At 40.3% G+C, this 60,809-nt stretch overlaps 3 protein-coding genes across 5 annotated transcripts; all 3 read left to right on the top strand.

The window, feature by feature from the left end:
* The first annotated feature begins 1,675 nt into the window (after positions 1 to 1,675).
* On the top strand, positions 1,676 to 24,676 carry dop1b (DOP1 leucine zipper like protein B). 3 transcript variants are annotated; one of them, XM_089002447.1, is made up of 38 exons: positions 1,676 to 1,869; positions 2,639 to 2,817; positions 2,903 to 3,084; positions 3,161 to 3,331; positions 3,814 to 4,003; positions 4,108 to 4,206; positions 4,757 to 4,880; positions 4,994 to 5,103; positions 6,231 to 6,342; positions 6,436 to 6,556; positions 6,986 to 7,105; positions 7,193 to 7,298; positions 7,374 to 7,610; positions 8,387 to 8,688; positions 9,440 to 9,825; positions 9,899 to 10,167; positions 10,247 to 10,399; positions 10,486 to 10,577; positions 11,645 to 11,835; positions 11,952 to 13,488; positions 14,135 to 14,234; positions 14,339 to 14,530; positions 16,941 to 17,063; positions 17,144 to 17,278; positions 17,370 to 17,425; positions 17,686 to 17,790; positions 17,890 to 17,956; positions 18,054 to 18,219; positions 19,226 to 19,308; positions 19,466 to 19,575; positions 19,658 to 19,807; positions 20,544 to 20,605; positions 20,690 to 20,818; positions 22,013 to 22,149; positions 22,225 to 22,280; positions 22,373 to 22,516; positions 23,574 to 23,706; positions 23,785 to 24,676. In XM_089002447.1, the coding sequence occupies exons 2-38, from the start codon at positions 2,680 to 2,682 to the stop codon at positions 24,040 to 24,042; spliced, it is 6,846 nt and encodes a 2,281-aa protein (XP_088858573.1). In that variant the 5' UTR covers positions 1,676 to 1,869; positions 2,639 to 2,679; the 3' UTR covers positions 24,043 to 24,676. The 3 variants fall into 3 exon arrangements, with proteins under 3 accessions (XP_088858573.1, XP_088858572.1, XP_088858574.1); XM_089002446.1 differs by having other exon boundaries at positions 19,223 to 19,308; XM_089002448.1 differs by lacking the exons at positions 1,676 to 1,869; positions 2,639 to 2,817 and having other exon boundaries at positions 2,957 to 3,084; positions 3,166 to 3,331; positions 19,223 to 19,308.
* Positions 24,677 to 25,179: 503 nt separating this feature from the next.
* morc3a (MORC family CW-type zinc finger 3a) lies at positions 25,180 to 47,119 on the top strand. The gene is made up of 19 exons (XM_089002746.1): positions 25,180 to 25,242; positions 26,194 to 26,266; positions 27,312 to 27,444; positions 28,426 to 28,649; positions 29,020 to 29,176; positions 29,391 to 29,529; positions 31,552 to 31,680; positions 31,788 to 31,907; positions 33,098 to 33,195; positions 33,297 to 33,404; positions 33,592 to 33,720; positions 35,324 to 35,398; positions 35,477 to 35,516; positions 35,622 to 35,711; positions 38,426 to 38,522; positions 40,166 to 40,235; positions 40,736 to 41,396; positions 44,041 to 44,216; positions 44,319 to 47,119. Exons 1-19 carry the CDS (start codon positions 25,204 to 25,206, stop codon positions 44,449 to 44,451), a joined length of 2,691 nt encoding a protein of 896 aa, XP_088858872.1. The 5' UTR covers positions 25,180 to 25,203; the 3' UTR covers positions 44,452 to 47,119.
* Positions 47,120 to 50,199: 3,080 nt separating this feature from the next.
* slc5a3b (solute carrier family 5 member 3b) lies at positions 50,200 to 59,599 on the top strand. The gene is made up of 2 exons (XM_089002330.1): positions 50,200 to 50,422; positions 54,851 to 59,599. The coding sequence occupies exon 2, from the start codon at positions 55,251 to 55,253 to the stop codon at positions 57,378 to 57,380; it is 2,130 nt and encodes a 709-aa protein (XP_088858456.1). The 5' UTR covers positions 50,200 to 50,422; positions 54,851 to 55,250; the 3' UTR covers positions 57,381 to 59,599.
* The last annotated feature ends 1,210 nt before the right edge of the window (positions 59,600 to 60,809 follow it).

The raw sequence follows: 60,809 nt of genomic DNA, 5'->3' as shown, positions 1-60,809 counted from the left end.
AATCATGGCCTTGCTATACGATTTTTATATGTTCTCTCTTGCCTTAAATGTTTTTCATCTTTGTTTATTTGTGATCAGTTTGGTTTGGATTATTATGGAAATGATCGTCACTGTGAGGTCACTGTGTTATGTGTGTAATTTGAGAATTCTGCAGACATGAAGTGCTCTCGTGAGCCATTGCACACTATTGTGGCCCAAGACACTGTTTGAGAATTACTTCTCGCTCAAAGTCAGCTATAACAGACTCCATCTTACCCATGACCTGAATTATGAAAAGTCCTGTCGAAAATAAATGAATGGGGAGCATTATTACAGCATATCACATTAGACAAGTCATCTGCTTGTGGTGTAACATTTATTTTTGTTGTTATTTCAAAGCCAAACTGTACTTTAACCTAATAAGCATTACATCACACATGCCAGCCCAACATTCCAGGAAAAAAAATCAGATGGTTTCACATAAAAAATGGAAAACATTTGAAATAATGGAATCAAATATATTAGAGAAAAAAATAACTAAATCCACAAGAAACAGAATAGCAGCTTCTGTCCAAACTCAATCAACATGAACAGATGTGTAGAAAATTAGATCCAGAGTGATTGTTCTTTGTTCTAGGTTGTGTTAACATATAAGTTCTTTTTTCTCCTCCACAATTTCTTATACCAACAGATAGGGGAAAGTACTGACATTATGTCCTTACTGTATAAGTGCAATTGCGTTATATTCGTTATTGTAATAGAATAATGGTAAAGTCGTGAGCCATTGTGACGTGTTTTTCATCATCTCTGTCGCCAGTGTCAATTTTAGTGTGGAACACCAGGGTTGTGTCAACATGTGCATTATGTTCCCTTTTATCACGATTATGTGGTGACGCCATTTTTGTGTTGACTCTCCAGGGGGAGTAAATGCATGACATCCAATATTCCCCAAAATGCTCGTGGACACGAGAATCGACAGATTAATGTAAACCATAATGTATTGTGAACCGCATGAAGACATGTCTTAATAGCGATTTTTAAAGCAATCACATAACAGTCACAACATAATTGTATTTAATTGAAAATATGCGGCATGGTGGATACGCGGTGACGTGATACGCGACTAGTCGTGATTTGGCTGTCAGAAATAATAATACATTTGATTTATAAGCGCCTTTCAATGCTGAAGAATAAAGGATTGCGGACTACCGTATAGTTGTTATATCAGTAGTGCGAGCCAATGAATTGTGTTCGGTGAGAAGGGTGCACATTTGGGCACGAACTATGTTTTTCGTTATTTCTTAGATCGTGCGGTGACACATTATTAAACGGTGTGAAGTATGATGAAAACATAATGAAAACGCTCAAAGAAAAAATGCACTAAAGATCGGGTTCAATAAACTGCTTACAAATATCTCACAGCGAGGTGAGAGGTTTGTAAACACTGCACATCCTGGACTGTACCATAACCGAGAGAGGGGTCTGATGGCGTTTTTTTCTACATCAATTAAAAGGGTGCCTCCTTTATAAAATGCTTTATTGCCGATTAAAATTCATGTGTTTTATGTTGGAAGTGTTTTTATTCTCAAGTTACGCTTATTACTGGTCAGCTCTACACTTCAAATGTTACGTATTCGGATATGGGACAGTCCGCTCGTCAATTGTGTATCAGCTGAGTTGAAGCATACCACCCAGACATGACTGAACTGAAAGGAGCGCTTCAGGTTCGCTAGTTTTGATGTGCTCATCTACTGACAGAAAGCAAGTAATGTGTACTTATTTATATTAAACAAAATAAGACTTTAAGGCGAAATAATGTAAAAACCCACGTCTTCCTGCTTGGCTTCTTCGAAACGACCGAGCTTGCGCCGCAACTCGATTTTTTATTCGGTGAGTCATTTCATTGATGCACCTGATACACGGCTATTTTAGCTTAGCTTATCATACCACCTTGTCGGTTTATATGATACGAACAGCCACACACAAATGAAATCTATTTAAAAAATAATGTTAGCTAAACGTTCCTTCCATTGCAATGTTCCTATTCTCCAAGGGGAGTGGTGTTTTTCCGACTCCCCATTTAATCTACATTGGAGTTATATAATAGACTAAGCAAGTCGAGATGCAGTTTTGAAGCCAACAGTTGCCTCATCATCCGGTCTTAGAGAGCAGTTGTCATGCATATTTTCTATCTTTTCCTGCTGACAAGACCTCTGATCCAAATAATCAGCTCATCAGCAACCTATGTAAAAACAATGAGGATTGCGGCCATTTGAATCAGGTGTGTTGGAACAGGGAAATTCGAAAATAAGCAGGATTGCCGTTCTCTAGGAACGTAGTTGTCTGCCCTTGAAGTAGCCTGTGGACAAGTGGGGTGGGAATACTGCAAAGTGTTAATCAAGTGACACTGTCCATTGTGTGGTGTAATTGTGGTAGTGAGTTGTGTGGTGAAACATGTAGCCAGTTTTAGATTGATGCCACAGTGCAGCAAGTTGGTCAAACGTTGACGTCAGGTTGCACACACACCCTGCATAATTCTATTTACCATAACCAAGCCCCACAGGTATGAAGCTGTCCCACAGAGACAATATGAGAAATTTCCATCCACGCCTATTGCCTAAAAAAGTTTGGCTCTTTGTTTTGTTTTGTTTTTTTGCAGACATATTTTGACAACATGCTGCCACCTGACTGACTTCTGTCATGGATCCTGAAGAAGTCGAGTTGCAGAACGACTACCGCTATCGTAACTACGCGGCGGTCATTGAGAAGGCGCTGCGAAACTTTGAATCGTCCAGCGAATGGGCAGATCTTATCTCCTCCTTGGGCAAGCTCAACAAGGTAAACCTCATTGAAAGTGATGGCTATTATAGTCGGACAGCACTACATAGAGCAGTGGGACTTATTTATTCTCATTTCCCACCAGGCCCTCCAGAGTAACCTCCGCTACTCCCTCCTTCCAAAGAGGCTCATCATTGGCAAGCGTCTGGCACAGTGCCTACACCCGGCTTTACCCAGCGGTGTGCACCTCAAGGCTTTGGAGACCTACGAAGTCATTTTCAAAATCATTGGGACAAAATGGCTGGCCAAGGATTTGTTTATTTACAGGTAAAGAGAAAATTACTGAAGCGAGGTGTCACCTGAGGTGCATTTTGGAATGACGCATTTGTGTCGACATTTTAAGCTCAGGTTTGTTTCCGCTGTTGGGTCATGCAGCCATGGCTGTGAAGCCCGTGCTGCTCACTCTCTACGAGCGTTATTATCTGCCACTGCAGAGGGCGTTACTGCCCAGTCTTCAGGCATTCATAACAGGACTACTGCCAGGCGTGGAGGAGGGATTGGAGGTCAATGACAGGTATGCAAGACAAGGATCATTGTAAGGTTATTTTTTTATTTTATATGTATATATTTTTTCCCCAACAAAAAGATTGTTTTCTGATGTTCATTGATCCACCTCCACCTCAGACAAATGACAATGGGCATCACACTTTGCAAGTGCTTATTTCTTTAGTTTTGGTTTTGTTCATTTTCATATCCCATTTTCATTGAAAGAACAGAATATTTTTCCCCTTCCCATATCATGTAAAAAAATATTTTTCTCTCTCTCGCTCTCACTCTCACTCTCTTTCTCTTTCTCTCACTCTCTCGCTCTCTTTCTTTCTGTCTCTCTCGCTCTCATTCTCACTCTCTCCTCTCTCTCTCTCTCTGCAAAAATATTGACTTAAAAAAGACATTATCTGAACTGCTTATTCTCGTCATGAAAATCTGTTAATCGGCCAGACTAGGCTGGCCAATTAAAAAAAACTAAAACGCGTTCTGTTTTATTCCTATGTTCAGGACCGATGCCCTGCTGCTTAAGTTGTCTTTGCTGGTGGGTCAGCAGGTGTTCTATGGAGCACTGTGGGGTTGTATACTGATTAGCCCCTTAGTGCGACTTCCCGCTACTATCTTTATCGTCGCACACTTTGACCGAAACTTGCCTCTACAACAGCAGAAACACATGCTCGGCTATGACCGTTGCCTGGTGGTGAGCGTTCCACTTCTTGGACATGATATAATCGATCCACTATGAAATCAGAAATGATGTTTTTTTTTTTTTTTTTTATTCCTAATGCACCTGTCTTTGTACAGATGAAGTCTGTGTGTCTTTCCTTGCAAGACTCCAATGTACTGGTGCAAAGGAACATGCTGGAAATTCTGCTCTTCTTTTTCCCTTTGGCCACAACCCTGGTAAACATACACTAAACAACAACTTCATTAGTGCAGTTTTTGAGCACTATGTTTTTATGGTGGCATACGATGTCTTTTTTTGATGGTCTTTCGAGCAATGTGGTGTTGTTGTTGTCTGTGGTGCTTAAAAGTGGCTCTGGATCTTCAACTAAGCTAGCCAACCAAGCCATGGGTGGATACATTGAGGCGCAGTTGTCATAAATTGTATTTTTGGGAATAGGCAGACCACAGAAAATTGACTTGGTTGGTTTAATTTTATGCTTCAATGGTGTTCAATCACTCTGGAGATCCAACTATTTGTGTAAGTATCACTAACATGTCAATTTTCAATAATAATAATAATAATAATAATAATAATAATAATAATAATAATAATGCCTTTAGACTGAGTGTATTAGCAGGCCATTTTGTTTTGGCCCTCAAACTGCTGTCAAATCTGTTGTTCTAAGTCAAGAAGAACTAAGTAAACCAAGTCGGTATTGTGCAATGAAAACGATAATTGGACTAGGCAAATGCTTATTTTCTCATGTCTTTTTCTATTGTTGTTAAGGTCCCAGCAGAGGCAAGCATCGTTACAAGCATCGATGACATGACCACAGTTGTCTCTGCTGCTTCCCTTACATTACTCCGCAGGGATATGTCCCTCAATCGCCGTCTCTATGCATGGCTCCTAGGTAACGGATCATTACAAACTGTTAAGTGCTGACTCACAAACCCTGTCGTAGTGTTTGGTCAATTTCCAGTTTTCTCACTTTGCTGCAATGTTTGTTTTTGATTGTTTTTCAAGGCACAGACATCAAAGGAGAAATGGTTGCTCCACATCCAACCTTGTCTTCTTCAGCAGAGGATCATATGTTGTTTTACTTTAACACATACTCGAAACATCTGATTGTGCAGGTACTTCATATGTGTGTTGTTCCAAATCTATAAGTGTGTCTCAATGAATTTGATTCCCATGGAAAAGCTATCGCCTACTTGTTTCGATAAGTCAGTATACTATTTGTTGAATAAACATTTTCAGAGGTCCAACTCCTTCCAAGTTTTCAAAAACAAAAAAACTTGTTTGTCATCATCTCATTTCTTGGAATGGCAGTTTTGTTTTCATAAACTATATTTGATTTAATAATTAAATCTATTAAAAAAGAATAAATATTGCAGTCAGAATTGAGTGATTTTCGTTTATTTAAATTTAGTCTCAGTAATAAAATAAATCAAGATTTCTATTACCGGTATATTCTATTTTAGTGCGATGCACCGAAACAAACAAAACAATTCTCGTACTAACGTAATCTATTATATCGCCGGTTGACTTCCATGTTGTTTGTATAAAACAATTTTTCCAAAAGAAAATAAGGCCACCATTTTAATTTGTTTTCGGCACAAACTATCAGCAACTCGCAAATATCAAATTTCTTAACTACATTTTGTTTAATTTTACGCCCCGTACCGTATGAAAGAAGTTTAGCCCCATGTGATAAATAAAATATAATGTTATTAATTGCAGATCACTTTCACAACAACTGCAGCTGTAAAAAAAAACACTTTATAATGTAGTGAACATAAAATAAAATTATTTAAAAACAAATTGCAGTAAACACGTGATTGAAATGTGGAACAGGATGGTGTGTGCAGAGCAAGACTATCACCCTGTGGTGCTTTATAAGTATTGCTTGTATATTCATTTGAAAGGTGGTCGGGGCAAGCTGCATTTACCCCAGAAGATATATTCAAGTAACTTTTCGAGTTCTTTTTTTGGGGGGGTAAACAATATTTTTGGGCAATGCTAAATTTGCATATTCCCATTCTTTTATTTTCATGTATTTCTCATGATTTCACAATTAAAAAAAAAAAAAAAACATTCGCCATTGGCGGTTGAGGAAAAAAAAATGACTTGCAACCCTTGAAAAATAAATTATACACAACTGAAGACTTCAGATGTCAATCACATGTGCTGCGCTCTATTTGCATAGTGTTTTACTTGTGTTTGTTTTTCTTCTTCTTACCTGGCGGTTCCTTGGCTTCAGGGTCTGATTAACATCCTCAAACAGAAGGATGTTGAGAGCAAACCAGAGAATGTGATTGGCTACCTCAGGCCTTTTCGCATCATGACTACCCTGCTGGATAAACCGGAGTTAGGCAAGTCCGACACATGAAGACATCAAAATATTGAAGTGCAATATCTTTAACTTGTTTTTCAGAGTACGTACTTATTTTGGCATCTGTTTTCAGGTCCAGTGGTCCTCAGCAGTGTGCTGTTGGAGGTGGTGCGAGCCTTTTACAGCTATTGCCGAAAGATGCTGGGTGAGGATACCATCGCCAGCTCAAGGCTCTCAGGCAACCAATTAGCCAGGTGAGGGCAGCAGAGACAGACAACTGTCAATGGCCTTTCCACTTTGCATCGGTGCAGTCCCCTATTGCTCACTAAAGCAGGCTGTAAAACAAAGCCAAATTTGAAAGCTTTCATATGCATAATGACTTGCTCGTGTTAGTGTAATTTTTTTTTTCTCAGCTAAAATAACTGGCTCAAAAAACAAAGTAATCGGCATAAAGGTGTTGTTAAGTTATTAATCGTTTTTAGTCAAAGGAGTTTGTTTTCAAGTCAAATGTTTTGCAATGCAGTTGTTGTTTTTCAGGTCATTGTGTCAACATATGTGAACAAAATGACAAAATATTGTTACAGCTGGAAGGCCCACATCAACGGCTTTAAATATGAAGTACAGTACTACTCAGTGGAGTTTTTTTTCCTACATTAATGTTTGACGGTGTTGAATTTTCACAGCATGGTAAAAGAGAACAAGAATGCATCGGAGATCATAAAGACGATGACTATGCTTGTGAGCTCCATGAACAGTGAATACCTGTGGGATTATATGACTCAGTGCTTTTGTAGATCTCTCGGGTAAGACAGAAAGTTTCATATTCACACAGTTCTTGAATTAAACCTGGTTTATAATGTGGTTTTTATTTATATTTTTAATACACACAGTGACATGGATGATTCACCAAAGCTGCAGCATGACAGCAGTTGTCCTGCTCCGTCTGTCACAGAAATATCGACTCTCATCATTTTTCTGCTTGATGTTCTTCCTCTGGTATAGAATTACAAGTCGTGAATGGTATCATGACCAGTTGACAAACACTATTTTCTTAATCCAATTATTTCACAGGAGCTCCATGTTAATATCCAGTCCCACCTCCTTCCTGAAATGCTGGGCACAATGTTGCAGTCCCTGCATGGCCACATGGACTCTGTTCGCTTGGAAGATGTCACACAGGGCCTGCGCGCATGCTTCAAAATCCTGAGTAAGATCCAAATGCCTGTGGCGTTCATAGACTTTGAGAAACGAACCCACGCAGGAGGAATGGAAGTCCAAACGGAAGAAGAGGATGAACGTATTCATAAGGTCTGTGTTTCCCAACTGTTATTGTGGCAAATGACGTCTTAGAAAAGTCTCACAGTGCACCATCAGACATAAGTGGCACAATCAGCATATCTACTGGAATAATGATGATTTACTCACAATGCTCTCAGTGTGATATCTGGACAGATTTAACAATAAAAAGAGGATATATACTAATAAACAACAATACAGTTTATATCTAGAACTCCTTGTCAGTGTTTATATTTTTTTTATGATCACTTTTGCAATATTGCTACAGTATTACAATGGCACATCACTATTGAGCTATTTTTAGAACAGGCCTAAAAGCTACTTGCGAACTTGAGGTTTACTTGCACCACTAGTGGATCTAGATCTTTTTTTTACAGTTTTTTTTAAACCAATGACAGTGTCTGAAACTCATGACACCGGACACCAGGCCAGACAACTCTGAAAAGTTGCCTGCCCGGCCTTAAAGTTGCCTGCCCGATTGCCTGCAGCCAATCAGAAGCCTGATTGGCTGCTGTGCCGAGTATCCAAATTGCCAAACGAACCGAAATTCAGAAAATTCCAATCAAACGAAGATTTCGAAATCGGAATAATTCCGATTTTAAAATCTTCGTTTGAAAAAGAAAACTTTTTTTCCCCAAAAAAGTTGTCGGCCACCTGGGTGGAGACGTTTTGTAAGTTGTACGCCCGACGTAAAAGTTGCACGCCCCGGGCGTCCGGGCAGACATTATTTCAGACACTGTCAATGATTTATTTGGCTACTGTAATGTGGAAATTCTACTTATCTCCAGGATTTCGAGCAAGGAGAAGAGGCAGAAGACGGTGTTGCCGAAGGTAACGCGCACCACGAAGATGAGCTGCTTAACAGAGATGTGAATGAGGACGAGCATACAGACAGGGTTTGCCCGACACTCCGCTCAGAGGACAGCGGTCTGGGCATCAGCGCCTCGCCATCCGAGCAGCATCTCCCACCGTCCGTGGGCTCCAGGGGAAATGAGATGTGCAAAAATGCGCACGGAGCGTGGAGAATGGGTGGCAGTGTCGACACAACAACCCAATGTCTGCAGGAAATCCTCGCTTTCATAGCTACAAGGTACATGATTTGACAAAAGATCAAAAACGGACTCAAGTAATAATCCCTTAATCCGGACTATTCCCCAGCCATCTCAGAAAGACTCTAAATTCCATCATACGTTTTTGGAATGTGGAGGGGATAAAGAGTCCCTGGAGAAACAAACAAATCTCACACATAAAGAGGCCAGACTGTTGAGGAAACCACAAGGTCACCGTTCTGTCCACAAAGCACATCTACCGTTCATCTGCAATGAACGGATAATATTGGACTTTATGCTTCAAATACTGCATATAAAATTAGTCATAGGAGGGTTCTCAAGCACGGTACTAATTAGGGGATGGCACCACGAAAAAAAGAAATTGGTGCATATCAGAAATCGTTCTGCCAGCCCCGTTCCTATTGTGGGTGCTTTCTGAGATCAACGATCTATAATAGGAAATCAAATTTAATTAGTTACTGGTAATTATAGGAGCGTCGCTGTCGTGGTAAACTCCCACTTCCTGCTTCGCACTGCAATGTGATATAGCGTTCTGTGGTCCCACCTAAACATACAAAATCAATATGATCATTGATGACGTTCTGCGCATTGGTGAGTGCAGTATGAAAAGGTCTTTAATGAGATGTCAGCATTTGACGATAGATAGGATTTAGCCTAATATAGGATAATTTGAGACACTAGCGTAAACCATCAGTGATTCTAAAAAGTAAGACCAGTTATGTGTATCTTACTGAATTCATCTTCACGAATCCTTTCTCTGCTGTGTTTTAGACACCTGCTGGTACAGGTGGAGGAGATTGACGGACAGGAGGAAAAATCCAAGAGTGACGTCACGACTCTCCCTGTGGATAACAACACTTTGTTACTAAGCATAGGAGGATTGGAAATTCAAGACAAACTTAGAGGGCTGTTAACCCCAAACAAGTTAAAACAGGAGCCGGTATCTGAGTTCCGAAAATCAGAAAAGAAAAAAGAGCGCACTTGTTGTCTAGACTGGGCTGCTGGGTACAGGCCCCGAGGCAAAGCTGAGATCACCGAGGCATGTCGCCAGGCCTTCACTGCTACCTGTAATCTGCTTCTGGAGTGCACCACCTTCCCTGTTTACCTAACTGAAGAAGAAGCCGTGACTCTCCACACAGACATGTTTGGCCAAGCAGGTCAGGCAGAAAAATAGAGAAACGGCGTGTCACTGGCACCGTTCGACCATGTTCAAATGTGTTTCTTTCACAGGAGGTGACGCAGAAAGCTTACCCATGTGGCTGAAGTCCTTGATGATACTCTGCTGCATGTCAAGGGACTATAAAATTCAGTACACTGCAGCGGCCTCGCTCTTGGAGCTCATTAACTATTCCCAGTCCTTAGCGCTGGTCATCCAGGACAAGAAGAGGCGCTACCAGTCCGATTCTAACCCGCTGAGTGGGCAGATGCAGATGATCACCCTGCCCCCCATTTTTCCTGCTTTGCTTAGCACAATACAGGAAGATACTGACTTTTACCAGGTTTAGCAAAATGTTTGTGCGAGCCCCCAAATATCAATAAATACACTAATAGACGTTTTCATTTTGTGTTTGGATTCAGAGGGTCGCAATGGTGCTTTGGAGCCAGCTGGACACAGAGCGTCGAGAGCAGCACACTGCCTGCGTGGAGCTCTTTTACCGCCTTCACTGTTTGGCTCCATCAGCAACCATCTGTGAAGACATTATCTGCCAGGCGCTGTCGCACAAGGACGAGGTGAAAATACCTGTCGAACTGCTTAATGATGACATCGGCAAATAACACAAGAAATAAACAGCAGCTCTTGTGATTGTGTGGATCAGTCTGTTCGGCTTGAAGGGCTCCACCGCTTTTCGATCCTCTGGCACCTGACCCGTGATATTCACTTGAACAGGAACTGCCGCTCTTTTGACAGGTTTGTGGAAACAGTATTTAAACACAATCACAACAAAAACATTGATTCATTTATCAATTTCCTTGAGTATTAATGAAACAGTGAAAGTCTTTATCATTGCGCGCCACAGGAGGGCAAGGTCAGTCAATCAGAAACACCTTCAGCCTCTGAATCTATCATGGTCTCAGAATCAGAAAGCCTTTAATAGCCCCAATATGGGGGCATTTTCAATCTACAGAAGCAAAATTGAAAGGAGGGGGCGGATGAAAAGATAAAAACTAAGTCTTCTATGCATATAGAAGTGTCAGAGGACTGAAATGTGATTTGGTCATGTACTCAAGCATCATAGAGTACATGGGGAAAGTCGTAAAGATTGCACAACTGGCCATGTTTTTATGTTCCTGTTGTGTTTATTATTTCGCTTGATGTTGACGATTATGAGAAGTGCTTTGTTACAGCTGCAGCTGTTGTGAAAGCACTACAGTAAAGTCTCGTTATATCGATATTCAAGGGAGTCCGAAAAAATATCGATATAACCGGGACTATCGATATATCCGATATCGATATAACGAGACTTTACTGTATGTAAATTAGCATGTATTGTATTGTATCAAACTGTCATACTTCTTTAAAAAAGTGCAACAGACCAAGTCATGTCATTAGTTTGTCAAATTGATCTCATGTTTAAATTCGTCCATACGCTCAATTTCCGCCTCTCAGTCATAAAAAGCACCATATGTCTGTGTCCTCCATGAAATTGGATTTACTGTGTGCGTTGAATCAAAAAAATGGGCAAAACCAGGAAGTGAATCATAGTTTGTCTTTTTGTATTTTCTACTGTACTTTCTGTATTTTTCTCTTTTATGAAACACAGTCTCGTTATATCGATATCGGATATATCGATAGTCCCGGTTAGATCGATACTATTTCTATGCACGCACGGAGAAAATTACATGCAAACAGGGTCGGATATATCGATAGTCCCGGTTATATCGATATTTTTCAGACTCCCTTGAATATCGATATAACGAGACTTTACTGTACTTCCAAATCGTTTCAAAATACAAATGTGGTTGTCTTGCTTTTAGGTCACTGTGTGCTGTGTTGGCGAGTCTAAGTTGCACGGACGGTTCAATAAGTGCAGCTGCACAGTGTTGGCTGGCGCGAGCTCTGTCCCTCAATGACGTGAACCGAATTTTAGAGCCCATCCTGCTCCTTCTTCTTCACCCGTCCACTCAGCGGTGCTCCATCCAGGCCATTAAACAAAATGTCACAGCTGGTTCGTTTGTCTCAGTTTATGTTTTTAAGCAGAATATATATATTTTTTGTCATTATATTTGTCAACCTCAGTGGGCTCCGGTTTCTTCATATTACATGTTTTTGTGTATTTTAAAGGGAACCTCAAGATTCTAAATAACAGAAGTCGCTGGTCTGCCAAAGCAACGGATGACACGGCTACTGAAAGCAACACCTTAAATCTCCGAAATGTCATAGACCGAGAATCCCTCTGGCTACAATTAGACAGCGGTCCCGAGTTGTCAAATCAACGCGACACTTTAGCAGGATCACGGAGTGAGAGCGAGGAAACAGAGGAGGAGGATGGAGAGGAGGATGAAGAAGCAGCTGTTAAAAGCGAGCTCACGGAATCGGCTGACACTTGCGGCGCCCACGTGTCCACGGACAATTCCGGCTCTGGTACTGAGGAGGGAGGAATGGTCAACGGCTTGCAAAGAGTGGAGTCTGAGCGCACGCAGGCGTCCGATTCGCTGTCGAGCGAGGACGACGAGGATCTGGAGTTGGAGGCGATGGCCAGATCTCGTCTGTTGAAACAAGAGCGTGAGAAGAAAGAGGCCATTGGTTCTTTGTTCCATCATGTGCTTCTGTATCAGATGGCCGGTGGTTGGCGCCATCTGCTTCAAGGCTTGGCGTTGCTCGATAGCCTTCTGAGGAGCAGCGCCGAATGCCCTCTAGTGGAGGCCTTCTCATCTACCTCTCTGGACACCAGCTCGGCCGCTCACCTCAACCTAGTTTCCAACCTCCTACAGCGTCACCAGCAAGCTCAGGAGGGGCTGAACTTCTATGGTGGTTTGCTTTCCCCGTCATCCTCCCCCTCCATTCCCCCTTCTCTCCTCATAGAGCTGCTAATGAACTTATGCCTACGATTTCTCTGCTCTCATTACTCATCCTACCAGAGCATTGGGCCTTTTGACTTGCAGGGCAATCGAGAGGTTAAGGTAAAGAGCGTAGAAGTGCTGACGCGGATGGTGAATCAGCTCACTTGCATAGCACAAGGACAAGAAGGTCGCCTGGAGCATATTCGCAAACTCCTCACTGGATGTAAAGTGCAGGAATATGCTTTACTTACACTTTCAGCTTCTATGTATATAAGCCAAAGAGGAACAGACAAGGGAACAACATCCAATGGTCTTGAGCTGCTGGATGAAGATGTTGGACTGTCTGAGGAGAGTCTTGTGAATTTTGGGAAAGGAGAAGGGCAGGAGCAATATCCTTTGCAGATGGAATTGCTCAAACTCCTCCAGGCTCTCATAGTCTTGGAATACCACATCTGGCCCAGTGGGGCTGGATCCGGCGGGACCCCCGGTCAGCCCGTGGATTCCCCGACCAGCAGTAACCCCCTCACTCGGGGTTGGCAAACGGCCGTCATGTTCCAGCAGTCCATCAAGGCAGCCCAGTACGTCCGAAGCCACCCCATCACTGCTCAGGGAATGTTTGTTTCCGCCGCCGCCAGGGCTCTGCAATCGCAATATGGCTATGCCATGCACCCCCACTGGGTAGCACTGCTGTGCTCCACTCTGCCGTACTTGGGCCGCTCATTGGGCATCATTGTGGCTCCCCTCATCAATCAAATTTGCAGGAACTTGGATGAACTGGTGAAGCTTTATGAGCATGATGGAGGAAAAACAAATCAGAGGTACAGTTAGACTCCGACATGCCTGTGAACCTCATGACACAAACACCAAAAAAAGGACAAATAGATGACATTTTTTCCACATTCATAATTTTTATACAACTTTAGCAACGCAAAAGTAAAGTCAAACAAAGTACAGTAAAGTCTCGTTATATCGATATCGGATATATCGATAGTATTTCTATGCACGCACGGAGAAAATTACATGCAAACAGGGTCGGATATATCGATAGTCCCGGTTATATCGATATTTTTTCAGACTCCCTTGAATATCGATATAACGAGACTTTACTGTATAACTACTCACCTCCAGGAAAGTTGTGCCATTTGAATTTTATGTGTCGGAATTAGGGCTGCACACTATGAATACTTATTCACAAAGATAGAGACTGAGCCCTGCCGTTAATCGCGAACTTCAGCAAACAAGTCAGTGACACTCAAAACAGTTTGTAAAAGATGCAATTTGATGTAGTGTCATCACATCGAAGCAAAGATAAAGCAAAACACTTCTTGGTGATGATTTGAACTGTATGTTTTGTTTGACTTGTTTGAACATACATTTCAAATTGTACAACTCTTGGGCGGTTAAACTGTGGAGTTGGCACTATGTTCATTTGAAATGACATATTCGCTTTTCTACTTCCTTTAGTGTAACTGGCAGGCGGGAGAACATTGCACCTGACTATCATCTGACCCTTCTCGAAGGCCTGACCACCATAACACATTATTGTCTGCTGGACAACAAGCGGGTGAGACTCCTGTTTACTATACATGGAATAAACACAAGCTTATATGCCTATGACATGTGGTAACTCATTTTTGTCCTTATTTTTTCTAATCTTTATCTCATCAGACCTTGGGTGTGTGTGAATCGGTCGACATCCGAAACGCACGCAGCGCCGTGCTGGAGGCGTTGCCGCAAATGCTCAATAGCATGGCGCTGCTATGGGGTGTGGTTATGAAAGAAGAGTCCCATAAGCGAGGGACACCTGACACTGCACAAAGCAGCAAGCACAGTTCATCTGTCTTCTTTAAAAGCACCAAAGTGTGTTGTTTCTCCCTACATATGTATCTATATCAGTATTTCTTTGATCAGGACCAAAACCATTCTGTGACTTATAGATCAAGAACAAAATTTTTGAATGTATATTACAGTCAATTTGGAGCGAGCTTAATAATAATAATAATACATTTTATTTCAAGCGCCTTTCAAAACACCCAAGGACACTTTACAATAAAAACAATAGAACACAGCACGTAACAATAAAACCATAAGTAAAATGATAAATAATAAAATAGCAGAGAGAATTAGACATTGAAAGCAATTTTAAACAAATGGGTTTTGAGATGAGCCTTGAAAATAGGGAGGGAGTCAATATTACGGATGTTGGGTGGGAGTGAATTCCAGAGTTTGGGAGCAGAGCGGCTGAAAGCTCTGCATCCCATCGTGGTGAGACGGGCAGAGGGCACATAGAGGTGAAGGGAGGATGAGGATCGGAGGGACCGCGAGGGAACAGAGATTTGAAGCAGGTCAGAAAGATAGGGAGGAGCAAGGTTATGGATGGCTTTGAAAGTAAACAGAAGTATTTTGAATTCGATACGATGTTTAACCGGTAGCCAGTGGAGTTGCTGGAGTACAGGGGTGATGTGGTGAAAGGAGGGGGTTTTAGTGATGATCCGGGCTGAAGAATTTTGGACGAGTTGGAGTTTATGGAGAAATTTCTGATTGACACCGAAGAGAAGTGCGTTGCAATAATCGATGCGGGAGGTGACAAGACTGTGGATAAGGATAGCAGCGGAGTGAGGGGTGAGCGAGGGACGGAGACGGTTAATATTACGGAGGTGGAAATAAGCAGACCGAGTAATGTTATTAATATGGGAGTGAAAGGAAAGTGAGCTATCGAGGATGACACCCAGACTCTTGACCTGAGGGGAGGGGGACACGGTAGAACTGTCAATGGTGAGGGAGAAACTGTTAGTTTTGTGGAGGGTGGATTTGGTACCGACAAGAAGAAGTTCAGTTTTTTCACTGTTGAGCTTGAGAAAGTTATGGGAAAGCCAGGATTTAATTTCTGAGAGGCAACATGAGAGGGATGAAGGTGGAAGAGAAGCGTCGGGTTTGCTGGAGAGGTAGAGTTGGGTGTCATCCGCGAAGCAGTGAAAGTGAATGCCAAACTTACGGAAAATATTGCCAAGAGGAAGTAGGTAGATAATAAAGAGAAGTGGCCCCAGGACAGACCCTTGAGGCACACCAGAGGACACCAGAGAGGACCGTGAGGTGAACGAGTTGATTTGGATGAATTGTGCGCGATCAGAGAGATAGGAATGAAACCAGCGGAGTGGGGTGTGGGTGATGCTTAGGGTGGAAAGTCTGTCGAGAAGGATAGGGTGGGAAATGGTGTCAAAAGCTGAGGTCAGGTCGAGAAGAATGAGGATGGAGAGTGAACCGGCATCGGCTGCCATAAAAAGATCATTCGTGATTTTTATGAGAGCCGATTCAGTACTGTGGCGGGGGCGGAAACCAGACTGGAATTGTTCGTAGAGGTTATTGTGAGTGAGGTGTGAGTGAAGCTGGGAAACAACTGTCTTTTCAAGAATTTTGGCGATGAATGGAAGGTGGGAAATTGGACGTAAGTTATTGAAATCGTTAGGGTCTGAGCCAGGTTTTTTCAAGATTGGAGTGACAGCTGCGGTTTTGAGTGGGATAGGAACAGTTCCAGTTGATAATGAGGAGTGAATAATGGTAGAAATAAATGGGAGAAGAGAGGGTAGGCAGGACTTGATAAGGGTAGTGGGGAGGGGGTCGAGTTGACAGGAGGAGTTCTTGGATTTAGTGATAATGTCTGAGATTATAGAGGGATGGGGGAGTGCAAAAGCGGAAAAAAGTTTGGAAGGAGTAGAAAGGCTGGGAGAAGGGGGGCGGACAGAGGACCCGAGGTGCTGATGGATTTTGTTGATCTTTTCGCTAAAAAACATCAGCAGAGTGTTGCATGTCTCAGAGGAATAAAAGTGTGAGGGGAGAGAGATAGGAGATTGTGTGATTTTGTGATAGAGGGAAAAGAGGGCCCGTGAGTTACCAGAATTTGAATCAATGAGTCCAGAGTAATAAAGCGATTTTGCGCGTGAGATAGAGTCCTTATAAAGGGTAAGGTGAGTTGCATCCATGTCCTTGTGGATAGTGAGCCCGGACTTTCTGTAAAGTCTTTCAAGTTGGCGAGTCTTTGTCTTGATGGAGCGGAGATGGGGGGTGAACCAGGGTGCAGGTCTATAGTAAAGTCTATAGGACTGGAGTAATTAGTAAGTAAAAATAAATGTTCTGTTTTTTTAATTGTGGGGTTGCTGCAGTGACTGAAATACTCCACATATATTTTTATTTTAATTCTTACAATGTATCACATTTACACAAGTTGAATGCAGAAGTAAATTTTACTCAATGTTGCTGTGTGTTTGCTTAGATTTTACGGCAGCGGATATTGCAGTTCCTGTTTCCGCTGACTGCCCACTACGGGATTCCACTTATGGCCTCACTGGGAGCAGCTTGGGGCAGCAGGAAGAGTAAAAGGAGGCACACGAACAATGTGAGAACTCTTAATATGTCCGAGCCCACAATTATCTGTAAAAAAATGTTTCGATTTGAGAGCCCCTGCTTCTTTGTTAGGTTTTACATGTGGCCAGTGAGTCTCACCTAACTATTGTAGAGCTGGTGAAATCATTGAACACCCTGCACACGGACTCAGTCCTACAGTTGGTTCGGGAAGTGGTGAAAAAACCACACCAGCTCAAAGGGGATCAGGTATTAAAAATAAATAAATCACAAATGTTCTGAAGTTGTGTTATCAACCACCTTTTTTGTAAGAAACCTTCTTCTGTCTCCCATGAATTAGAAGTCAAATTTGGTAGACATTCCCATGCTGCAGTTCACTTATACTTATATCAAGAGGTAAGTCGCTTCAGATCCATCTCGACATTCATCTTCAACCACACTTCATTATGGTTTAAATCACGTGCCAAGTATGTTTATTTTCATTACAATGATTAGTGGCAGTGCCAGGCCATGCAACAATTTGAAAATAGTTTGTTTTTCCAACTTTTCAACAGGTCATCATTCTATTTTGCGACTTTTTCAACCATTATTTTTCATATTTGATATTAATTTGTCATGAAATCATGATATTTATTGATTTATTGTTGATCACACAGTGTTACAACACAAGACTTGCAAGAAAGCATCACTCCTGTCCTCAGTCTACTACGGGAATCTATCCCACTGAACCTGGCTCCCCCTGGTCACTTTTTACTCTTAGGGTTAGTTTTTGCACATATATTAATATGAAATTAGTACTCCGGCAATTTCAGAGTTTGATTAAAATTGCCCTCTGCTTTAATGACATTTATCACTTGCAGTATCCTCAATGAAGTTGTCAATCGGCTCACCAATTTGGACAATAAGAAGGATACACGAGATCTGCAGGTTTGAAGATAGCTAGCGTTGAAGCACTTGATTGAAAAAGCAAAAAGAGAAACTAATGCGACTGATGCTCTTGATAAAAATGGGTTCATTGGTGCAGGAGGTTACTCAACGTATCCTGGAGGTTGTGGGCGGAATCGCGGGTTCGTCTCTCGAGCAGACCAGTTGGCTGAGCCGTAGCCTGGAAGTCAAAGTTCAGCCACAGGTGTGCCCTGAAATGGATGAGCCCGACGACGTGGACGCGGATGTGGATGGCGATCACTGTGGTAACACATAACATTTCTGCCTCTCGGGCTTTTAGCAAATGCTGTTTGAACTAATGTTCAATTAACACACAGGTGTCAAAGTCAAGGCCCGCGGGCCAAATCCGGCCCGCCACATCATTTTTTTCGGCCCGCGAAAGCAAATCAAACTTGTTAAATTCCATGATGATTGCTAAAATCTGAGCCAAAATTTCATATTTTTGGATGTCAACCACAATAAAAGTCATTATTCTTGACTTCAGATTTGAATACGAGTTATTCATTAATTTGCTGTGTGCTCTATATGTAATATTTGAAGGGATTTAAACATTCTAATGGGTTCCCCAAATTCATAACGGCCCTCGAGAGGAAACCAGAACTACAATGTGGCCCTCGGCAAAAAAATGACTTTGACACCCCTGAATTAACACATTCACTGCCAGACGATGTGCAAATATGTGTCCACTCCAGTGCCAAGGTTTTTGTAATTTCCACTCAAATTGCTGGACTCACAGAATATTGAGTTTTAAGACTACATAAACACTCAATGCATCATAACAAACCTTAGACTCTCTTCTTCCTTCAGAAAAAAAACTTGATTTCGAGCTTACTTGGTTGTAAAGTTATCTGCATTGAAAGTGGGGGTGGCTATATAAAAAGTAATTGCTGACCCCTCATTGGAGGGAAACCATTGCCATGACCGAAGCTTGAAACGCACTTCCCCGCCACCAATAGAAAAAAAATAAACCTGAATACATTCGGAAATGGCAGTGAATGAGTTAATATTATTGCACTGACTGTAAATACTGACATTTTTCATGTCTAGCGCTTGTTGGTTTTTTTTGTTATTGATACTTTAATGGCTGCATGGAATAGGCACCCTCGTTAATCGAGCCATGATGGCTTTATTTGTATTTTTTTTATTGATCTGACTCAAGCTTAAAACATTATTTTTGTATGTGAAGATGACCCTATTTTCTGTTTTAAATTAATTCATTACTTAATTAAGCTATTTATTTATATTAAGCAGAGTCGATGGCTCAAGCCAGCACCATGGTTTCATCCTCGGCTCCCTCAGTTTACAGCGTGCAGGCCCTTGTGCTCCTGGCTGAGGTAGGTAGATATCATCCTGTGTATGTAAATGTTAGAATTATGGTTGGAAGAAATGTATGTGTTCATGTTTGTTAGTGCGTGTGTGTCTGTACGCAACAATTTGCTACCGCGGGAGAATCATGTGTCCTTTTTTTCCACTTTTCCCCTCAATGTGTAGGTCTTGGCACCACTTCTTGATATGGTTTACCGCAGTGACGAGAAGGAGAAAGCAGTGCCTCTCATTTCTCGTCTCATGTACTATGTTTTCCCCTACTTGAAGAATCACAGGTAACTATTTTATTTTTCACCCTATATTGACTGCTACTTTCGGATTATTACATACTAAAACGAAGTCCTCGTCTTTTCGAAGTGCCTACAACATGCCCAGCTTTGAGGCAGGAGCACAGCTGTTGAGCAGCCTTAGTGGTTATGCCTACACCAAGAGAGCGTGGCGGAAAGAGGTTTTTGAGCTCTTCATGGATCCCCTTTTCTTCACAATGGATGCCTCCTGTGCACCCAGGTTAGTGTGACCATTAAGATAAAAAACAAACCAGATGAAATTGGGACATTTTAAAAATACAATGAATTGCAAATCACGTTCAACAAAGACAGGATATTTAATGTTGAAACTGATTTAGTTTACACACAAATAATCAGTACATTTTTAATGTCTATAACACATTCCAAAAAAGCTGGGACAAGGTTATGTTTACCACCTTTTTCATTAATATCATTCATTAAATGTTTGGGAATCCAGATCACTGATTGTTCCAGATCGATGTATAGCTTCAGCCGTTTGACAGTCCGAGCTCTCCGTTGTTGTATTTTTGACTTCATGATGCAAACATTTTCAATAGGAGACAGGTTTGGAATGCAAGCAGGCTACTTTAGTACCTGTACAGCTTTTCAGGAACTTGTTGTGGCCGTGAAATTCCAAGTTAAAGATTATTTGCGAACAAAACAGGAAGGCTTGAACTTTAAAGATCCTATCTTTGTAGTTTCCTTCAAAAAAATATATACCTGTATGTTGAACACGATTTCTAATATGTTTTTGTGTTTAACACACAGCAACCCCACTCCTGCACCTGAAAGTTTTTTTAAAGAAACATTTCCCCATCATCTTTAATTTTAATGTTTTATTTATTTATTTATTTTGCTCCACGGTGTTGATGCTTACTTAATATCTGCTAGAGAAAACCACAAACAAAACAATGTCATGTCTAGAAAAAACTCATTGTGTTGTATGTTCTATCCAGTTGGAAAGCCATAATTGACCACTTACTGACTCACGAGAAGACCATGTTTAAAGATCTCATCAGTGAGTACACGCATCTTGATGACTTGGTAGATAAGAGAGAAAGGACAATTATATGAACGCTGCACTTGATTTGGACTCTTGTAGGTATGCAAAGTGGTTCCTTGAAGTTGTTTGCCAATGTCGACCAGAAACCCATGCTCCTCAAGCGACAGGCATTTGCAATGTTCAGTGGAGAACTCGATCAGTATCATCTCTATCTACCCCTCATTCAAGGTGAGACGTTTCAAAATGTTATGGACAGTGGGGGTCATTTGATACTCTCCTACGGCCTCAAATTTTTATTTAACACACGCTCGGGAAACTCCGCAACCAATGGCACGGTAATTGGGAAAGCTAATTTTAGGTAACAGTGCTGAGAATTCTGAGCATGGTCAAAGAATGAATTTAGCTCGTCTTGCTAATGCTTGAGGATAAAATACTTTGTCACGAGCATGTCAATTTGTACCAAATATTTTTTATGAATGTTTAAAGGACAACCGACGTCTCCGGACAAGTTGTGTCCATAATTTGTAGAATGGCTTCAAATGATGTCTACTGAGCGGATTTTACAAAGATTCCATCGCATATAGCTATATTTTACATTTTAAGACTCGCGCTGAATATTCCGGAAGTCTTGTTTTTGAGTTGGTGACGAGTCCTCACGTTACGTCACTGAAGGAACGCCCCTGACTGAAAAAAGGACACACTGTAGCAGTTCTTCCATCACGTCAATGCATTTTGCTGTACTTTGCTTGGTCTGAAAACTTCGTGTAGCACCAAAAGGAGGCAGAAGAGGGCGACAAAGCTCCGTGTAAGGAAATAATCAGCCCGTTGCCACAGGCTGATTAATTCCTTACACAGACCTTTGTCGCCATTTTCTGCCTCTTTTTGGTGCTCCATTTCCCGCCCCCACATACCTCAAAATGGCACGGAATAAATTCTTTAATCGATTGCAAACATGTATGCTTTCCTCTTCAGAACTATTTGAATCATATTCATAACTGGATGAGTAACAAGAAAGCATATTCTCCGAATCTGAAGCCATTGTTTTGATTTCACGAGCAATGCAAGACATCTTGGCGTGATGTCACGAACTGGGGGCGGGACTTTCTCAAAATGCCCAATTCGCAGCTTGATTTTTTTTTGCAGATTTTGAGGCACTTTAAGTCATTTTTATTGGTGTTTTGCACTTGACTAAAAATATCATACTGCGTGTTTTGGGTATTTTAGATGCTATAAAACGTTTTTCTGATGTCCGGAAACAAAAAAGTGATGTCGGTTGTCCTTTAACTCATTTATTCCTGTCTGTTAACTGATCATGACCATTGGTAAGTGTTAAGTTCATTGTGAGTGAGCGAATTTAAAAATGTTCCCCTTTTATATTTCCAATCAATGGGTTGTGACGTGAACAAAATTGTTCCCTACCAGAGCGCCTCACAGAGGCTTTACGAATGAATCCCAGCCCAGCTGTTTCCGCGCAGATATTCTTGATGTTCCGTGTTCTTCTGCTGCGAATTTCCTGCCAGCACCTGACATCTCTTTGGCCGATCATGGTCACAGAGCTGGTAAATATAAAAAAAGTTCAACCACAGCCCATGCAGTCTAATCATTGTAATTATTGGTTTTTTTTCTTCCTCCAGATTCGCGCATTTGCACGTCTTGAGAAAGCTCTGTTGGTAGAAAAAGATGTCTCAAAGTGAGTCATTTATTATTATTTTTAAATCTCTGAATCATGACCATGTCATTATATTTAACTGCTATATATACTGTGAATAACTGTGTTCTCAGGCTATCTAAAGTCGTACGCGGAGGTCTCGATAGAAATGCTCCTGTGAATTTCTCCCAGGAAGAGTTGGACATGTATCTGTCGGCTTGCAAGTTTCTGGATACATCCTTAGCCTTCCCCCCTGAGAGGATACCACTCTTTCAGATGTACGCACTCTTATTTGGGAAAAGGGATGTCATCATATAAAGATGTGGTGTTACATTTTTCATAACTTTGCTGCTGTGAAATGTAAATTTCTCCACTGTGAGACTATTAAATGCAAAACCAATCCAATTAACTCATGCACTGCAATTCCCAAATGTATTCAGGAATTGAAAAGCAGGACGTCGAGCGGCATTCCCGAATTTTGTTTTTTACTTCCGGGGGTGGGGGTGCTGATAAAGCGCTGGTCAGACCACTGGCAATGTTTTACCTCCAACGAGGGGGCAGCATTTGCCTTTTGTACAGCCAGCCCCCATTTCAGGCTCAAATAACTCCAGACCCTTATAACTTAGGAATTAACTTTTTTTGGGGAAGAAAGGAGCGACTTTAAGGTTTCTTACACTGCATTGAATCTTTATGTATTCCTAAAACTCAATATTCTGTGGGTCCTGCAATTTGAATGAAAATGACAAATACCCTGGCACTGGAGTGGACACATTTTTGAACATCGATTGTCAGTGAATGAGTAAATGGTTAGGGCAGTGGCCTACATTCTCTGTCACTCCCCTAAAATCATTTGTGCAACAGCAATACAATCTGAAAAAAAAAAATCAGACAGCCATATCACAAAATGCTATCATTTGTCTCTCAAAGGACATGATACCAATAAGCAAGGTCAAATGTAAGGCATTTAATTGGATTATTACAATAATGGACACTCATTACCAATGTTGAGCAATTTTAAAACAAATCAAAACATACAGAAAAGTCTCGTTATATCGATATCGGATATATCGATAGTCCCGGTTATATCGATACTATTTCTATGCACGCACGGAGAAAATTACATGCAAACAGGGTCAGATATATCGATAGTCCCGGTTATATCGATATTTTTTGGACTCCCTTGAATATCGATATAACGAGACTTTACTGTATATTTTTTAAATCAAGCATAATAGACTACAGTAATACTTCATTCAGACGTGTGTATTTTTATCATGCTGAAAAACAATTAAATACAACCAAAGATTTATAAAAAGCACCGCATTCTGTGTGCAGGTATCGGTGGGCGTTTGTTCCAGAAGTAGATGTCAACCATTACAGTGGTCCGGAGAGTGCGCTGATCGAGGGTGAACAGGAGTGCAAGCCCCATGTTGTCCGAATACTAGAGGGAATACGACAACGTTACGGGGTAAAAGCAGATTGAGATTGAACTCTTGGTTGATAAATGCAAAATCACATCACTAAATTTTGCGCACCTGTTTTTCAGACTTTCAACGGACTGAGTGAGGAATCTGTGACAGAGCAACTGGAATTCCCACTTCTAACCCAATGTTCCTTGTCGTCAATCACCCACTTGTTACCTTTCCTTTTTACCCTATGCTGTTCTTTCCAGGGGCCGCCCACTCATAACCACTCATTGTATCCGGCGCGGGTAGCAGACTATCCAGCTGCCAGCGCAGACGCCGTGTTGGACAGGCTTGAACGTATCATTGAGCTAGAGTTCCTGGATGACATGGAGAATTGAATGGGTTGAGACTATGAAAATGGGCACCGTGCATTTTTGTTAACTTCTACATATGAAAGCTGCAAATTATTGTTTTTTTTTACATAGCTGCACAAAAATACACAACATTTGTATTTTTAAAAAAGCAGAAAGGCGGTGGAATATACTATTTAATTATGCTTTTTTTTTGGGGGGGGGGGGGGCGTTGGGTATATTTAGACTATTTTGAATGTTGTCCTCTCTAATTGCTGTTTTTTGCAACCCGCACCTTAAATTGTGGTGTTGGGGTGTACACCCCTTGCAAGTATTCAGTATCTGTGTACTTGAATGCAACTAACGAGCGGTACCGATTTTATAGAATAAACATTCATGTTCCAATGTCTGACCTGGAGAATGTTCTATTCTTTAGGTATTTCTTTTTGGGTTCTTCTTGATTGTTTTTGGGTTTCACTGCCCCCCTGTTTCTACTTATATTTTATGCTGTTTACATTCCTTTTGGGGTATTAAGGGAAATGTGATATAAGTGTTCCAAAATTGCTTTTACCAATTCCTGCAGTTTTAGCATTGTCTATGTTAAGATGTTTGTTACTGTGTAAATTATTGCAGATGTTGAAGTACCATGTCAAAGTTGAAATTAAAAATGCTTCGAAATTCAGAGGTTCTATTATGTCATTTTATTTTTCCCAATGAAACAGAAGGGGGAAGCAAACAAAAATTATGATAGCTGCCTCACTACTACAAGTGAAAACTACGACAGCAAGGGCTATTGTCACCCCTTGTTTAAATGTGTTCTTTTGCTTCGAATAAATAGATTTTTGTAGCCAGCACACAGACACACACACACAAACTAAAAGTTTACGTACAAAATAAATAGCAAGATCAGTCCTATTTATAATGCATGATTAAAAAAAATATTCATACTTTTTTTTCATTAACACGGTTGACCTTCGTTTTCATTTGAATGTTTTCTTTTTTTAGAAACTGAAATCTGTGGAAAACGAAACAAATCGTATATAGAGTTACGAAATGCGTTGTATTAAAAAAAAACACTCGTCATGTAGGTTAAAAAACAAGTATGGTTATCTTTATGTAGCATTTAAAAGTCCCACTTATTCGTATTGACACGGTTACCAACGGTTTCGCGTTAGTGCCCGACGTCACTTCCGTCGCCAATGAACTGCAATGGCCGTACGGGAGGACTGTGGCATACCACTGAGCACTGTAAGTAATCGAAAATAAAGGTTTTTGTTATCTTATAAAAAATGCAACAGTCTATTTACAGCGTTTTCACTACATATGGCTGTATATCGACGTTCAAATTCCTTTTTCTGATTTTCTAACGCTGCCTGCTCAAACACGATGTCTAAATTAGCATAAGCGATGAGATCAGGAGCAAGAACTAATTATTTTATTCTTAATATATACAGCAATATAGCTGAAATTGGTTCATTGATGTACAGTGTTCACATCATTTAACTTAATACAGGTGTTACCCCAAAAATAGGTCTCATAACATCAACGTGATTTGGAAAAGATCAATTGTTGGAACACGCTCGTACTAAACGCAAACCACAACTTTTCAACAGCTACTCTCTCACTACTTTCAAATGAATTTGCAAATGAATTTGCAGTAAATGATGATTACAAAATCCGTAAAAAAAGGATTTTCTCTCTCTCTCTCTCTCTCTCTCTCTCTCTCTCTCTCTCTCTCTCTCTCTCTCTCTCTCTCTCTCTCTCTCTCTCTCCCCCCCCATCGGCAAGTGAATTGTTATTCTTGTCTGCCGAAAATCGTCATCATAAAAACACTTTGTACCTGCACTCTTCTTCTTCTTCTTCTTCTTCTTCTTCTTCTTCTTCTTCTTCTTCTTCTTCTTCTTCTTCTTCTTCTTCTTCTTCTTCTTCTTCTTCTTCTTTTCCCTTGGCTTTTCCCTTCAAGAGGTCACCACAGCAAATTAGTGTCCTCCATCTTCCGAGATTTGATTCGCATATTTGTTTTGGCCAAGCTTTTACGTCGGATGCCCTTCCTGACATAACCTTCTGTATGTATCCGGGCTTGGGACCGGCTGACTAGAAACAAAATCTGAAATAAAAAGTGTTTCGGTCGAGTAAATGACAAGTCTCACAGACATGCTTACTGAACATCTGTTGTCATTGTTTTTGCTTCATTTGCAGCTTTCTCCCAAGTACCTTCATACCAATTCTACCAGCCACACCTGGCCTTTCAGTGCCATTGCTGAGCTCATAGGTTCGTCATCAATTTCGGTTTTATACTGCAATTGTTTGAGTTTAAAGGTTTTACAATTTTGACATTCCTTGAATTGCAGACCACAATGCTTTTCAAAATACAGTCAAACCTCGGTTTTCGAACATCTCGGTTCTCATCCCATTCGGTTTTCAACCAAAAATGTCATATTTTTTTATGCCCCGGTATACAACCGAAATTTGGTTCTCGACCAAACTGAGTGCATCTGAATGCATCACTCGACTACCCTCCGCTTCCTTATACGTCACTTCCTTATATGTCATGTCTTCCTCATTGTGACGCATTAATATTGTTGTTTTATTTTTACGAAAATGCAGACATAGTTGGTTAAGATCTCTTGGTTAAGCTCCTCTGAATAGTATGATTTTAAAGCAAGCAGAGGATGGTTTGAAAAGTTAGTGCCCTGTGTTTTCCCAAAGACAGCTGGGATAGGTGCCAACACACCTCGTGGCAGAAAGAAAATTGGTGAAAATAAAAGTTTGTTTTTATATAATTTTACACATGACCTGCTCTATTATTAAGTTTTTATCCGGTTTATGCGATGAAATACAGTAAAGTCTCGTTATATCGATATCCAAGGGAGTCCGAAAAAATATCGATATAACCGGGACTATCGATATATCCGACCCTGTTTGCATGTAATTTTCTCTGTGCGTGCATAGAAATAGTATCGATATAACCGGGACTATCGATATATCCGATATCGATATAACGAGACTTTACTGTAGTTAAAAAAGTTGTTTTCTAGACTTTGAACTGATTAAGATTTTTTACTTTGATTTTAATGGAAAGTGCTGTTTCGGCTTTTGAACAAATCGGTTTTCGAACAGGTTTCTGAAACGGATTATGGTCAAAAACCGAGGTATCACTGTATATCTGTAGCACAGCAAGACAACTGTTGTCTACATGAGTGTGTATCAATATACACGCACACTCACAGTCGTTCAGACATTCTTTTATGTCACTCCAAAACAACTTGTTGTTAACAAGTAAACAAACAACTGCTCTCGTTTTCTCCTTTTGACAGACAATGCCTGCGATCCAGATGTCCAGGCCGATGCATTCTGGATCGATAAGACTGTTGTCAAAGGACATGAATGCCTCAGTTTCATGGATAATGGGAATGGTCTGGACCAGGAGGCTATGCATAAAATGCTCAGGTACCACATACCTTGAACATGGAGACAAGGAATTTACTTTTGACTAGTTTTGTGGAATTGAGTAAGCTAAAAAAATACTATAAATTCATTATTGTGTGTATTTTTATTTCTAAATGGATATAAGAATTCGCGATTCTAATTGAATGCTCTGAACCACTGTTTATATACCCATTTTGCATTGAGTAATGGTTGTAGTTCAACTTCTTTAACATACAATTACCGGTAAGTTAAAAAAGTGCCTCTTATCTGTTGCAGATGAATACTGTTTCGATATTTAGCACACCAGTACAATCGTACTGAAACCCAGTAAAAGAGCTGTATTGAAATTTCTGTCTTTACACATTCAGAATCGTCTCTGATATTTTAACTGTTTTAATGAGCCCGGATCATCACCAGAACCTCATGCTCTCACCACATCACCCCCGTCCTCCAAGAGCTCCACTGGCACCCTGTCAAATATAGAATCAACTTTCAAATTCTTTTTTATGCATTTTGCGCTATCCAATAAGTTATCTGGCTGGCTATCTGGCTAGCTATCTGGCGGGCTACCTAGCGAGCACTTATTTGCTAGCTATTTGCTGTCTATTAGCTATGTAGCTGACTCGCTAGCTATCTCGCTAGCTATCTATTAGATATCCTTATCCTGTGACTGTAAAGTGACCTTGAGAGTTTTGAAAAGTGCTTATTAATGACATGTTGAAAGGTGCTTCTAAATCAAATCTATTATTATTATGTATTGTTATTATGCTAAACCACATGCACACACACACACACAATGCAAACTACAAGGAAATAGTGAACATATTGTTAAATTAATCCATCCTTCACACTAACGAAAGCTGAGCATTATTGTTAGCAAAGCTTTGCTCAAGTTCTTCTGTTACCGGTAATTGGAATTATACTGTACTGTAATTCTATCTGGTTACTTATGTTTGTAAAATGGCATTTTGCTTCACATGTGCGTCTTTCTGTATTTTGAAGCTTTGGCTACAGTGACAAAGTAGCCGTGAATGGTGTGGAGCCCATCGGGGTGTATGGCAACGGTTTCAAATCTGGATCCATGCGTCTCGGGAAAGACGCATTAGTCTTTTCCAGGTGCAAGAATGTGTCGTGCGTCGGGATGCTCTCTCAAACGTACCTGGAAGACATCAACGCCCAACAGATAATTGTGCCCATTGTTTGCTTTGAGCATACAAAACACAGCTATATCCTTTTCTATACACGAGGCGCATCTCAATAACTCATGTAACTCTTTTATAGGCCAATCAACACAATACAGTACGGTTCAGAAAGGCTTATTCTTAATCGTTTCACTGTTTGTCACGCGGGATTAAAATGTTGTAGCGGTTGTAGTTTTAATGTTGTTGACTTTCAATTCTAATCATAAAATTCTACAAAATAAATATTTTACAGTTTGATGTTCATATATTTCACAGATTTTTTTAAAATTAGTGTTATTTATTGTAATTTTTTAATGAACATTTCCTACAATTGTAATTTGAAAAGTACCTATTTACTCGGTCACATTTCTATTCAGCTTTGTCTATGACCGTTTGTCCTTGACGCACACTGCACTGCAGGTAAAAGAAGAGCAAAGAGCAAGTCTAAAAGCCATTCTGCAATATTCTCCCTTCAAGACGGAGACAGACCTGCTCACTGAGATTAGCTCCATCACATCTACCTGGTCCACGACCGCGACGGGAACACGCATCATCATCTGGAACCTGCGCAGGTTAACAGTTTAGTATTTCTTCTAATGTGGAGAGAATGGTTTAGTAATTTACCATTTAAGCATATTGGTCACCTTGGCCGGTATTTTGAATTAGTAATTTATACTTACGTTTAACATTAGCAAAAACATTTTAAAATGGCATATTTTCTAAAACAAAATGGAAAGACATTGTGTTTATTATAATGCAGATCCCCATTTACTTATTTCCTGTCAGGACATCTACCGGGGCATTGGAGTTTAATTTTCAGACAGACCGCTACGATATTTTAATTCCGTCTGATGTCTATGAGGACTTCACCCGGCCTGGAGACAGAATCCCCTCACATGTACCTGAGAGTCTATACTCACTACGGGTAAAAAGCGTTGCCTCACACAATGTATGTACAGTATGCCATCAACCACTGACATAATATGGTACTTTAAACTAGTGTTGTCAAGCAATTTAAAAAAAAGTGAGAGAGAAAGAGAAATTATTTTATTATAAAGTACAATACATATTGATTTGTGCAGCGCTTTGACAACAGCTGAAGCTGTAACAGCGCTTAACACGGACAGCTGTCATATACGGGAAATAAGCAGTCACAAACATAAGAGAAAGCGCCAGGGAGTAAAACTAATATCATGCCGAGTTGAATGCCAAAAAAGTACAAGTGAGTTTTGAAACGGGTTTTAAAGATGGTCAGCGAGGGAGATTGAACGGTCAGTGGCAGGTCATTCCAGAGAGTGGGACCAGCAAGGGAAAAGGCCCGATCCCCTCTGAGCCTCCGTTTAGTTTTTGGCACATCTGATAATGGTTGATCAGCAGACCTGAGGCGCCGGGAAGGTGTGTAGGGGTGGATGAGTTCGGAGAGGTCAGGAGAAGCAAGGCCATTTTAAGAATTTTAAGATCCTGAAAAGAACTCCAAAATGTTTAGGGAGCCAGTGAAGGGAAGCCAGAGTCGGAGTTACATGCTTCCTCTTATAAGTACCAGACAAGAGGCCAGCAACAGCATTCTGGACCAGCTGGAGACACTTCATGGAGTATTGGCGGACTCCAAAGTAAAGCGCATTACAGTAATCGAGCCGAGATCTGACAAAGGCATGGATCACTGCTTGAAGGTGCTCAAAGGAGATGTTTTATTTTAGCCAGCTGCCAAAGATGAAAGAAGCTGGATTGATCTACAGCACCAATTTGTCTGTGAAATTTAAAGTCACTGTCCAGTTTAAGACCCACGTTTTGAGCCCAAGTCGACAGGATGAGATGTAAATTGGCCACTTGGATCAAACAGTATCACTTCTCTCTTCTTTTTATTGAAGTTCAACAAGTTTTGTGCCATCCAGATTTTGATTTCCTCCAGGCAGGCCTTAATGAGAAAGTGTCTTTTGTGCTCAATGGGACATAGATCTGACAGTCATCTGCATTGCAGTGGAAGGAAGTATCATGTTTCCTGAGAATGGAGCCAAATGGGAGAAGGTATAGTGGGAACAACATTGGTCCCGAAATTGAGCCCTGCGGAACACAACATGACACAGAGGCAGACTCAGCAAAGGCGAACACAAAAGGTTCCGTCAGCTAGGTAGGACCAAAACCAGTCAAGAGCACTACCGGTAATGCCCACCAAGTGCTGCAAACGAGACAGTAGAATACTGTGATCCTCTGTATCAAATGATGCATTCAAATCAAATAAAACCAGACACACGTAATCTCCAGTGTTATTTGCCAGGAGGATGTTATTAGAAACCCGTAACAGGGCTGACTCTGTGCTATGCACCGTCTTGAAACCTGACTGGTAGACCTCCAGGATGTTGTGTTCATCCAAGAAAGATTTCAACTGCATGTGCACCACCGTTTGGAGCAATTTTGACACGAAAGGCAGTTTGGAAATTGGCCTAAAATATACATTTTAGGCCTTAAAAAAAGCAAAATAAAGTGCTGAATGAAATAAACAATCACTTCCAGTAGACTACAGAGGACACATCGGCCATGCTGACTTCATGCCTCGACCACGGAGTGTTCTTCAAGAGCTTTGATATGGCTAGCTAAATTGTTAACCATTTCAGTGTGTCAGAGATGTTTGGTTGGATACTGTGAACAAAGGCTTGAACACAGGAAGATTGTCTTTTACTGCCAGCACGGGACACAGCCATTCATGACCGGCGCCCAACTTCTGCAGCCCTCTGCCAAGCTGTTTATTGAGAGTATAAGCAAATTTCAAGTGATACATTAGTAAAACATAGTCTTCTTCATTTGAATACCACACCCCTGACACCTCTACTTTAAACTTAACGCACATTACATCATGTCATCTATGTTCTTCTTTTCCTTTCGTCTTTTCCCTTAAGTTCAGTATATCTCTTTTTTGTTTGTTTGTTTGTTTTTTTTCCCATGTGTACAGGCATACTGCAGTATCTTGTACCTGAAACCTCGCATGCATGTTGTTGTACGAGGTCAGAAGGTGAAAACTCAGCTGATTGCCAAAAGTCTGGCCAACAGCAAAACAGACCACTATAAGCCCATGTCTCTTGTATCCTCTTGTTACTATAACTATGTTATTGTTTTTTTGTTGTTGTGTGTTTGTTGCTTTTTTTTATAATGTAACTGTGCCACAACGTTCCTTAAATTATATGACAGACCAAAAGAGTCCCCATAATTTTTGGTTACAACACCAAAACTAAAGACCACTATGGCATCATGATGTATCACAAGAACCGTCTCATAAAGGCCTATGAGCGCATTGGCTGCCAACTCAAGGTGAGTTTTGCTCCATCGGTAATACAGTCATGAGTGTATACAGAGACAATATGATAATGACAAGCGGGGAGTTGCGCCTCCCTGTAAATCTCGGAAATAAAGAAATTAACATGTCATCTGCACTGGTGTGGGTGGAAAAAGTTATGAGTGGTGAGGTGGCAGCAACACTGATACTTAAGATAACAGTTCCTCTTTGGATGTTAAATATATATCCTCTGGGAGGAGTCCTAAAAGTGGTGGGGGTGAGAAGGCACTAAAGGTAGTTGGAATTACAGCATGCAGGAAAGACCTAAAACAGCAGACCACATTTGTTCTTTAAAGTGTTTGAACACCCCATTAACAGAGAGGGGTTAAAAAGTCACAGTGACGACTAAATTCCTTAATAATAATAATCCATTTAATTTCTAAGCGCCTTTCAAAACTCTCAAGGACACTTTACAGCCTTAACAATCATAATACAATTTAAGTAAAATACATTCTCATCATCTGAAATGCTTGCGCCATAGACGTCAGGCTGACTGTGTGATGATTAATGTTCAATCTGTTCATTTGAAAACGGTGCCATTGCTGACATATTTCAATAGCTGGTACTTCGGCAAGCACTATTAGTCCTGAAAGTCTTAGTCATAGTAATCTCTGATGGGGAAATGAGATTGACATTTCTTTGTTAAAAAGAAAAAAAACATTACATACACATACTGGAAGCAGTCCACCCAAATAAATATGAAATAAAAACAACATACTGTTGGCACAACATAAACCCAATTACAAAAATAACTTTGGAATTGTTGTAAATGAATGTCAGTGCATCCGATTGCTCACCACTGTTAAAAACCTTTGCCTTTCTGTGTAAAACCTGCTATTGAAATTGAAATTTAATGAATCTGTCCCAAAACCTTTATTAACTTGTACAGGAAATCTCATGGTTCGTCAGGGTTCATTTAAGGGCATTGGCAAAGCGTTCCGCATCAATTTTAACCGTATTCTTTTTTTTCTGACAGAAAAAGCACATGTGAATGTCTGGCGACCGTTTGGCAAACGGCAGTGTGCAACCTTGACTGAATCCTTACGAACCCTGATGAGAACGCAACATTTAGTGCCTTAGAAAAACAGTTAAACTTGTTTGCTACTCAATAGGACAAGGGAATATTTCAGCCCTTAAACTCTTTATATCTCTTGACATGTCACAGCCAAACAGCAAAGGTGTTGGTGTTATCGGGATCATCGAGTGCAACTTCCTGGAGCCCATGCACAACAAGCAAAGCTTTATTGAGAACGACAAGTATAGGTATGAAATGCCTATGATACTTTAAAATGTGGCCATTGAGAACTAATCACAGAACATCAGCATCACATCCACGTGTTTGATTTTTTTTTCTTTAACAACAGAAAAACAATGAGCAGTTTGACAACCAAACTGGACGAATATTGCAATGAAATCCGCTTCAGGCTCACCAGTGGCAACCCCAGCAAAGTGGTGGAAGTAGATGAGATCAGGTTTGTATTGATCCAAAACCAAATGTGTGTAGTTGTCACAAAAAAAAGAAGAAACGAATCTTAATGGGGTTTCTGTGTTTTGCTTGAAAGAGGCTCTGGATCTCACCCAGCCTCATTGATTAGGCTGAAGGACATTGGCCTTCTTGATTTACTGTTCTTCTTTTGTTTTTTTTTTGTTTTTTTACAGCAAGCGTCCGGATCAAAACTGGGTAATGTGTGAACACTGCAGAAAATGGCGCAAACTGCCTGACGTGATCGACTGCAGCAGGTTGCCGGACAGCTGGTTCTGTCATATGAATCCTGATCCTCAGTTCAGGTATTCGGTTTTATCAAGATGTGTCCAGGCAATGCATCATAAACTAAATACAAGCCACTATTACTGAGGTCATATAAGGTCTACAACTGGAAACAAAGTCAGACTACAAGGTCACACACTCCACTGCACAAAAAACATTGCGATATGAGATTAAAATTACAATTACAAGAAGAATACATTTGCATAATAAAATATATTTGAGGAATAAATATGAGAAGTATTTTTTTGTGTTACTACAACGGAATTATTTTTTAATTGAAAGAGAGTAAAGTCACAGCACATTTGTTGGTGTAATGACTTCATTTACGTATTAATGTTGGCATTGGTCCAATTTTTGTCAATGCTTTCTCATAGCAACTTCCTCACTGGCTTGTACAAATGAAATGCTATCTTAAGTTGACAAACGTTTCTGAATCAGTGAGCTGTTAAACGTCCTAGCTGACCTTCAGTAACCTCCCTCTAAATTCCTTCCGCTGGTTTTACGAGGAATTACGGGCGTTTTGGTCCCTCGCGAGAAAAAAAAAAAAAACACTCCTAGAGATTTTTATTTGACTTAAAGGACAACAGACACCATTTTTTTGTTTCCTAACAGACATCAGAAAAATGTTTTATAGCATCTAAAATACTCAAAACACGCAGGCTGATATTTTTAGTCAAATCCAAAATACCAATAAAAATGACTTAAAGTATCCAAAATCTGAGACAAATCAGCTAGAAATTGGGGATTTTCAGAAAGTCCCGCCCCCAGTTCGTGACATCACTCCAAGTCGTCTTGCCTTGCTCAAGAAACAAAACAATGGGCTCACGCAGTTCACATTTGGAGAACATGCTTTCTTGTTACTCATCCAGTTATGACTATGATTCAAATAGTTTTGAAGAGGAAAGCATAAATGTTTGCAATCGATTAAAGGAGTCGTCCCATATCAATTCGAGCCGTCAAGGACAGCAATGTAGTGTCCCAGAAAATGCAAAAGATGGCGCCCAAGCTCTGTTGGAAATGGGCTGATTTGTCTGCTAGGAATGTGTGTCGACGAGTATCAAGTAAAGTCTCGTTATATCGATATTCTTGGGAGTCCGAAAAAATATCGATATAACCGCACTATCGATATATCCGATCCTGCGCGCATGTAATTTTCTCCTTGCGTTCATAGAAACAGTATCGTAATAAGCGGTACTATCGATATAACCAATATTGATATAACGAGACTTTACTGTAGTAGTGTTGGTGCAACACACAACGATTCACCATCGCGTTATTTATGTGTTTGCCTTCTAATTTCGCCATCAACACGGATCAACATGAAGTTTTCAGACCAAACATAGTACCGCAAAATGCATTGTGTGTCCTTTCTCGGTCAGGGGCGTTCCTTCCGTGACGTGACGTCAGGACTCGTCACCAACTCAAAAACAACACTTCCTGAATATTCAGCGCAAGTCTTAAAATGTAAAATAAAGCTATATGTGGTGGAATCTTTGTAAAACACGCTCAGTAGAAGTCATTTGAAGTGATTTTACAAATTATGGACACAACTTTTCCGGAGGCGTCGGTTGTCCTTTAAGTCTATTATCCCATGATTTCAGTACTATTTACATGCTTTTCCAGGACTTGTGATGTTGAAGAAGAGGCTGAGGACTCCGATGACGACCTACCTTCGTACACAAAAACCTACAAGCAAAAGTATGCATGTATTGTTTTTCCTTCTAATCATTAAACTTGTTACAATCTGACTCTTTACGATGTACATATTTATTACAGAGAGAGGGAAGACAAAAAGAAGCTAAAAAGTAAGCTGAAGGTAAGAGCAAGTCGGGCAATCAATGTTGGTTTTTCCTAATGTTCCAAAAGCGTTTGTGTATGCGCAGCTGTTTTTGCATTGCGTTTAAATGTGTTTTTATATTAGGTTGAGGAGATTCGCCTAAATAAGATGATCGTGCAACGTGGGGTGCTTCAACAGCAGCAGAATGAACTCAAACGCAAGCTAGAACAAAAGGTGTGTTCCCTTCACCCTTTGGCTACAGTGAATCGTCCATATTATCGAGCTTAGAAATAGTTCTTATACAAAATTTGCATGTTATTTTCTGTGCTCTGCAACATACACCGGGAAGCCGCAGTTTACGAATGGCATGTGAAACAGCTCACTTCTTGTGTTGATTTAGGGACGATTACCATTGTTTAACGCTTTTCAATTTGTGGACCGCCAAAGAGTTACCATACATGCACAAAAACAAAGAAACAAGTACCGTATTTTCCATTGTATAAGGCGCACTGAAGTTTTCCAAATGTAAGGCACACCATATTATAAGATGCTACAATGGAGGCTTCTCAAAGCATCAGCGACTCCTATAGATCCTTTTTAGACATAGTCTAAATTGTTGTCTCTTTATACCCTGTCCCGCCAAAGTAAAAACAGAGTCAGGAATTGTCCAGAAAATGTTGAAAACGTCACTTTCTCCTGCCCTATCCAATCCCAGCCATAGCGACAACCTCCGACTTAAAGTGAAACTGAAAAATGTTTTCAAAACAACGCATGTGGGTTACGCGCAAATATAACGACAAACTGTGCGCAGCATTTCCCCAGTAATTTATAAATAAGCCTTAAAGGACAACCGACGTCTCCGGACAAGTTGTGTCCATAATTTGTAAAATGGCTTCAAATGACTTCTACTGAGCGTATTTTACAAAGATTCCACCGCATATAGCTATATTTTACGTTTTAAGACTCGCGCTGAATATTCAGGAAGTCTTGTTTTTGAGTTGGTGACGAGTCCGTACGTGACGTCACTAAAGGACCGCCCTTTACCGTAAAAAAGACTCATTGTAGCGGTGCTTCCATCACGTCAATGTATTTTGCTGTACTTGTTTGGTCTGGGGACCTCGTGTTGCACCCAAAATCCGCCAGAAGGCCAGAAGAGGGCGTCCAAGCGCCTTATAAAGAATTTATCAGCTTGTGGAAACGGAGGTGGCCACAGGAGGTCGCCATTTTGTGCCCCTTTTTTTTGGGTGAGAGATTTCCCCCCAATGTTGCCTCAAAATGGCACAAATAAATTATTTAATCGATTGCAAACATGTATGCTTTCATCTTCAGAACTATTTGAATCATATTCATTACTGAATGTGGAACAAGAAAGCATATTCTCTGAATCTGAAGCCATTGTTTTGATTCACTAGCAATGCAAGACGTCTTGGCGTGACATCACGAACTGGGGGCGGAACTTTCTGAAAATGCCCGAAATATCATACTGCGTGTTTTGGGTATTTCAGATGCTATAAAACGTTTTTCTGGTGTCAGTTAAAAAACAAAAAAGTGACGTCGGTTGTCCTTTAAGGTGTTGGATAGTAATTTGATAGGGAACACGTTATTATTTGTTCATAATAAAGGCCGTTTTCACTTATATCTTTATATTCAGTATGGAAATCAAATCAATGATTTACTCATTCACTGCCATTCAAAAATGTATTCGGGGGTTGAAAATATGACGTAGAGCGCCATTCCCGAATTCATTTGGGTTTTGTTTTTTCTTGTTTGGGTGCCTCTGGTAATGCTTTTTCCCTTCCACAAGGGGGCAGCATTACCCTTTTTTACATGTATGTAGAACACACAAGGAATTTGTTTCCGGTAGAAAACGCTGCACTAGTATCATCAATCGCAAAGAAGCACTATACAGTTCTATTTGGGTTACTGTTTAAAGAGTTAATGGCTTGGGGGAAGTAGCTGTTTAAATGTCTGCTAGATTTATAGCGCCTGCCTGAGGGAAGCAGCTGGAAAAGGTGGTGGGCAGGGTGCGCAGGGTCCGGTAGGATTTTCCATGCCCTTGTTTTCTCCGCCATCCTAACTGTGCGTTGAAGTCGGATTTTGTCCATTTTTGTGGCGGCCCCGAACCAAACGGTGATGGACGAACACAGGATGGATTCGAAGACAGCCGTGTAGAAATGTTAAACCATATAGCTATATAAACCAATATGTATGTATTGCATTGTATTTTGGACAGCCACCCTCATTTCAAGCTCAGATAACTCCAGACCCACATAATTTCGGAATTAACTATTTTTTTTTCTGATGAAAAAAAGGGAGTCTAAGGTTTCTTACGCTATATTGAATGTTTATCTAGTTCAAAAACTCAATATTCTGTGGTTCCTGGAATTCGAGTGAATATGACAAAAACCATGGCACATATTTTTGCACAATTCTGGCAGTGAATGAGTGAAAAATATAAATGAAACTTTTTGGAGCCGCTAGAACAGGTGAATTACATTCCCTTTCATTTGAATGGGGAATTTTACCTGGGTTTGCAAGTGAAATGATTGAATGAATGCGTTTCACTTTACATTATATTTAAAAGCCACATTATTAAAGCCACAATAAACAATGCACTTGACCATGCATATTGAGAGTACAGTAAAACACAAAATGTACAGAAAAACGTACCCAGCTGTTCATAGCTCATGGAGACACTTCCACGCAGACTCACTGACATCACACGCTGCTTGACTCGGTTCAATGTGTGCTTTTATTTACTATTATTTTCTTATTCTTTAATATTCCAAAGTATAGACGCCTATTATAAATTATTTATTTGGTTGTTTCATTTCAAATTTGAATAATTGACAGATGCTAAATAGACCAACTGTTTCTATATAAGCAACCTATTGTAAAATTTCCATAATGTCCCCATTGATATCTTTTGAAATTCATTTTATTTCCAGAATCCCCATTCGCAATCTACTCCCACAACCTCATGGAGTAGGTTGGGTAGCGTGTTAGAACTGGATACGTCTTCTTCTCCAGCGATGGACAGTATTTGTGAGTTTTAGTTTAAAAGAAATACATATTTGAAATAACGTAGAGTGATAACTCGGCTTATGAACGCTTAAGCTTACAAAGTTTTTGGCTTACCAACATTAAATTCGCAAGAATACAATCTTGGCATACAAACTAGTTTTCGGGAAACACACAGAGCGCCACACTGGCTGGCGGACTAGTTTTCCACACCCACTTTCTTTCAGTGTACTCGGTGCAGACGTGGTTTGTTATCGAGTGGAGTACTTTTGCTTTTTGGTACCGAAAAAGACCCCACCGCAGGCTAGTGTCCGAAGAGGACACAAAAGAAAATTACTGTCGAGCAGAAGAAGGAGATCATCGAAAAACACAAACGAGGTTAGCGTTTGTGTGACTGAGCGTCCCAGTACCAATACGCTAAGTCGACCATTGCTACGTGTGACTAAGGGTGTTTCTGTGTTGTCTAAGCAACGTCTCAGGCAATAGAAGGGGTTGAAAAACTTCTGTTGATTTGGATTAACGAAAAGCAGCTAGCAGGGGACAGTGAGTGAGGGTATTATCGCCGAGAAACTTCACTCGGATATCATCAAGAGGCAACTACATCAACGACCATCACAAAGGTAAATAAAACGACTTTATTATACAGTACAGTTTATTTCTTTCGTTATAATACCATAGCACATTTATAATACATAAAATAAGGTATATTTTGTGTAGTTTTAAGGCTTATAGAATAGAAATGTATGATTTATGGGGGCCTGAAAAGGGATTATTCTCATTTTTAATGGTTTCCAATGGGAAATTAATGTTTGGAAGACACACTTTTCGCCTTACACACTTTCTAGGAACCAATTAAGTTCGTAAGCCGAGGTATCACTGTACTTATGTTGATGATGTCTAAAAGACAACTTGATTGTATGGGCATGACAACAAAGAGCAGGAACCAGAGACATGAATAGTACAGTATTGCATTTTAAAACCATAAAACTCAGAAGTGGCATTATTGCAACCAAAGAGGGGTTTCCCTTTTTCAGATAAAAGTGAAATAGAATTTGGATCCAATTTGTCTTGCATTTGTGATGTATTGATAATAATTATAATAATACATTTTATTTCAAGCGCCTTTCAAAGCTCTCAAGGACACTTTACAGTCAGAGACAAGCATAGATCCAATCAGAAATAAAATACAATTATAAATAGAAACAAGAGATAAAGCTACATAGAAACCGCAATTTTAAATAGGTGGGTTTTGAGATAGGATTTCAAGGTGGCAAGAGAATCAATTTTACGAATGTTGGGTGGAAGTGAGTTTCAGAGTTTGGGGGCAGAGCGGCTGAAAGCTCTGTCCCCCATCGTGCTGAGACGGGCAGGGGGCACACAGAGGTGGAGGGAGGAAGAGGATCTGAGGGAACGAGAGGGAATAGAAATTTGAAGGATTGAGTATGTGAAAACGGCAAACCTTGCTTTCAGAAATGCTAGCTAGCTTCTTGACAATGTTGGTAAATTAATATCTCATAACCTAAGCCTGCTCTACAACACTCACTCTGCTTTTTTTGGCGCTTCTCCGGCTTTCTTAACATAGTGCTCACACGTAACCAAACTAAACACACATTGCGCAATTGTGCAAGTTTAAAATGCATGAACAAATCCTTCTTTTCTCTTTCTAGCTGGGAGCCCACCCAATAGTAATGGTTTACCAATTATTTCAAGTGTGTACTCCTTGTTCCAAACGTCAAGGTAGGTTTCCTAAATTAAGGCCTCATTATTTTCACAGAGCTGCTAACTGTTACGGTTTGTCCATCTTTTGTGATTGAAGCCACAAAAGATGGCAGTTTTCGACCAGAAAATTTGAGATTGTGAAAATCGGTTTCTGACCAAACTAAGCAAACCCAAAAACACCACTCGACTTCTCTCGGCTTCCTTACATAAGTGACACCTTCTCATGAAACGTTCATTGAAAGCAGACAAATTAGTTGTGATTTATGCAAATCTGATGTTTTTTTCTTATTTCTGCATAATGTTTAAGCGCCCAATCACGGGCTCATAAATCTATTTGGGATTTCAAACAAATGACTTTTGAACAGCCTTCTGGATCTGATTATGGTCGAAAACCCACGTATGACTTTAAATAACCAAATTTTCCGTGTGCAGTGAATTTCTACAGGTTGGTCGATCTGTTTTGTATGTACATAATCAAATAAGCGTACTTTATGTGATTCTTTTTCCATGTTTGACAGCAAAAAACAGAGGATGTCTGCAGAGTCACAAAGCACGCCTACAAATCGTGATCAAAGTGCTACTAATGCTTCATCATCACGAGATGTGAGCCCACTTATCAACCAGACGCAAGCGCCAAATATAAAGGACGAAGAGGATAAGGAGATAAAGACCAGAAATTCAGAACAAACACAGGCTGGCGTTGTTGAAACTGCCGAATGTGGTACTCAGTTTTCAAGAAGAATTAAGGAAGAAGACAAGAGCGAAGTTCAGGCCACAGACAAATCCAATCAGATTGTGTATATAGATAGCGATAGTAATGATGATGATGAAGAAGAAGAAGAAGAAATCTTCCAAGTTGTAGTACTGCCTGCAGAAGACCTGGAACAAGATGTTAAGGAGCCAGTACAGAATAAAATGCAGTTTTCATTAAATTGTTTCCATCAATCAACCCAGACAGAGGAATCATCGCCGCGTAAAAACTATAAAAGCTTGTTTGAGAAAGCTGAAGAAAAAATAAATCAACTTGTAAGCAACAGAGCGGATTTATTAGAAGGTGCTCTGACAAAACCTAGTCCTGCCCAGGCCGAAGAAGATTTGGGTGAAATCACTTGGCATGTTGACTCTCTTATCCAGGAACTGGATCAGAGAACCAAGGAGAGGAATCAACTGCTTTCTCAGGTCAGTGTTCCCAGTTGTTGTCACCCAGTCGGTCCACACTAGTTTTACTAGGTCACATTTGCCAAAAATATTCCATCAGTGAACTTGTTCCTATACAACATTACAGTAAAGTCTCATTATATCGATATTCTCAGGAGTCGGAAAAAATATCGATATAACCGGAAGATCGATATATCCGATCCTGTGCCGAACTGCATTAAAAGTGGTCAATAAATGGTATGTAATTTTCTCCTTGAGTTCATGGATTGCGTATCTAGCATGCTTTTGTACTGTAGTGAAGTAAAAAATAAACTTATGCATTAAATAAAAACGTATTTACACTTTTTAATGACTACAGTGAGACCTCGACTTACGAACTTAATTGGTTCCCAGACAGAGTGTGTAAGGTGAAAAGTGTGTATCTAAAAAAAAAGATTCCCATAGGAAACAATTAAAATGGGAATAATCCGTTCCCGGGTGTCCATAAAATATACTTTTCAACTAAATAAGCCTTAAAACTACACACAACATACCTTATTCTATGTATAATAAGTGTGCTATTGTATTGTAATGAAAGAAATACACTGCATTGTATAATAAAGTCACTTTATTTACATTTCTGATGGTCATTGATGGCTTGATGGATGAAAGGTCGAAGGTCAAAGGGAATTGCTGTTTGGAAAGAGAGGCGCATTACATGAGGACTGTAATTAAAGAAATAAACTGTGCTGTAAAATAAAGTTTTATTTACCTTTTTGATGGTCGTTGATGGCTTATGGAAGGAGAGTCATCCTTCCATAAGGACTGTTGGTAACTTAACCTCTGGTTCTGTTCGGTCGTGTGCTTCCGCCGAAGAGCACTCGGCCAGCCGTGGTGGGTGTGTATTATGAAAATAGTGCTTATTATAAGGTTTAATTTTCATAATTTTGACGTTTGTAAGACAAAAAGTTTGTAAGTTAAGGTGTTTGTAAGTTGAGGTCTCACTGTATTTCCATTCTAAAATTTAACCAATGCAAAATCCTCACGTTGTTCTATACACACGAGACAAACCACGAACGCCAGCATGTACATACAATATGAAAAATAGTGATTATTGTAAGCGATAAAGATATTTAAATACAACACAATTAAATACATGTATGGAAAACAAAAACTGCAATGTTTACATTACTTACGTTGGTAACGTATTCTGCGGCACGTCGAACTCTTTCGCAATGGAGGATTTGCTTGTAGGATTCTCCTCCACAGCTACTATTGGCCTGTACTTCGTTCTGATGTCACAATTCTTGCGTTTCCCCATGGTTGAAATTGGTGTTGAAGACTACAGTGTGTTTCAGATGCTATTGCAGCTCTGCTACACAGTGCAAGAGACGAAAGCTGGTCACGTGACCAACCCTGTTACCGATACAGATTTCGCTAATGGTAGTAAGGTATTGAAATCCTTAAGCAAATATCGATTCAGCTTGAAGCTGCTTTTGTATCGATATAAGCAGACCAAATTGGCTGGCGGGAGATGAAAAGGGCAACGTAGTAACCGGATTATCGTAATCACCAGTTATCGTGCTAATCGGAACTAATTATACATAAAAGACTAGAAATGTGCCCGGAAATGAAAATAGTATTGTAATAAGCAGTACTATCAATATAACCAATATCGATTTAACGGGACTTTACTGTATTAAAATGCAATGGCGGGCCATCCATGTCACTCCTAAGCCTTCAGTAGTGCTATGTCTGAATAAATCAGCTGCGAGTGTGGTGTGATATCACTACACAGCCATTGGAGGGTGACGTTGGCCAGGAAATAACTTGTGACTTGAAGAAATACTGTACTTAAACTATTCACATTTTCACGTTGAACATGTGGATTCGTGATAACCTCATCAAATTGCAATATTATTTGCTATGTTTGCTAGCTTCAGAGCTGTCCATTCTTAATGCAGTCCATCTATTCTTGAAAAGTCCATCTTGAAACTGGCTTTAACAGTATATCTTCAACCAAATCAATTTATTCTCCTCCTTCAGCCATTGTGGGTTGAAAAAACTGCTATTAAATCAACACAACAATATATTTGGCTATGTAGCTCGCTACAGGTACATAGCACTAGTTCTGGCCAGTATGCTTGCTACTAGCAGCAAGTAATACTTTGATTAGCTAGTGACTAGCCAATCATAGGTTGCGAAAACTGATGTTAACAGCAGGCCTTGGGTTGCCAACTTGACATCTGATTTGTTCGAGCAACTGTTTCATCGACATTTACCTGACCATCCAGGGCCTGCAGAACAGATTGTGAAGGCGTCCAGATAGATTTTTGACCCTGAATTGAATGTGATTGCTTAAATACTTCAATACGAAAACACACACCTGGTCGCAGCACAACAGGGGAAAAGCGACGAAAGGAAGCTGAAAGACAATTTGGAATTATTTTATAAGCATTCATGGACAAAATATAATTGACATTAGTCTGTGATTCAGATATTTTTAGGCCAGCAGAGAAGGCCTTACAGGCCCTGATGGCCCACCACTGTTAATTAAAACGGCACAGTTTTGATATTACCACATCTACTGTATATCAACGTAATGTCTTTTTTGTTTCGTTTTTTAAACTTGCTTGTCTTTTTTTTCCTTTTCTTTATTATGTCCTGTCCTCTGGGAATCTATCAGCTGAAGAATCTCGAGGAAGAAAAGGCAAACTTGTCGTGTCAATGTGAAGAGCTCAGGAAGAAGCTACAGCAAGCACAAGAAAAAACGATCCAGAATGGAAGCGAAACGGTGATACAAAATGGAGATTCTTCCATAGAACCAGCAAACAGTGCTTCAAACTCCGATCACTTCAAAAGGTGTGTCAGGGTGTGGATGTGCATTTCTTTATTCAGTGGTGTGTGACTGACCACTTTTCCAACAAGACACCATATCTTGGCTTCTCTCCCTCTTTCCCTCAGGCTGATTGAGCTGCGTCACAAGATAGGACGTCTTCTTGTCAACATGGTGCCTTACCTGGACCTGAACCAAGTCAATTATGAGTGTAACGTAATTGATGAGATTTTGGAACAACATCTTACTCAGAACTCTTAACGCAGAAGGAACTCTCCATGCCCAATCTGGAGCCAATACTGATTTTTTTTTTTTACCTCATTTTCTAAAGGATTCATATTCTTTCATAGATCAATGTTTCTATTATTTTCCAGCATCCTCATTACATCATGGGTTTAATCGCAAACCACATTGTGACAATTATTTACACCTATGGGTGTTTTAAAGGACAACCGACGTCTCCGGACAAGTTGTGTCCATAATTTGTAAAATGGCTTCAAATGACTTCTACTGAGCGTATTGTACAAAGATTCCACCGCGTATAGCTATATTTTACGTTTTAAGACTCGTGCTGAATATTCAGGAAGTCTTGTTTTTGAGTTGGTGACGAGTCCGTACGTGACGTCACTAAAGAAACACCCCTGACGGAAAAAAGGACACATTGTAGCAGTCCTTCTATCACGTCAATGCATTTTGCTGTATTGTTTAGTCTGAAAACCTTGTGTTGCACCCAAAAGCCACCAGAAGAGGGTGTCCAAGCTCCATATAAGGAATTTATCAGCCTGTGGAAACGGAGGTGGCCACTGGAGGTCGCCATTTTGTGCCTCTTTTCTGGTGATTGTTTCTCCGCAATGTTGCCTCAAAATGGCATGGAATAACTTCTTTAATCGATTGCAAACATGTATGCTTTCCTCTTCAGAACTATTTGAATCATATTCATAACTGGAGGTGTAACAAGAAAGCATATTCTCCCAATCTGAAGCCAGTGTTTTGATTCTCAAGCAATGCAAGACGTCCTGGCGTGACGTCACGAACTGGGGGCGGGACCTTCTGAAAATGCCCAATTAGCAGCTCAATTTTTTGCAGATTTTGGATTTTTTTTGGTGTTTTGCATTTGAAAAAAAAAAGCATAGTGCGTGTTTTGGGTATTTTAGATGCTATAAAACGTTTTTGTGATGTCAGTTAAGAAACAAAAAAGTGACGTTGGTTGTCCTTTAAGTCTTCTTTGGACTGAATGGCTATCAATGATTACATAAAATCATAATCAGGGGTAATCAAGAAGCTGTATATATATGTTCACTCGTGTCTCAGTTTGTAAAAATGTCAATGACGCAAACTTCAACATTTTACAGTAAAAGTACAGAATACATTTTGTTCCATAATTTAGTGTTGATACATACCGACTCAACTTTGTATAGAGTGTTTTTTTATAACCCAAATCTGTGGAAAGTGTATAAATATATTTTTTTACTTTGTACATCATATTCTGTTCCTTTATTCTCACTTTTTTTCTCCACAGATAAAACTTTGTACATGTTATGTCACCCGGCCTGTGTGCATTTGTCATTCCATTTGCCGCACCAAATAACAAACTATTTGCTGAGACTGCAACCTGTATATACACCCGATGAGATAATATGGCGGCCAAGTGATCTCGGTGCATCATTGTCGAGTTTTCTCTGGGCACTCTGGTTTCCTCGCACATTCCAAAAAAATGCATGTCAGGTTCATAGAACACTAATTTGTCCTTTGGTGTAAGTGCAGAAGGTTGTTCATTTTTGTGTGCCCTGCGTTTTGCTGCCAACTGGTTCAGGGTGCCCTTCGTTGACTCCCCAAAGACAGCTGGGATAGTCTCCAGCACCCACGTGAACATTGTGTGTTTGGATGGATGGATCGATGGGATGATATTGCTCCAACTAATGGAAAGTATGCCAAGCAATAGAATATAGTAAAACCTTGTTGGTGACGAGTCCGCTCGTGACATCACTAAAGGACCGCCCTTGACCGTAAAAAAAGACGCATTGTAGCGGTCCTTCCATCACGTCAATGTGTACTTGTTTGGTATGGGGACCTCGTGTTGCACCCAAAAGCCGCCAAAAGGCCAGAAGAGAGCGTCCAAGCGCCATATAAGGAATTTATCAGCCTGTGGAAACGGAGGTGGCCACAGGAGGTCGCCATTTTGTTCCTCTTTTTTGGGTGAGAGATTTTCCCCCCATGTTGCCTTAAAATGGCACAAATAAATTATTTAATCGATTGCAAACATGTATGCTTTCCTCTTCAAAACTATTTGAATCATATTCATAACTGAATGTGTAACAAGAAAGCATATTCTCCGAATCTGAAGCCATTGTTTTGATTCACTAGCAATGCAAGACGTCTTGGCGTGACGTCACAAACTGGGGGTGGGACTTTCTGAAAATGCCCAATTCGCAGCTCAATTTTTTGCAGATTTTGGACACTTTAAGTCATTTTTATTGGTGTTTTGCATTTGACTAAAAATGTCATACTGTATGTTTTGGGTATTTTAGATGCTATAAAACGTTTTTCTGATGTCAGTTAAAAAACAAAAAAGTGACGTTGGTTGTCCTTTAATCTTAACCAGAATTTGCAACTGAAATAGCGATGTTCTTCAGATGTAACTTTTTTTCAATACACTTGGAGAATAGTCATAATATTCCAAAAGGGCTGATTTTTTTTCCTTGGAATTTTTGTCAGCGAATATCAAATAGTTGCTCGGTGCAACACACAACGATTCACCATCGCGTTATTTCTGTGTCACCTTATTTAAGTTTTCAGACCAAACAAAGTACTGCAAAACGTATTGACGTGATGAAAGAACTGCTACAGTGTGTCCTTTCTCAGTCAGGACCGTTCCTTCCGTAACGTCACGTACGGACTCGTCACCAACTCAAAAACAAGACTTCTGGAATATTCAGCGCGAGTCTTAAAGCGTAAAATATAACTATATGTGGTGTAATATTTGTAAAATACGCTCAGTAGAAGTCATTTGAAGCCATTTTACAAATTATGTACACAACTTGTCCGGAAGTGTCGGTTGTTCTTTAAGCTGAGTGATTGGTGGAAATATTTTTCAAAAGACATTTGCTTACTGCACCTCCCAATGATACATTGCTGTGAAATCGTATTTCTGTGTTCATTGCATATTTGTCAGATACAATAGAACCGATTTTAATATCACACAGAGACAACCCGAGGAAATACAAAATGCAGTTTGTAAATGACCATTTTATTTATCAAGGGACCCAAAAAAAATCTAAATAACTGTCCCTATGTGAAAAAAGTAAGTGCCCACCAATCCCCGCTCGTTGTAAAATCACAAAGTACATAAATGTGACAGTCAAAGACAAGTTGAACCACTAGGAGGTAGAAAACAAAGATTTTGTTGTTACTGCTGCCAAGCTCCTTGTTTTCCTCCTCGCTATCTCGCTGTAGGTCTGTTACCGAAAAGGTTAGTTAACAGACCATGGTGAAACGTTGCGCAAAGTGCAACCGTTTGCACTTATGTGTGACTTGAGGGGCCAGCTGTATTGAGCCAGTGTGATTGAATTCTGCATCTTTGCACTGTGAGGCTGACGTGCAAACCAGTGAACCACAATGACACCTGTAAGTATGATGTACTTCATTTATTAATACAACCACTGCAGGTATCATAATAATAATATTGTTCAACTTCAGCTGTTGTTAAATCACTATGTAAATTGGCGTTTTTGTGTTTATTATGTTTGTTAATGTCATTCTAAGTGCCTTGCACGCCGGGTCCAAGAGGACAGTAATTTCGTCTGCGCTGTATGTCATGCATATTACCATATTTGACAATAAAGCTGACTTTGATGTATTGTATTGTCTAGTATAAAACACAAGGCAATAATAAAAGTATATAATAACAACCCATCCTTTCTCTAAACTACTTATTTTCAACTTATTTTCATGGGGTGTGCTGCAGCCTTTCCCAATCAGCTTTTTCCAATAATCATAAACTGCGAAATAAAATGTTTCTTATGAAAATACACAAGAGCTCTCCATTGACATATAGCATGCAGGAGATTTTATTCTCTCACGTTGCACATTTAAATAACTATTTCTAATACAATACAGTAATATCTTTCTTTTCCTTTTGGCGTTTTCCTTCAGGGGTCGCCACAGCGAATCAGTGTCCTCCATCTTCAGAGGTTTGATTCGCATGTTGTTTTTTTTCTCTAAAAAAATAAAGACAATAAAATGATGTTACTATAATGATCTCTCTGTGTGCCGGTTTGTCTGTCTGCCAGTCAATGTTTGTTTATTTGTACCCCTCCCGTCACCTCCTTCAGCAGGCGGAACTTCCACAAGTTGCCGCTGGTATTGACGTTACATTTTCTGGTGAGACGAAATATGTTGAACGATATGATAACTTTACAATGTTCTGTTTGTTTCAAGGTGTGTGTTAAAACGTGGGTGTTTGAGATGCGTAATTCATACATTTCACTTCTTAGCTGGGTGGGGGGGGTCACGCGACGAACATATATAAACTCATGCGTCACCGTCGCGCAAGGCATGCCGGGAAACGTAGTTTTCTTCGAAATGGAAATTTCCAATGTATCACCAGAAGAGCGAGTGGAAATTTACTCGGTTTCCCTCCCCTTGTAATATGCAGAACCTTGTCTGTCGTTGCAGGATGTTTTGATGAAAGTCAACGGTTCTCCTCTCCTTGTTATCTCCCAGTCACACTAGAGCATAAAAAAAAAGATTAGATGACTTTGTCATGAAGACAGTCACATGACTCTATCACACGCACTATGATTGAGTGTATGAGCTCTTCAAAATTCATCATGTAAATAGTGGAATATTCCACTCAAGTCGGAGGACTGTAACAACCATATACAATGATGACTCAGGAACTGTGGTATTGGTCATCCTGGTGCATCTAGCTTCCATTTTTTTACTTCCATGCTAAAGATACTTTGCAATGGCCTATGAATTGTAAGAATTTCCCCGCCTTGTTTTGATAGATTAATAACAATAAACTAGTCAGGGGTTTATTACAAGAATTAAAAGGAAAGCAAAACGATACAATTAAAATTCACAATTTATGTTCGCTGTTGTTTTTTTTTTCTTTTAAGATAATGGATGGGAAATGTGCCACCTTCTAATTTTATTATCAATTCTCCCAACCACGCAGTTGAATTGGGAGTTCTTGTACATTCTATGATTTAATCAACGTGTACTTATTAATCAAAAATTTAGAAGCAATCGACCTGGTAAAAACATTTATTACACTATACTTTTGGGTCGTTTTTGAGTATGACTGTTAAAATAAGAAAGATGCATTCAGGGGTGTGTCTTGAGTAGGAAGAAAATGCACTTGCCGATTTGCAGAAAACGAGTGTTGAGATAATTATCTTTGTTTTATTATTATTATTATTATTATTATTATTATTATTATTATTATTATTATTATTATTATTATTATTTGTATAAATAATAATAACCTAATTAATGTTATTTTTATTATTATTATTACCGGTAATATTATTTAGACTCGCAGTGGTCCCCAACTTTTTTGCGCCACGGACCGGTTTAATGTCAGACAATATTTTCACAGACCGGCGGATAAATACAACAAAATAAAAAGATACGACAGGCAGGCATTTTTTTACTCATTTTGCTAGTTTACGGTGGGCTAATTTTAGCGGTATGTATCACGTGACCTAGACAAGCGTTTTGACATGCGTCAAGAGTAAGTCATAGACGGATGTAATCTGGTAATATTTCATTTTTCAAAATAAAACCTAGTTCGGACTCAGATAATAAGCAAAACGAAAATTCTGTGAATTATTTATTCTTTCTGCGTGGCCCGATACCAAATGACACACGGATCGGTACCTATCCGCGGCCCCGGGGTTGGGGACCTCTAAATTTTAGAGGGCGAATGTTATTCCTGTAGCCCAATGCGTCACGGGTGAGCCACACGTGTGGGGCGTGGCGTTTGAAATACTCAGCTCACTAAAAGGAAAGAGGCGGCGGGGAGCTCAGTCGAGTTCAACTCAAGCTCGTCATGCAGAAAGCAGCATATCTACAGACACAGAGGGGACAACTTCCAACTAGGCTAAGCGACGAGACAATCTGCGTTTCTTCTCCTCCTCCATTTCGTTTTGCTGTTGACTTGCTCATCCTCACTCCTGACGCGGGGCGTGTTGCCATCGCTTCTCGCATCCAGACGCTAGCTTGAAAGGTACACCTTTGTTGAACTGTTTACTGTCAGTCTGACAACCACTTTTGCCTACTCTTATATATATATGTAAAAATATATATATGCACATAATATGTACGAGGTATTTTTCCACTTTTTAGTTTGAGAAGCGCTTTTAGAAATCATATTTCGCCCGCATCGTAAAGCAATTGTTTCATGTTTTGAGGTGCCTTAATGCATCTTGCCGAAAGTCGGAAAATTCCACGTTACTTTCTTCATTTTACTTCAAAAAAGTTTAAAATGCGTATTGCCGAATGTTTTATGTAGCGACACAGAGGCCCGTGAGCTACGCTGCAGAAAAAGCCACGCTTGTGATTCTTCTAGAAATTTCTCACCTTCAACTATGCAGGCTTCCAACCTGAGGAGCCCGGAACCAAAATGAGTCACAAGTCACTTTTTATTGGGTCAGAAAAACAATTTCATAGACTAAAAAAAGCCATTAAGGGCTCAGAGTACAGTGATACATTGGCTTACGAACTTAATTGTTTCCCAGAAAGTGTGTGTAAGGCGAAAAGTGTGTATTTCAAACATTAATTTCCCATGGGAAACCATAAAAATGACAATAATTCGTCCCCCAAAACATAATTTTCTACTAAATAAACCTTAAAACGACACAAAATATACCTTATTTTATGTATAATAAATGTGCTATGGTATTGTAATAAAAAATATAAACAGTACTGTATAATCAAGTGGTTTTATTGACCTTTGCGATGGTCATTGATGGCTTGATAGAATGGAATGGGAGAAGCTGGGAAGGAGATTCGCATTCCGTAATGTGTCTCCCTCCAAAAATATTAAAAATATTCTTAAATACCACCCTTGACATCATCAATAAAAATGGAACATTATGACTAGCAGAAGATTGGGTCCTGCTATTGTTTTGTAGCTTTTGCCTTTGTTTGCTGGTCTGTCCCTAATGTCTATATGTTATCTTAATGCATGAATCTGTTTTAGAGATGGAGGTTCCTATTTTGAGTCCAAAAAGTTTGTGAAATCCTTTTTTCGGGGGGGTGAAAAAAAAGTGGATTTACGTGGGACAGGAAATGTGAGCCAATCTCTTTTCCATCAATGGACGCTACAGCTTCGTGTTTGCTTTCAAAACTGAGCTTGTAGAAGACGTGTGTACGTTTTCAGCGTGAAGTGATCCACTGGTGAGGTGAAAGGACGCTTTTATCCTTTGCTCTTTCGTCTATTACGGCTTCATACTGTAAAGAAGGTGCGGAAAAGTGGTTATGATTGAATGACTGACTGAATCTTGTGTGTTGTGTTGTATTATTTTGTTATTTGACCTCAAGAGTGGCTGCCTTTACAGCAGCTCCTATATTTTATTCTGTCTTTCTTTCATAACTTTACTGCTGAATTGGGAATTTATCCATTGCGAGACTAAAATCGTATCTTATCTTATATTATCTTATTTTACAGACTAACTAGGGACCATTATTCACATAACTAAATCAGTCGGTCACTTCACATGCTGAATTAAAGGACAACCGACGTCTATGTGTCTCCATAACTACTGAGCGTATTTGACAAAGATCCCACCGCATATAGCTATATTTTACGTTTTAAGACTCCCTCTGAATATTCCGGAAGTCTTGTTTTTGAGTTGGTGACGAGTCCTCACGTTACGTCACTGAAGAAACGCCCCTGACTGAGAAAGGACATACTTTGCATCACCTCAATGCATTTTGCCGTACTTTGTTTGGTCTGAAAACTTCGTGTTGATCCGTGTTGATGGCGAAATTAGAAGGAAAAGACATAAATAACGCAATGGTGAATCGTTACACCGAGACAACTCTTTGATATTCGTTGACAAAAATTCCAAGCTGAAAAATAAACCTGTTTCCAACGGAGCTCTGGTGCCATCTTCTGCATTTTCTGTGACACTACACATCAGTCTTGAGCCCTCAAAATGACCCGCAAGACCTTCTTTAATCGATTGCAAACATGTATGCTTTCCTCTTCAGAACTATTTGAATCATATTCATAACTGGACGAGTAACAAGAAAGCATATTCTCCGAATCTGAAGCCATTGTTTTGATTCTCCAGAAAGGCAAGACGTCTTGGTGTGACGTCACGAACAAGGGGGTGGGACCTTCTGAAACTGGTCACGTCCGGTTTCATTTTTTTTGCAGATTTTGGACACTTTAAGTCATTTTTATTGGTGGTTCGCATTTAATAAAAATATCAGCCTGTCGTTTTGGGTATTTTAGATGCTATCAAACGTTTTCTGATGTCAGTTAGGAAACAGAAAAGTGATGTCGGTTGTCCTTTAAAGCACCGTTTTTCCATACAAGTTGCTGTGCAACCTTGCAAGGCATTCTGCATGCGTCAGCTTTGTTGCGCAGGTAACCAACGAGATGGGGGGGGGTGTAGTCGGTGGATCTGAGAAGTTCAGTCGGCATTAAAGAATAAAGTGTGGGCACATGCATTGTTGCAACAGTAAATCGAATCGTCAGGCCTTTTGTTGATTGACTTCTGTCAGCTTTGTGCACACCGCTTCTGGTGTCTTGTTGCAACACAACAACAAAAATACCTACCTAGCCTGTCTCCAGTTTCATCGCTCATGCGAAGAGGTACTTTACCGATACACTACTTGTCGGATACGCTGTCGCTAAAAGATAAGTGCGATGCGAATTGATTTGCCATCTGAAACGTTCAGTCACTTAGTTTTGGTTTGGAGGTTAGTGCCAAGGATCATTTTATTGTAAACTTCACAAGATGGGCTGTTTTTAAAGGCATAGTTGACTAAAAATGCATTTAGTCTCAAAGCCTTTTGTATTTGGACATTAATTCCAAGTGGAACTTTTTGTGTTAAACTTTCAACAATCCAACAACATTCAACTCTTTGAGGAAATCCACCCAAAAAATACATCTGCTGCGAATTGGTAAATTCTCCAATGTGAGACAAATAAAGACAATCTCACCTCATAACTCATACAAACAAAAACTAACACAACATACGTTTTTTTCTTTCAAAGGAGTCAATAAACAAGAGCATACTTTGAAAAGGTTTCTTCAGCCGTCATCTGTCCTTCTTTGAAGGTGTCGGACGTTTCGCTTCTTATCCAAGATGCTTCGTCAGCAAACTAAAGTCTTACTGGTAGTTTTGGCCCTATATATACATATCTACTCTCCAGACGTGGCGGTGCCGGACTCTGCTATGATTGGTCCCTGCTCTCAGGTTGGGGGGAGCAGAGGACTACTCCCTGCGACTCCACTGATTGCTTCTATTGCGCTGACTGACGACTGGCCTGATTGCCCTATTTGCTCTGGTATCACCTCATCAGCATAACTAAGCCTATGTTGCATAAGCAGTCTGTACATTTTTTTTTGTTTTGTGTCCTCTTCGGTTGAACACTAGCTTGTGGTGGAGTCTTTTTCGGTTCTGTCATTGCAAAAGTATCCTCAATAACAAACCACATATGCATCCTGGCGCTGTTCGACCGTGTGGTTTGGTGTTCTTCCGCTGAAAACTTGTCCACTAGCCACCGTGGTGCTCCATGTGGTTTGGTTCGTTTGCCGAAAACTAGTTCTTATGCTAAGATTATATCCTCGCCAATTTAATGTTCATAAGGCAAAACGTTTGTGAGCTAAAGCATTTTTAAGCTGAGGTATCACTGTATGTTTGTACAAAAAAAGTTAAAAGCTATCTAAGGGAGTATTAACAACAATAAACAATAACCATTATTCTGTTTTTTTTTCATGTTGCGATACACAAAAGACGCTAATTTTCCAAAATGATTTGAAGATGTCAGGAAGAGATTGTCTTTCGTTCTAATTTCCAAAGACCAAGCGTTTATATATTTATTTGTTTTTCTGCCGACTTTCTTTCTGGATTTGCATGACTTTTCAGGTTTCATCCCTTTCATCATTTTCCAAAGTAGATGCACAGAACCTCAGCCCAGAAGAAGCTCACAACATTTATGACGCTACAAAACGTAAACGTACATTATACCGTGACTGTAAAGTGTCCTTGAGAGTTTTGAAAGGTGCTTAGAAATCAATGTATCATTATTAAAAGCATCGTGGAAAGAGGAGTTCACGTGGCTTGTAGCAGACGACGCAAGGGAGCATTTGTGGGAGGTACATCCTAAGAAAATATCCTTAATACAATGGGTTTTTATGTGATTAGTCGTCTTATTGTTTCAAGTTGCGAAAAATGGGGCATGCAACTTTTCAGAGTTGTCTGCCCTGTTGTCCAGTAACTTTTTGTCACGAGTTTCAGACACTGGCATCCGCCATGTTATTGGTTGCCTTATTTATTTGTTTTGGGTACTAAAATACCCAAAACACCATTTTCCAAAACACCATATTCATGCCTTCTACATGTTGTGTCCTGAACCTTTCCGTCTTCAATAAAACATCTAAGGAGGGCCTTTTTCTTTGTCTTTGCTGTCTTGCAGGAACAAAAACTCGAGACTTTTCATGACCAGGGGCCCGCCAGGACCCTCTAAAAACTAAGGTAACCTTAGTGCCAGTGGATAGCCCCATCCGAAGGACATCTTAGCTAACTAAACAAGACCGTGGATACGACAACTTGCAAAACTAAGGTAACCTTAGTGCCAGTGGGTAGCCCCATCCAAAGGACATCTTAGCTAACTAAACAAGACCGTGGATACGACAACTTGCAAAACTAAGGTAACCTTAGTGCCAGTGGGTAGCCCCATCCAAAGGACATCTTAGCTAACTAAACAAGACAGTGGATACGACAACTTGCATCCAGACAGCAAACCGAAGCAGGGCATTTCGGCACTTTCTTCTCGTTCTCTACATTTCAATTTCTGCCAAGACCTTTTTCTTTTCATGTCACCTGTTAAAATGGGCCGTGGAATGGAAACGGCAGACGTCGCGGTGGTTGCGCTGTACTTTGTCCTGGTGCTTGCCGTTGGGTTTTTCGCCATGTGGAAAGCCAACCGCAGCACCGTCAGCGGCTATTTTCTGGCCGGACGCTCCATGACGTGGATAGTGATCGGCGCCTCGCTCTTCGTGAGTAATATCGGCAGCGAACATTTTATCGGACTGGCCGGATCGGGAGCGGCAGGTGGCTTTGCTGTAGGAGCTTGGGAATTCAACGCCCTTTTGCTTCTGCAACTGCTCGGTTGGGTGTTCATTCCCGTGTACATCCACTCGGGAGTGTACACCATGCCTGAATACCTGTCCAAACGCTACGGCGGCACTCGACTCAAGGTCTATTTTGCTTCCCTGTCCGTTCTCCTCTACATTTTCACCAAGCTGTCGGTAGACTTGTACGCAGGGGCGCTCTTCATCCAGGAGTCCCTCGGGTGGAATCTTTACCTTTCTATCTTCCTGCTCATTAGCATGACCGCACTTCTCACTGTCACCGGAGGCCTGGTGGCTGTTTTGTACACAGACGCTCTTCAGGCCGTGTTGATGATCGGCGGAGCTTTAACATTGACCATCATCAGCCTTGTTAAAGTGGGCGGGCTAGAAGGTGTCAAATCAAAATATATGGAAGCCGTCCCCAATGTCACCGCCATCTTGGCGACTGGGAACTATTCCTATTCTCCTTCCTGCCGTATCCATCCCAAACCCAACTCCCTTCGCATTCTCCACGGCCCATTGGATGAAGATATTCCCTGGCCAGGTTTCATTCTCGGCCAAACCACCGCCTCCATTTGGTACTGGTGTGCCGACCAGGTCATAGTTCAGCGAGTGCTTGCCGCAAAGAACATCGTTCACGCTAAGTGCTCAACGCTCATGGCGGGCATCCTGAAGATCCTTCCCATGTTTGTCATCGTCATCCCGGGTATGATCTCCCGCATCCTGTTCACGGACGAGATCGCCTGCATCGGGCCCGAGCACTGCATGTCGGTGTGCGGCTCTCAGGCGGGCTGCTCCAACATCGCCTACCCCCGTCTGGTCATGGCCGTGATGCCCGTGGGACTCCGCGGCCTGATGATGGCGGTCATGATCGCCGCCCTGATGAGCGATCTGGACTCCATCTTCAACAGCGCCAGCACCATCTTCACCTTGGACATCTACCAAACCGCTCGAAAGAAGGCGTCCCAGCGTGAGCTGCTCATCGTGGGTCGCCTTTTTGTGGTGATCATGGTGGTCATCAGTATCGCCTGGGTTCCCGTCATCATCGAGATGCAAGGCGGTCAGACCTACCTTTACATCCAGGAGGTGGCCGGCTACCTCACCCCGCCCATTGCCGCCCTCTTCCTGCTCGGCGTGTTCTGGAAGCGGTGTAATGAGAAAGGGGCGTTCTGGGGAGGCATGACCGGTTTCATTCTGGGGACCATCCGACTCATCCTGGCTTTTATGTACCGCCAGCCTCGCTGCGACCAACCAGACACCCGACCCGCGTTCATCGTTCACGTCCACTACATGTATGTGGCAGCTGGTCTGTTCTGGATCTCGGGCTTTGTGGCCGTGGTGGTCAGTCTTCTCACATCTCCACCGGATGAGGATCAGATTCACACCACGACGGTGTGGGGACTGCGTCACGTTCAAAAGTTGCCCGAGAGCAAAACGGACAGGGAGCAAATGTACAGACTGACTGAGAAAAGCCACTGCAATGGCGACGCAAGCTTACACAAGGATTTGCCACCGGATGTCAGAAAGGAAAGGTGTCTGGACGGCGCCGATATCAAACTCCTGGTCCCGTTCACCGATCACGATCCGGCCACTCCGAGCTCGGAGCCGTCGCCCGCCACCACCCCCGCGGACAGGTTTGGGAAATTGGATGAGGGAGAACGCCACGAGGCGAGCCGCTGTATTTCCATCCTGGACTGGTTTTGCGGTTTCAAGGAGCCATCGCAGGACGCGCAGCCAAAATCCCCCAAGGACAACGCCAGGGTGATCGCCGAGATGCTCCACGAACCCCCGCGAGCCAAACTTCTCCTCAATCTCGGTCTGTTTTGCGTCTGCTCCGTCGGCATCTTCATGTTTGTCTTTTTCTCGCTGTAGTCAATCCTTGCAATCATCTAACTGGTACTGACTCATTCAGGTGGGTTACCAAGGGGGACGTTGTTCTGTCTGGGGACCTGTTACACACACAGATGAATTTATAAAGCTTCTAAAAGCTTTTTCTGTAATATTTACAGTTGTCTTTTGTAGCTCTCTAACAGGGATCTAAGCTTGTTCTAATCATTTTTTGTGGAATGATGAAAGCTTCCCCGTCAACAAAAACGTCCTCTTTTTTCAAGACTTTTTGAAGCTTATCTCGCACTTGCCTGTCCATTTTGTACACGTTTGATGTTAATCTTGCACTCTGTATACCTACGTCTTGAGGATCATTTGACTCCAAGTGAATTTTAATATTGGACTTATTTTGACATATGCACTTCTTTTGGTTTAATTTTTGTATGTATGTTTGTTTTTTGTGTGAAAAGTTCTGTGATTCATTGTTCGTTTTGACTGTGACTGTAAACTGAGTTGCTAATGGAGCATTTATGTGTTTTGTGTTGAAGAGTTTATTTATGATATAACATAACTCGGACTGCATATTTCCATCTCCGTAATATCAATCGTCTCCGTCCCTCTCTCACCCCTCACACCACTACTATCCTTATCCACAGTCTCGTCACCTCACGTATCGATTATTGTAACTCACTTCTTTTCGGGCTCAATCAAAAAGTTGCCCATAAACTCCAACTAGTCCGAAATTCCTCAGCCCGGATCATCACTAAAACCCCCTCCTTTCACCACATCACTCCCGTCCTCCAGCAGCTCCACTGACTCCCTGTTAAACAGGTGGGTTTTGAGGTAAGATTTGAAAGTAGTAGTTCTGTTTACATTTAAAGCCATTCATAACCTATCTGTCTGACCTATTTCAAATCTCCATTCCCTCTCGGGCCCTCAGATCTTCTTCCTCCCTCCACCTCTGTATGCCCTCTGCCCGTCTCACCACGATGGGGTGCAGAGCTTTCAGCCGCTCCGCTCCCAAACTGTGGAACTCACTTCCACCCAACATTCGTAACATTGACACCTTTCCTACTTTCAAATCTTACCTCAAAACCCACCTGTTTAAACTTGCTTTCATGGTCTAGTTTAATCTGCTGTTTTATTATTTATTGTTTTATTCATGATTTTATTCTTTTATGTATTGTTTTTATTGGCAAGTGTCGCTGGGTGTTCAGAAAGGCGCTTGTAAATTAATTGTAGTATTATTATTATTATAAGAGTGTAGATAATAAACGTTGCGTTCTGAAGCTCATGGTGCTTAGGTTTTAAATTTTAGATATGTCTGTTAATTTCTCTTTTGGCTTGGACATTACGATTAACAACAACAACAATGAACAACTTTGTGAAGTAAATCCAAACCAAACCTCCCTTCTGTTTGAGGGGCGTTATGATGTAATCCGCTTTTCTACTGGTATACTCTTGTAATTATCACAACACTTTTAATGACATCCCATATTAAAAGCACAAAATTGAAATTATTTCCGATGGTACTTACCCGTGTGTGTGTGTTGTTCAAAATATATTTTCCATAGTTTTTGATGTTATATATGAGAACCAACAACAAAATAGTTTTTATGCACTACTATAGCAAAACGACAACAAAAAAATACAAGTGATTCTGTACCTCATCTATATTTTAAGAGCATCTCATGTTAAGTTCAAAAAATGTGTTTGGTCTCTTCTTTTTTTCTTTCTTTCAAACACCATTCTCAAGTGTATCTACCTACTATGCCGCTGTGTATGCAACACACCAAGTGTCTGCATTTGTTTTGAAAGTGCAACTTCTGGACTACTTTTTACCAAATGTGTCTTTGTGTGAGTTTTTTGTAGAAATGGCGGGTGCGGGAGTCAAATAATGTTTTACATCCAAACTTGTGTGCTATTATGACATTAAAGCCATTTTATAAATCAGATTTGTTGTGGAGCTTTTCAGTTAGCGGCATCTAAATAACCGTCACAGTTGGATTGGGTTTCGTTGAACAAATTTTTATTGTTGATAACAACATTTTCTTTTTCTTTTTTTCTTCCCCCGGTTTAAATTGTGTTAAGCGTGGCAGCACAACTGTTTTATTATAATGATCAAAAGTTAATTGTGACTGTTTAAGTGAAGATCACTGGGAAAGAGCTTTAAACCATTTTTTGGGGTGACAAATACATGTTATTTTTATGGAGTTTGAAGATTTCAAATAAAGAATATGGTGAACATCTGGGGAAAAAAAGCATCATTGTTGTTATTAATGTGTAATAGTTACAAATATGCTTGACCGTTTCATTGAACGATTATACGCATTCAAAGCAACTGAGGTATTAACCATCAAGAGATTCGACAGAGTAAAAACGTTGAGGTCATCTGTGATGTTTTTTTTTCAACAATTAGTAGTTCTCTGTCTTTTTATACAGTGCTGTCAAAAAAATGTGAAATTCAGTTGAAGTATTCCAAAAAACAATTAGTTAATGTGAATAAAAATAACACAGTTGAACTCCTTTGCAAAAAAAAAATATTATTATTATTATTATTTTATTTTGTCCATGTTAGCACTTTGTTACAGCTTCTCATCTCATCTCATTTTCCGTACCGCTTATTCCTCATTAAGGTCGCGGCTTTGTTACAGCTTTATTATTTTATTATGATTATGATTATTATTATATCATTTTATAATTATTATTTTATTATGATTATGATGATTATTATTATATCATTTTATAATTATTATTTTATTGTGATTATTATTTTATGATGATGATGAATATTATTATTATTAGTAGTAGTAGTTGTAGTAGTAGTATTAGTATTATTATTATTAGTAGTATATTATTATTATTTTATTATTATTTTATTTTTATTAATCTTATTTTATTATGATTAGTAATTTATTATGATGATGAATATTATTATTAGTAGTAGTAGTTTATTATTATTATTATTATTATTATTATTATTATTGTTATTATTATCATTATTATGAGTAGTATCAGTAGTAGTAGTAGATTATTATTATTATTACTATTATTATTGACACGGTTTTGCCGCTTGACAGCAAGCAGTTCGAACCTTTTCCAATGACTACATTATTTTCACGAGTGAGTGCCGTTTGCATTGTAAGAGCTGTTTTGTGTTTTTTGCCGCTCATTTGCATTCTTTTCAACTTTACCTCTGTTTTAACATGACTTCCAGTTTGACAAGGTTGTTGTTTGTGAAGTGATAATTCTGTCTCAGTGGTAAACGTGGTATGTTGCAATGAGCAATTCATTAATTAGGCTGTGATGAGATGACAAAGATGTTTCTTTGTGACTTTCTTTTTTCTTATCTGTTTTTTTCCTTCTATGCTATGGTTCGCTCCGATCTCAACACGCCTGGAAAAGCAAGAATGTTGGATCTGTTCGACGTTTCTTTGCTTGAGGGCCTTTAACGTTGCCCATGTCTCCTACGCT

Source organism: Hippocampus bargibanti, linkage group LG08, assembly GCF_051943395.1.
Source record: "Hippocampus bargibanti isolate YZ-2025 linkage group LG08, ASM5194339v1, whole genome shotgun sequence".
NCBI classification, from domain to species: Eukaryota; Metazoa; Chordata; class Actinopteri; order Syngnathiformes; family Syngnathidae; genus Hippocampus; species Hippocampus bargibanti.
The sequence above is the reverse complement of the archived record's forward strand: the minus strand, read 5'-3'. Positions and strand labels throughout refer to the sequence as shown.

Coding starts and splice junctions, on each gene's coding strand:
- dop1b (XM_089002446.1), top strand. CDS start 2,680: ATGGATCCTGAAGAAGTCGAGTTGCAGAACGACTACCGCTATCGTAAC. Junction 9,826..9,898: donor AGACATGTTTGGCCAAGCAG/GTCAGGCAGAAA, acceptor TTTCTTTCACAG/GAGGTGACGCAGAAAGCTTA. Junction 22,517..23,573: donor AGGATACCACTCTTTCAGAT/GTACGCACTCTT, acceptor TTCTGTGTGCAG/GTATCGGTGGGCGTTTGTTC.
- morc3a (XM_089002746.1), top strand. CDS start 25,204: ATGGCCGTACGGGAGGACTGTGGCATACCACTGAGCACT. Junction 31,908..33,097: donor GCATTGGCTGCCAACTCAAG/GTGAGTTTTGCT, acceptor GACATGTCACAG/CCAAACAGCAAAGGTGTTGG. Junction 41,397..44,040: donor GGAATCAACTGCTTTCTCAG/GTCAGTGTTCCC, acceptor GGAATCTATCAG/CTGAAGAATCTCGAGGAAGA.
- slc5a3b (XM_089002330.1), top strand. CDS start 55,251: ATGTCACCTGTTAAAATGGGCCGTGGAATGGAAACGGCAGACGTCGCG.